Here is a 71746-nt window from a genome sequence, read left to right on the forward strand (position 1 = left end):
CAAAGCTGAGCTTTCATCTGCAGGAAACATAAACAAATGGCTTTGTTCTTTCAAAGCAGAGAGGGGCGAAAGCCAGAACAAACAGGGTGAGTGTGCAGTGTGTGTGTGCGTCTGCACATGCACGTGAAAAGAAGAGAGAAGAAGAGGAGCAGAGAGAGAAAGCAGAGAAAGAGAGATCAAAGCAGGGGGTATGTTTTTGAATCTCTGTGTGGGAGGTGGAGCCTCACCTACCCAGAATGCCTTGCCTCACTCCTTGCAGCCCACTCAGGTTTTTAGGAGCATCACTTTTCTTTGCAGCCAGCAAATTATGATACTACCTCTTCATCAGTCATCTCCAGCTATTCTGAGAGAGTCTTGAAATGGTGACTTGATGTGAAGCCAGTCTCTGATCTGTGATGCATAACCTGTATCTCCCACTCACAGTTCAACACTGCTGACAATGGAGTGATGAAGTGCGCTGGAAGAAAAGTCTACTAAAATCCCAGCTAGAGCCTTGGTTGAATCTTACCATAGAAGATTCCCGCTAAGTTGGATCAGAGCCCATCTCCCCCTTTTTCCAGTCTCATGGCAGGGATCGAAACATCTCTTTTTAACTTGGCGTGAGAAGCTGCTAACAGATGTCTGCGCATCCACGCGGAGGGAATGCTGTGCCCTCTCACACACACATGAAAAGCCTTGAAAGACTCTCCACTGCGTTGACAGTGTCTTAAGGCAGTGTTTATCTTTGGCAGGCTGAAGAAAACAAAGCCATCGATTTCTAATCCTAATCCCCTTCTACTGCTTCTCTCCTATTGATCATCTAGCCATCCTTAATGAGATGGATGAATAAAGGGATGGAGGGCTGATGAAGGACAAAACTTTCCCTGACAGCGTGCTGCCGTGCATCGCCTCTGCCCATGTCTTCTTAATCTGTCTCTTTTGCTCGTGGGGTTCTCGTCAATTTAACGTGTTTTGCGGTGGAACATAAAACAAATCCAGCTTGGTACCTTTGTGGAGCTTTATCAGAACTAGAAGCCAGCAGAGCTGTCAAGGTTTTGCCTGTATATTAAAATGGACTAATGTGGACGAATGCACTGCACACATAGAGGCACAAAGATGCATGCAGAGCAAGATTGGATTGACCACTTATCACTTATTACATTTCTCCTCTGCCCTGCTTAAACAGAGTCAGATAAGCATTCCCCCAACTACCTGATCTTGAATCAGATATTGCTGAAGCTCTGGACTGGATGCTTGACTAGTCCTGTATGTTTCTGTGTGCCAGCTCTCATTGGTTATTTCTCTCTAGAGGTGCATGGGTAGCAGATAAAGGAGAGTGACGTGGATTTGTTCCATACTTATTCCAAATAAGACAAATGTTATATGTTATGTTAGGTTTCAGATTTATTCAAATTATTCAAACAATTTCCTCCTTCAGTTCAATTCAATTCAATTGAATTGAATTCAATTGAATTCAATTGAATTCAATTCAATTCAATTCAATTCAATTCAATTGGCACCAAATCACAACAACAGTAATCGCAGGGTGTTTTATATTGACAGGTAAAGATCCTACAATAATACAGAGAAGACCTCAGGAATTAGATGAGTCTCTATGAGCAAGCAGTTAGCGGCAGCGGGAGGGGAAAACTCCCTTTTAACAGGAAGATACCTCAGATAGAAAAAAGCTCAGTGAGACACTGTGGGAGTAATGTGAGGAAACAATGATTTGGTCTCCAGCTGAATTTCTAAGTTTGTTGAGTCGAGCACAGAGGAGGGAACATTATGCTTTGGGCTGTTTTTCTGCTAAGGGTACAGGATGATTTCAGCATGTTGAGGAGACAATGAATCTGTCCGTGCGCCGCACTGTCGAACCTGGACTAGAACCTCCTTCCCTTAAGCACACTGTAGATCATTTGTGACTGAGTCTTCCAGCATTGCAATAGTCCAAAACATCCTGCCAAGGAAACAAAGGAGCAGATAAGGAAGAAGCACACTAAGGTCATGGAGTGGCCTAGCCAGTCCCCAGAACTTAGTCCTATAGAAAATCTGCAGAGGGAGCTGAAACTTCAAGTTGCCAAGCAGCAGCCAAGAAATCTTAAGGATTTAGAGAATTTATGAGGAACTCCTGAGATTTATGCAAACCCAGTGATCATCTACAAGAAACACCTCTCTGCTATGGGTAAGAACAAGGATTTCTCCAGAAAGTCATGTTAGCTTGATGATGAAATACTTATTTCACTCAGTAACATGCAAATCAATATGTAACTTTTACGTAATATATTTTTTTAATTGACTTTAGCATAGCTACTAGTCTCTGAGGGGCTATTTTGAAGATATTAAAGGCTTTTTGAAGGTTCGGTCGCCAATAAAGTAAGTTACTACCAAAAGCAACAACGGTATTACAGTCAAATCCATCTAAGACCCCAGTTCACTGTATATGTTTCTATACACTCACAAAGGCTTATTGCACCAAGGGTTGAATCCTTGACCTCCTGCCAATCCTGGAGGCATCATTTATAAGAAGGGTAAACATATAGGCTAACCTAACACACCATGATCCTTGTAAGAAATATTGTTCCATGACCCAATAAAGCCTTTATTTGAACAGACACAATGTCAACACTGAATCAGGTTGTAAAGAACCCAAGAAAGAGCACCACAGGATATTGATGGTGGAGATCCTGTGATGGTATTTGTGTTGATTGTCCGAACCTGTAGGATTAATCTTAATCACTGTGGTATTCCCTTTCTATTGGGTGAGGTCCATGGACGACATCCACACACATTCCTTAGGATTTACTTCTGAGCTCACAGACATCCTGGATTAATCCTAAAGTGTCTACTATCTTCATTAAAAAGGCATACATTTTTTTAAAAAAGACACAAAGGGGTAATCGAATCATTGCACTGCAACTGACAAGAGTTTCCATCTAAGCAAAACTGAATCTTGTCTTACAAAACGGTTGCTTTGCTTGCAGAACTTCAGAGAAAATCGGGTGGTTTTGGATATTTAATGCATGTCTCTGCAAAAATGGCACCCTGGGGATCGTTTTCCCTAAGTGTGTGATAATGGCTGCAACAGAAGTTATTAATAGCAGGCTAATGTGTGTCAGATGCTACCTGTCCAGCAGCAGCAGCAGGGGAGAGAGAGCGCCAGGACACGAGTGACTGGCCAGCATAATGAGAGGGACATGGGCTGCCAATTTAGGCAGCTGCTTCTCCAGTGGTACTGAATGCTGCGAGTTTGTGTGTCTGGATGTGAGTGTGTACATAAATTTGTCTCCGCTCATTTCTTTTTTTTCTCTGATTTTTATATATACATATATAACACTCAACAGCAGCAGATAGAAATACAGCCACATTCACGCATACGCTCACGGCCTCACATGCACATGTGCACACAGAGGCAACCTCATTGGGCTTACCGTGGGAATGCTTGTGGCACTATGTCAGTTACTGAGGTGATGCTTTTAATCCTGAAACAAATCTAGACTTTGTGTTGTGCGTCTCCAGCTGAGTGTGAGCGAGCGTGCCCGTGTACAAAGCACGATCTCGCTCCCATTAGATTACGGCTGGCTGCACAGCAAAGATACCCCACTGCCACTCCCACATGGAAGAGCGGGTAGGATTAGCTGGCTCTGTACCCACCCTAATCTAGGGACAAAAACCCACAATCGCCTCCCACTGAGACACGTAGACAGAAAGATTCAATTTGATCTGCCCTTCTCGATATAACAAGAGTGTCTTTTAGGGTTAAAATATCTACTGCTCACTCTACCATCAGTCAATGTGGATTCAGCACTAAACTGTGTCCTTTTTATCCCCGTGATTGATCAATTTGACGACAACTCGGAACGCCTACAGGCGACTTTATAGTAATAAATGCAATGAAAATGTAACCTTAAAGTGGTGCATGAAATATCTTTGCTAAAAAAAACTTTGTCATAGACTTCTGGATATGCAAAGGTGAATCTTTTCAAGGGTTTACAGCGATTAGAGCTAAATAAGCTAACGCTAACGTATTGATGGTTCACATCTTAGTGTTTTGACATGCTAACAGTTTGTGCTTGACACTGAACACAAGACAACAAAAGTTAATTGGTCAAAGCCAGAGAGGGAAAGGATCAACATGCTGACACTGGAGCAAAAAACAAAAGATAACATCGTCTTTGAATTACAAATGTTTGCATTAAATTTCATTACTGTCCATTCAACAGCTGCTGACATTTCACAAACCAAGAAGACTCAAACTCCTGAACCTATGACTAATAAACACCTGCCCTACTGGCGGTAAAGTTTTGACTTTACTGATGCTAATTTATCATGACCTTTCCATAGTGGCGATGAAAGTGTCTGAAAAGATGTGCTAAAGGTTAAAATGTGTTGATGTGCCATGTGAAAGCTCCTTAAAAGTAGGGTGCTACGCTTTAAAAGTAGCGTTTGACACAGAAAAACGACGTCTGGCTAATAACACGACGATTTCAAATTAAAAGCAACACAGTGAAGCGAGGAACAAGTCGGACTGTGTTGTTTTAGCGATGATGTCCTAAGAGTGGACTGGAACGACTGAAGCTGAGATACAGTGTTTTCATTACTTAAAAAAAAGTGAGATAAGGGAGAGAAACGGGAACGACTGATGAGAGAGGCTCTTTCCCGTGCTTTTGCCTGATGGCACCACTATAGGAAATATCAGGTAATCACCAAAATCAGCAGGATTCAAATTTCTAAGTGACGACAAAACCAACAGAGTCACCTGCAGAGCACCTCTACCAGCTTAGTCACACACGCTACATCCATACAGCCAAGTTTGAAACAGTGGATAGTGAGTTTATTCAACCTTTGAAGAGTTTTTCTTAATAAGACAGCTGCTACTCTGTTTCTTTTTTTTCCAGGTAGAGTTCAGTGCATTGATGCATCATTCCAAAAGGCTACCTGCTAAATGTGGTGTCAGTGTCTCATTATTTGACGAAAGCTGCCTGTTTCATTGCTCCGAGCCAACACAACTCTTTCCCTCTGTCTCTCTCTTCCTCTTTCTGTCTCTTACTCAGAGGCTTCCGCCTCATTAACCACCATCAGCATTTTGCTTGCTGTGTGTGATTTGGATGTACTGAGAGGGAGGCAGGGGGTCGTGTGTGTGTATTCGCTTCTTGGTGCGCAGGCAACTCTCATTAGGACGGAAAAACATTGACATTTTTTGCCAGAATGAAACCCAATCATATCTTCGCCTTTTTTATATATATATCAAAGGGTTCCTCCAATCAACTCGCTGGTGTGTGTTTGCGTGTGTCGCAGTATACACATATATATGCAGTGTATGTTTGTGTGGCGGTGTAGCGGGAGACAGATGTTTGCTGATTTGACATGTTTGCACTGCAGGCTCAGCCCAATTTAGTGAGAAAAAAACTGAAGAAGAAAGAAAGAAACCAAAAATTTTTTAAAAAAGCACGAGGCCACACAGATGCTCTTGGTGACAGCCCACTCTTAATTTTCTCTTCTTTTAATTTAAGTTTGTTTTCTCCTCACAGCTTTTCCTTTCTCCCACTCTGTCTCCTTCTTTTCTCTTCTTCTGTGTCTCTTTTCTCTTTCGTACCCACTCAAACGCAACACTGTGTGCGATAACACCAGCAGACTTTCAGCTGGGTGTTCTTCTGGAGTTGTTTTCCTTGTTACAGGCACCTCTGACTAAGTCTCGACTTTCACAGAGGACACTTTCTTCTGCCAAAACGGAGAAATTATAAACATAAAGAGCCCGGAGAGTGCATTACAGTGAACTTTAAATATATTACAGTTCCAAACTTCTGTTAAAACACAATTAAAAACCTACATACACTGATGGTTTGGCATTTATTGCAATGCAATATGGCACTCATTACAACATTTCTCAGTGTTTCTATTTTACTATGCACAAACTAGATTTTTTTTTAAAAAAAAGCTCATAAATAAACAAACTGCTTCATGTATCTATTTCTTAGCATCAAACAAGTGACAAGTACACGGACACCGATGGACAACATCCTAATCTAAATGTTTACTTCAACAGAATCAAAAGTTCATACAGTTTAAAATAAAAACATGAATATAAAAAAGAAAAACACAAGCGAAATCATACAATTGGTTAGCATCATCCTCCTGTATGAAACTAGTAAGAGCTCGTAATGATACATTCTTTCCGGCTTCTCCTGCTCCCTCTTTAACGTTGCATATTAAGGTTATTCAATGATAGCTGACATCTTGACGAGGGAGAATTCATGTAGGATGCACTCACGCTACGCACGCCGCACAAACACACGCACAAACACAGACACACGAGCAAACAAAATACATTTTGTTCAAGTCGAGCACAAAAGCAGCCAAAGGGACAAACTAGGTTGGAAGCCATTCTGCTTATGCACATGTCAGCCTTCAGAAAACAGATGAGAAAAGAGGAGAAGAAGTGAAACTGGATAAGAGGATGAGGCTTCAGTCTAAGCTGCCAGTAGCTCAACGCTATCGGCGACCACGTCCAGATCACGGTTTATAGAAAACTCCACAGGATGGAAGTTCACAAAAAGTGCTGCTTTTCAATCTTCCTTTCTTCCGTCTCGCTTTGCGTTTCTACTGTACGACGCTCCTTTATATTTCCACTGGTGAAAAGTCCCTCTAAAGTGCACAGATGAGGTAAATGAAACAGGTTTGTATCCATTCGCCAGCTCAGACTGGAACCATAGTGTGCTGCATGTGTTGCATTTGAGAGAATATTTCTTGCTGCACACTAGCAATTAGTATGTCCCGATGTGACGGTGTGATTATTCCAAGTCTGTCCATCTCCCTGTGGGTGCACAGACAGAGATAAATGTTCAGACACACAAAGGCACAATATGCAGTATTTAAGGGATAAGGCTGGCTGTTATTTTCTTTTGATCACGAGCCTACTTATTTTAAATTGACCCACACTTTGACTTTCACCACACACAAACATTTGGAGATATTTAGGGTTTTGCATCTGCTCAACTATGCATTTAAATCACTGGGTAATAACAGGCCAGCGGTCTATCAATTAAACTACAGCCGTAATATGAAGAGTTTAATATACTTCATGCCTTTGCACCGCAAACACCATTGTCTCCCAGCACTAAAAGAGTAAAGCAACAAAACGAAGCAACGTAATCAAGAAACCACATGCTAATAAAACAAAGACTGTATATAAAAGATGGCAACTGCAGCTAATGTGATGTCTAACGTGAATTGGTCTGTGGGTTCCCATCTTCGGGGCTTGAAATATTGAAATGATCGCCTACTTGCTTTAAGAAAAAAAAAAAAAAAAGCAGACATGATGAGTGAGGAGTGGGTGTGGCTTAGAAGTCGAGGACACTGCATGCTCACATGTCAATGCAACACGTTCTCATTCCCAAAGCGTAACATTTTATGCTAGGTGACAAATCGTCAGTTTAATACGCTTCCTGCCACCCAACACATCCTTATATTACGAGGTCAGAAAAAGGAGGAAACATGAGAGCCTTTTGGAATGAATCTACACATATATGTTCGTTTAACTTAAATCGCTTTGGAAAACATTAGCTAACGTCATTAAAGTGCTGGTTAAAGTTAGGGATAAGGTTAGAGTTAGGGCTCGAATACATGGCTGGAATGTGTATTACCGTGTAGCATAAGAACGCAGTAGGTCACCTTTCGCGTTACTCAGGAACGCCTCGCCTATATTATGCCTCGGGAGTGAGAACGAGCTAGTCAATGATTTCTCAGTTGGAGTGTAGCCACGTACAAAACATTTCTGCCTTTTACATTTAAATGGGACTAAAATTTACAAAATAAACATTACTCTTTGTTAAAAAAAGGTCTTCGTAATAGTGGTTCAGTTTACAGGTTTATAAATCTAGAAAAAAGATTTGGACCTTTGCTTTTCTGCAACTGGAGTGATTGAACCCTGCTGACTATTAGAAAGAATCCAGCATTTCAGAGCTAAACCTGAAGTGAGGAAGCAGAGGACGATGGATGGATGGATGTGTCCCAGTCCCATGTTTTTGAGAAGTTTGTGACATTTTTAGTTTTTAACTTCCTTTGGTTTTGGGTTGTTTTGATTTTGTGTTCTGGTTCTTGAGTTAATTTATTACCTTTATAATCCCCCCAGCGTTTCCCTCTTCCTTCTCTCTTCCTAGTAACTCATGCCTTACACGAGTTGTGTATCGTCGTCTTTCTACTTTTATCAGTGTTATTTGTCGTTTGGTTAATCCCTAGTTAACATTGAAGGTTAGTTTTTATTTCTTTTGTTTCCATCTTTGTGATTCTCTATTTATTCCTGCTTTGTCTCACCTGGGATTCATTATTTCCACCTCTATCCTGCTCCCTCCTGTGTTTTGCTGTGTAATTAGCTCACAGTGTATTTATAGTCATTGTCTTCTTCTCCGTTATGACGCATTTTTATAATCTCAGCTGTTTCTGCTTGGTTCTAGTTTTATGCTTAATTTTTACCCTTTAGACTCTCTGCCAACAAAGGCTCTTTTGCTTTTTACCTCCCCTGCCTCTGTGCCTCACGCTGGGTTTGTCTCATCACCATTCATCACAGAAGGTTGCATCCTTCTTTTATATACAGTCTACAAATGCAAAACAGGTCTGTTTTAATGCCATTAAGAGTGAGTGCGAGCTAAACTCGCTGCTAATGAGAACACCCAATTAACACAAAAAGAAGCATTTGTAAGATTATGAGGTGACACTAGCTTTTTAAATGATGTAATGTTATAGTCATGAGTAGCTTTTATCACTCACTTTCCCCCCTAATTATGTTTCTGGTTAAACTAAACAAGGCTTACAAACAGAAGGTACTTTAAAAAGACTGTAATATGAATCATCACTGACGTTTTTCAGTTAATAAGCATTGAGATCATTAAAGTGTTAAATATTACAGGACAGAATGAAAGCTGCGATTATACAGAATAAATAAATTTCTTACACCCTGTTTCAGCTTTTCATGACACTGAATTTTGATTCAGAAATACGAGTGGGTTTCTGTTGCTAGTTTTAACTCGATTATGCCCAATGCTTAAAAAAATCACAGATGCCATTTTTAAGACATTTTTTATGCCAGAGTGGCTCCTATTTCAATCCATTTTCACATGAAGGTACACTTACTGGTGTGTGAGAGCCAGAAGACTGTCAAGGCTGGTGTAACCCGCTGCTGCAAGGGTGTCTCTGTACCTCTCCAACCCAATGGACTGCAGCCACTCACACAGCGACCACTCGGGCACACACATCTCCGGTATGACCGCCACACACACCTCTGAACCCACCCCTGACTCCAGTATTGTGCCTGTGGGTCTATATGTGCAGAAAAAAACAGCAGGTTGGTGGTGGCAAGGGACTGAAATAGGAGTGTGAAGTCATAACTGAAGAAAAAAAATCATAAAGATGTGGGAGTGGGTGTGAGCACAATATGAATGTGGATATGTGTGGATGTGCATGTAATTGCTACTTTGCTTGAGGAAATTTCTGTCTTTGCTTTCGTGCACTGTAAGTACCTTTCCCCTCCTGTCCGGCGCAAAGTCCCAGGGTTGCGTATGAGTTTATCCAACATGTTGAGGATCTGGCTGAACGTGGGTCTCTCTGCTCGATCCCTCTCCCAACAGTCCAACATGAGCTGGTGCAGCACCACAGGGCAGTCCATGGGCGCAGGCAGTCGGTAGCCCTCTTCTATTGCTTTGATCACCTAAAAAAGGTTTCACATTGTTATCAGAAAACCCAAAACCCAAGATGTTCCAAAAATTTGGTCACGTGAAAATTGTTAAACGCAGACCAAACACAAGAAAATGTGAAACTGCACCTGTTTATGTTTAAATGGTAATTTGAAGCTATAAGATGAGCTTTCCTGATTACTTAGCAGCTGACTTGGTTAGCATTGGTAATTATCCTCATGCAGAGCACAGTTCATGTGTTGCTTTTTAAGAAGCATAAAACGTCCATTTACTAATTGTCCTTCTTTTCAAAGCAGTAGCATCAGCTGCTTATCTGTTAGCTTTTATGGTAACAGCCTGTCATGTAAATTCTAGCCAAATAACCCGGGTTACACTCTCACTGAATGGGCGCTACACTAATCTACCTAATGACAATGTGTAATGTTCACCATGTTCATCATCTTAAATTTGGATGATAGCTTTCAAACATTTAGTGACCAACTTTGACCCGCTCTTGCTTTTCTGCAGCTCCAGAAAAAATAAGGATGACAAATATTATTATGATTCATTCTCTGTGAACCACAAATATCTGGGTAAAATATTATGGCAACCCATCTAAAACTTGTACAGTCACTTAGCTAAAAAAAATGCTGTGGTGTATACTTACTGTCAGAAAACACTTTTTTTTAGACTTTTAAATAAATCTGTGGTTTTTGTAAGGAAATGATGAAAATCATGCGACTGCCGTTTAAACTTCACCAATAGCAAAGCAAATTCTTCTCCCTGAAGATTTATTACTCGCTTGTTGTTTTCCAAACGGTTCCCAAAGTCGTCTCACCACTAACTGCGATTGATTTTAATTTCCTGCAGATGTGTGCAGCTCTGCATTTTCCTGTGTGCAGTGCAGATATCAAGCAGCACATGTCTGCAACACAATCTGTAAACCTTTGCGATACTAAAATGCTACTCAAAACCCGTCTCGGTATGAAAAGTATAGCCGGGATATTCATAAAGAAAGAAAACAAAGTTCACTTGTTTCTGTTAGTGAAGTAAGTTTATAATATAAATCTATGCACTACAAAAAATAAGCTAATAAAGTGCATAGTGCACCTCTGCTTGTGCAAATTTCCCCTTTTAATACTTGGACAAAATAAAAATCAACTAAATATCCAAACAGTGCTGCAGATGAAATCCATCACATTGCAGACATGTCCACAAGTCATCTTAGTTGTTTCAACTACTCCAAATGAACTCTGTAACACCATTTTTCTTCATATGTCGATAAAAGTTTACAAAGTACAGCCGACTCGGTCGGTATCTCCTCGAACAGATCAAGTAATATTTTACATCCATTTCCCCTTCTATTACTGGCTTACAACACCGAAAGCACATTTGCAGCGCATGATGATATATAATTTAATCACTTCATCTCTTTACCCTCTCCAGTGTAATTAGCGTATGAATTCTTGAGCTATGTCCAAAAAGCTTGTTCTATGAGGTCACAGTGACGTTTATCCAGAAAATCAGTCTAATCCAAGTAAACATATGTAATGAAATCCTTTCCCGCCATAGTGACCTTCACCTTTGAACGTTTGTGCCAGACTTGAAAAAAATTCCCCTGAGGGCATTCCTGAGATATCATGTTAACAAGTAAGAGAGAGACTAATGATGGATGGAAAAGCAGAAAACATAGTGCCTCCAGCTGCATCTGTCGCTGGTGCAGAGTCCTAAAAACACAATTACTGCCTGGCTTGGCTGAGGAATGACTCTAAGCAGCCAATTCATATATGTCTCAATATTTATCTTCAATAAAACGTCCTCTGATTGCTTTCAACTTACCCAAGGATCTCAAACCCAAATTTTGCACTTTTTTTTGCATTTTACAAACAGCACAGAGGTCAAAGACACTGCTCAGAGAGAAGTGCACAGAGGACAGTTTATTTTTGTCTGAAATATGCAAAAGAAGTGGGGTGTGTTGTGTAGACGGGGTTAATTTAAGTCCCATTTCCTGTGTGAACATTAGCAAAAGTTTAATTTGACTTCTAGAGAAAGTCACAGCTCACAACTTGTTTGCGAAAATTCTAATTAATGTTAATGCTTGTGGCTCAGAAGCTGTAGTATATGTGTATATGTCATTTTAGCTTAAGAGCTGATCACATGTCCAAAAACACAGCTTTGTGTTACATCACATAAGCCATTGTTTTTACTTTCACTCTTTCTTCGAGGATAAAGATCATTCACACACATCAAGAATTCCAGCATTCTTTTTCTTTTTTTCTACAAGGCATCGCATGGATTCAATAATATTAAAATTACTCACATCTTGGTTGTTCATGTCCCAGTAGGGTCTCTCTCCATATGAAACCACCTCCCACATAACGATACCATAACTCCACACATCGCTGGCTGTGGTGAACTTCCTGTAGGCTATAGCTTCTGGAGCAGTCCATCTGATGGGGATTTTCCCCCCAGGAGAAAGATAAGTCCCAGTGGCCTCCTAAAACAGCAGTAAAAGTCACACTGGTTAATTGAATAATTTATGTTTTTTATGATTTCATTTAATCAGTCGGGGGCGAAAAAACCTCCTCACTGCTAATGTTTATTGCTCTAAGCGTCGCTCTTTCAGCGGCGTCTATTCATTTGATGAATTCTACAGCTTTTTGGCCGCCTTTAACAACAAATGTGTGAACTGAAGATGTGATAGCACATATATATATGAAATATGTAAGTGATAAAGAATAATGAATTTGCAATCATTAAAAGCAAAGCATTGTTTTAACATGAGGAAAATAACAGTGTGTCTTACCCTTGCAGTGTAGGCAGCCTCTGGGTCGTCCTCCAGAACTCGGCTCAGGCCAAAGTCGGACACCTTACACACCAGGTTGCTGTTCACCAGGATGTTTCGTGCTGCCAGGTCTCTGTGCACGTAGTTCATGTCTGACAGGTACTTCATACCTGAGGCGATGCCGCGCAGCATGCCGACCAGCTGGATCACTGTAAACTGGCCGTCATGTTTCTGAAATGGTACAATTGCAGAGACAGGAAGGCAAGTTAACACAGACACCCACAGCTAGCAGTACAGTCATGACTGACTGCATTTCATCTGTGATTTAAATCTTTTTTACCACATTTTTTTAAATACAACTCAGAACCAAAATTTATATTCATTTCATAACAGGAGATGACAGCGTAATAAAAGGGCCCATACCCGAAGAAATGCATCCAGAGATCCATTTTCCATATATTCTGTGATGATCATCAATGGTTTACCTGAAGAGGTAAAGAGTTTTATAAATATCAAGCAAAATCTCCACACTGAGTTCTAAGCTGAGCACTACTCACATCTCGTGACGACACCCTCCAGCCTGATGATGTTCGGGTGGTCAAACTGTCCCATGATGGATGCCTCAGACAGGAAGTCCCGCCTCTGTTTGTCAGAGTATCCTGCCTTCAGACTCTTGATGGCCACATAGATCTCCCTCTTCCCCTGCACACGCAGCCGACCGCTGCACACCTCCCCAAACTCTCCTACACACACACAGAGATAGCAAAAACAGCAGCGTCAGCGCCAAGTAAGCATGTGTGTGTGGGTTTGTGAGTGTGCGCGAGCACCGATGCCAGGCTTACCCATGCCAATAACCTTCTCAATGTGAATACTGCTGACATCAATCTCTTTGGCAAACTCGTGGATGGCCTGATCGGGGTCTTCATAGGTGAACGGGTCCACATAGATTTTCACTCCTGCAAAGGTAGGAGAGGCGGGAGAGGAGACGAGATGAAGGAGGAGAAGGAGGGATGCAGAGGAGGGTGAGAAATTGTTGTATAACTGCATATGTTATGTAAATATCTTTTGGCGGTATGCATATAAGATGTGCAGGTGGATCTGAAGGAATAGTTGGAGAAACAGCATCCACGAGACCTTACGTGCACATATGCAGTACCTGGGTTAAGATGTTTCTCTTCCTCCGAGTCCTGCTTTGTTTTACTGTACTTGCTCCTCCTGATGAGACATAAATGAGGGACAGACAATGAAGATAAGTGAGCTCGTAGCCATCTTTTTCATTTATTGGGTCTTTTGTGCTGTGATTTTTAGTCATTTGACCTGACAAAAGGCCACGTGTGTCACACTGCTTTTAACTTTGTGTGCTTTCTCTTCTAGCAGGGCTGTGCCTTTCGCTGGATTTTCAAGGATTTGCCGCAACAGAAAGCAGTGACAATGAGGAAGGCAGAGCAACGGGCTGCAGGAAAGCATAGAACGACCAGATCAAAGCATTTAAGCGAGAGAGGGAGGAGGCACAACGCCTCAGGTAGCGCAAGATAAAAGGTGTTTTCCATTAAACAAAGAGACTGTCAAAAACACCTTTGTGTCTGAGCAGGTGTGTGCGTGAGTGTGTGTGTGTGGGCATCTGCGCATGCTGGTGAGGGTGCACGCCAGCGGAAGCTGACACACATGCTATGTTGCTGAAGAGACTGTAATGACAAGTCAGGGACAAAGGGATTATCACTGTCTCCACTTTAATCCCTTTTAAAAGCTTCAGGTAACACACACACATTATTTAGGCCCACAATAGCAGGGGAACTGTGGCTGTTGTTTGTGTGCGCTGAAGCAGTTTGGTCAGAAGCAGTAGTTAACAGAAAGGCTGCACTCGTGTTGACGTCAGCTTTGCACTGATGAGAACTTTCTAGCCGGCCTAACAAGTCTATAGGTGTGTATGGCTACTGGATCTTTTGTGTTTGTATGTCTGTGTTGCTGTGTGTGTGTCTGTGTGTGTGTGTATATATACCTGCGACTAATGATGAAGACAGCTGCAGATATCAGCAGTAAAATTCCAACCCCGCTGACAGACAGCAGCAGGAAGGCAGAGTTGACTCCTTCTCCAATCAGAGGGAAGGGATCTAAGGAGGAAGGACACAGAAGTCACCAACCAAAAAGTGATAGCTGCTTCTTTTAAAACTCCCACTACTGAACGGCGCTGTTTGAATACCTGAATTTGTGGAGAATTCGAAGGGAGTGCTGAACTCTCCATATCCAGCAGCTGTGCGAGCGCGCACATGAAACACGTAAACAGTGAGGGGGTTGAGACCCGTGACATCGACACTCCGAGAGAAGGTCCTCATTATGCGGTACGACCTCTCTCTCTGATCCTGATTAGCCGGGACAAAAAGAAGGGTATCTATTCAGTGTCTGAATGCAAATCCATCCTCACCATCAGTGCAATGCGAACAGCGAGCCGGCATATTGACATTCCAAACAGCTGCCTGAGCTGAATTAACCTGCGGGCAGCTCACCTTTTCATAGAACTTGACCTCGTACTCCAGGATGACCCCGTTGGGTCGATCCGGCTGTTGCCACGACAACGACAAACTGTGCCTGGTGACATCAGTGGCTTGGATAGACGACACTGGAGAGGGTGCTGAGAGGAGAGAAACATGATGAGAACTAATACAAAGACAATAGTCTAACCCACTGTTTCTCAAATGGTACTCATACCCCTAGGGGCACTTCAGAGTACTGCAGGAGGTACTTTTTTTTCCCTAAATGGTAATTTAATGATATATGAGCCAAACATATTTTAGCAACAATTATTTCAATAACAAAAGCTCGCTGAACTACATTTCATTTTCCATATTCCTATTTTCATCCAGCTGCCGCAATACCTCACAGAAGGAAAAAGCACCAAGTACAATCCCGTCTACTGTGAGCACAGAACCACATCCAGATATTTAATGACAGACGAAAATCGTGAAAATGGTACAGAGTTTCAAGCGTAGCACAAGTACAGACACCACAGAAAAAGAGGTGATCCATATATTTGTGCTAAGCTTCTTTTTGTGTAATGACTCTGATCAAAACAAAGCAAAGACACCGACTGTGCCTGGAAAAGAGTTTGATCGCTGCAGTTGCCTCTCTGGCACAGAAAATGACAAAAATCCTCAGTGATGCACGAGTCCCTGTTTGTTACTAAATCTGAGGTGCAACCCACAAGAAAGACTCGGTTCAGTGAAATTCCGTCTGTCTTTGGTGGATTTCCACCACTTTTGCAATCGGTAAATGCAAAATGTAACGGTTTGTATTTTTATTAACTGACACTGACACTTTTACATCATATTGGCCTTGAAATATTTTAAATAGTTTACATTATTTAAAGAAAGTTTGAGGAGCATCAGTATAACATATGCAGAATGACAAGCTGAATATGCTCTAATGCTGATTCTAAGGTGAACCATATGATAGTTTGGCGTCACTGAACACAGCTCAGAATGGCTGTTTATCAACAGTCCCATTGACCCAGTGCACCTGAGAACTGACCTACATCTCGTTCCTTCCTATTCCACAGAGACAAGCTCCATTCTGCACTCTCTCCCCTTAAATCCCTCCACATTTCCCTCCTTTTAACTCTCTCTTTGTCCTCCTTTGTGGCTGCTCATACGATATCGAGCCATATGGTAGTGCAGGTTGGGCTTGACAGATCCCAGGCACACTCTCATGCTGTGCACACGCTGCTAAGTTATTTCCCCGGGGCACCTGGAACCAGGCAGGTGCGCTGCTTTCTAAATGCCACCATAAAGACTTACAGCAATGACAGTTGAGATGTAACAGCATCAAAAAAAGAAAGAAAGAAAAGCAAACGCTGAAAACTAATGGAGAGCATGTGCGAGGAACGCCACACACCAGCTGACACCTTCACAACTAAAATGAAACACTTCATAAAATGTGAGTGACTTTTCAAATAGTTTTGCGGTTAAGCATTTTAGGGCAAAAAAAAAAGAGGAAAATCCCACCCTTTGGTACGCCGGCGCTGTTGAGTGTCGACACGATTCTGCTCAGTTATTTAAGTGTGGCGATTTACTTTTTATTGCATCCGTTTCCCCCTTTAACCAACTCTCTCTATTTGTTTTTAAGTCTGTGATTTACATTTTCCAGAATGCTTTCTGACATCCTCTTGAAAACACCCCTATAATTAATTCAGCTGTTGTTAGGTGTAGGAGGACAGAGTAATAACTATGGCAACTGTGACAGTGATAGTAAGAGAACAAGTTTCCGGCTGGAAGAGAGCACGACACGGGCCTTGTCGTGTGTTTCTCCATTAACAACTTAACCAGTTTTCACACATGAAGCCTGAACAACGTGGAGACAATGAAGCCAGGATGACATTAAAAGTAGTAGTCTGCTTTTAGATGTGATCTCACTACCAGGATACTGTTTAACCAAGGAGCTAAACAAAGTATTCCTAAGTAAAGCATGCAGGAGGCAGAGGGGCAGGAGACAGGACCGCTGGCTCACTGTGAATCCACCAGATCATTACCTGCTAAATTCTTGCAAGTAGCTAAATTAAAATATCCCATTGTGTGGTACATTTGCGTTCTCACATACAGAAAGGTTTAGCCCCACTGGCCGTCATGTTTCTGCTTCTCACATGTTATCCAGAACCTTCTCAATTTTCAAATGAAACTGTGTTTTCCATTCATTGCAAACCAATATGTACCTTTACTTCCTATCACAAGTGGGAAAATTGCCATTGTTTTACAGCTTTAAAGTGCTTACAGCAGATGCTACTTTCAATACACACAGATGCAGTATACCTACATGCAGAGCATGTGCATATCTGCTTGTGCAATCTACAGTTTTGAGCTTTACTCATGCGACCGAACTTCCCGTAGGCCTTCGCACGCACTGAGTAGCGGCTTGTATTCTGCTGACCCACTTACGGACAACATCTATAAGCAGATTTTGTGTTACAGTCAACAATCTGACAAACAGATTTATCACAAACAAACACTTCTCTTTCTCACCAGCTTGGTTGGTGGTGACGCTCACAGACACGCTCTGTGCTGCCCCTGCACCACTGGCCTGGGAAACCCCATTGCGCGCATGGACAATGAAGGTGTAGTGCGTGTGGGCCCTGAGCTCGCTCACCACCACCCTGGTGGTCGTGAGGCCCGTCTGACCGGGAGAGAAGAGCACATCTGAGCCGCAAGGCGCGCAGAACTGAGAGCTGGAGACAGAGCCGCCGCCAGAGCCAGGCCGGGGAAAATCTCCAGGCCTGCTCTGGAAGACACCTCTGCCTAGATGAGAAGCTTCGGGTCCCACAATCCCCTGGTCTGACTGCATTCCCAGCCCACTGTGCTGAGCCTCAGGCTGAGAGATGCTGCGATTCCTAGGAATGGCTCTACCACCAGTGTGGCTGTGGCTCCCAGTCTGACAGATGAGACACTCCAGACTGTAGCTTGTGTCACTTCTTCCTCCCAAACGATGAGGGGGGGTCCATTCCAAGACCACTGAGGTCTCATTCACCACCGAAATGAGCTGCTGTGGGGCTGATGGTGGCTCTGAAAGAAGAGCGTAAGGGGTGGGGGGAGGGCATAAACATAAATGAAATCAACCATATACTGTGAATTCAAAATGTGGAAGTAAATGGAATGTGTGGGGCTTCTGGCACAGCCTAAAATGCAGACATCTGGCATTAGACTGAAAATCATACGGCTGTGAGATGTTTTTGATGGGGTTGATGTTTTCGTCTGTGGCCTTTATTTTTTTGTATGTGTGCCTGAGAGATTGTGTGTATGTGTTTTTGCTTTTCCCAGGCCAAGAAAACCATGTGCTGTATATAGGCATAATTACGCTAACCAAGGCCACCAAGTCTGTCACACAGAACCTACTCATAGACTTACACAGCGAGAGAGAAAGGGGGGAGCATTTATTCACTTCCTGATGTCTTTAGTTATCACTCCCTAACAGAATGTAGATGGTGGCTTAGTCATAAGGAATGGGATTGTGAAACAGGAGTGGCATTCAGACACATTTGTGTGCCCCTCTGTTTGTTAGAGATATAGACTTTGGGTAAAGACGGCTGTGCTTATTGCTTTTGTTTGTGCAAATGCATACACGTATCGTTTGTGTCTGCGTGTGTACTCTTACGGGTACAGGCCATGGAGGGAGGGTCAGTATCAGCACGGAAGAATCCAGCATGGCAATCACAGATAGTTGCTCCATCTCTGAGTGAGTGGCTATGTGGAGGACACTTGGCACATCCTGGATCTGTAGACTTGGCCTTGTAGAAACCAGCACGACAGGCTGCAGAGACACAGAGAAAGAAAGATTCCATTTGAAACATCTGCATTAAAAAAACAATGATAAAAACAGGCCACACTGTCTCAAACATGAACATTATTTTTTGGAGAGCACAAAAAACTGCATTTGCATTGCTCCAGGTGCACTGCTGTGCTGGTCCACTACTTCGTAACATAAAAACGCTGACCTCATGCATCACACCTTCCTCCCACCCTTGCTTTGTGAATGAGTATTTTCAGAGGTGAAACATGTCTGAACCTCACTATTTTTAGCTCACTATGTGCTACAAAGAATAAAGGACAACTTCAGATGAAATTAAATTCATTTTTTAAAGTGTTCTTGAGGAATTATTCTCCAGGCTTTTTGAAGGTGTCTCAGGATTTCCACATTGGCAACTTCTTCACTCATTTTCAGTCCAGTCTTTCTACCTGACCATTTTCAGGGAAATAATCTTCTGCTTGCTAAGTCAACACTGACCTATCATTCAAGAATAAAAGGCACCTAACTCAAAGGACAAACCAGTGTTGTGTCTAGACATAACAGACAACCTGGCAAAGCACCAATTTCATATTCTATCATTAGCACGTTGTTACTAGCAACCTAGATGCAAAAACACATTGTTTTTTCCCATTTCTTTAGTTGAATCTATGAAGACATTATCACAATTTGAGAAGCATAACATAGAATCTTTCCACCAACAAGGTGACTCCCAAAGAGCTGTTAGCTGAAAAAACCTGACATGGCTGGACTGAAAATCAGTGGCAACAGGTTCGAATTTAAAATTGTGCTCTCCGATGCATCCATCAGAGTGTAAATGTTATATGGAAAGCACTTAAGCAAAAAAATGTATTTGTATAAACGAGGTATGTTGTGTAAAACAGAGGTTGCAGAACGAGTAGAAAAGCACTATCTCTTAGTATTTACCATGTACCCAGCAAAATATAGAGAAATAAAGGGTGCTTCAAACTTTTGCACAGGGCTGTATATCTAAGTGGTGTTAAGGTTCAAAAATATTGGGGATGGACACCAGAGGAAAAACCACAATAACAACACTGGTCCGGCCGGGTTGAGTCAAACGATGATTTTAATGAACACACGCGTGGGAGATGGACACTGATGCAGACAGCCTCAAAATCTCAAAATGGTGGAGCATTGCTCAAACTTTTATAGCCTCTGGTGCCTCCACCTTATCATACAAAGCCTAAACATTCACATGCTTTCTCTCACACAGCGCCTAAGCTACGACCTTGGCTCCCTGTTTATCTGCTCCTGCTGAAATGGGGCAGAAAACTCCAGCACACTCTGTTCTCTTCTACTCAGACAAATTAGATTTCTTATAACTCAGCAGTATAATGCATCATAAAACAATATCATTCATTCACAACAAGTCAGCAGTTTAATGTAATGCAAATCAGTTTAACTAATGCAATAGTTATCAGCTTCTTCTAATTCAGGAGAATAATGCAAACTAAAACTACATAATAATTCACAATCTTTAATTCGGGGTATAACATGGCATAAAATAATATTATAATCTAACAGTGGAGAAAATAATTGTGTTGTTTTAGTGTTAACCTGTCTGGGATTTATGCAGTTCGCTCTGATGTTGGCTCCGACTGTGCGCCCAGTCACACAGGTGGCATCATGCAGTTTTCTACATTTATTACATGCCAAACACATCTAGTTTAAAAATCAGTTCATGAATTCAATTCATAACTTCTAATAAATTTGAAATGAAATGTATAAATTCTTTATAGGCAGTGAAATACATTCTGAGCGTATTAGATTCCAAATATACACCCAATAATTTTTGGTGTGAAACGTTGTGCAAGATATCTTTACAAACATATTAATAAATAATGAGATTATAGGAGTTAAAGTCCACCCCGCGGCAGGCTGCAATTAGTGCTGTCAACATTTACTTCCAAGGTCCTAACCCTTGATACAGTTCTTTGTTTTTGCCTGTATTGAATGCTTAGAGAGCCTTTGCAAAATTCAAACTGACAAGCGGAGTAGGTTTTTCCTTGGACAGCGTTTTGATCCGAAGACAAACAACTGCTAAGGAAAAATCTGGAGAGAGAAACAGATCCAGCGCGAGGGGGGAGGGGCACGTTGACTTCTTTTATCTTTAACTTTGATGAGCAAAGAAAGGAACACCTAAAAGAACACTTACTGATCAGCTCCCACTCACACGCAGAAACCAGAAACACTAGAACTGAATACATCAAAACTCCTCAGCGCCGGCAGCCCACACAAATATAATTGACATTTAAATATATGAAAGAGGAGAAACAGAGAAGGAGAGGGGCTGAGAGAGAGACAGAGGAAGAGTGGAGGGAGATACATCTTCTCTCTGTATACCAGGGAGTTCATGCATTGACAGAACAACAATACAATAAATGAGTGCATAATTATACTGCTTGACATCCACTGGTGAAGCAAAAGAGATGGCAAGGCATGGCTGCTTAGAGCAATTTCTTCTCTCTCTTTACTGTCAGAAGGAAATCCTTTATTTGTTTCCACTGCAATCATTTTTTCAACACCTTCTTTTTTCATCATCACACCCTATTCACTCTCCTTCCTCGATCCCACCGTCTTTCCCAATTCTCCGCTTTTTTCCCCCCCAGCCCTTTTCACATTTGCACAGGGAGATGAAGACATCCCAGTGAGAGTGGATAGGAATCTGGGAATGATGTGTGTGTGTGCGTGTTTGTGTTTAAGTGCGTTAGTATGCTTTATGACACTCTCGTCGGTAGATGAGAGGGAGGAAGTCTCCTCTGTAATCTACTCAGACCAACCATCCTGCCCCATCTGTGTGAGCCTCCACAGATTTGCTCTTTCACACACTCATTTGCCCTCCCTTTCACATTTCACAGTCTCCCTCCTTCGCTCCCCATGCACTTCCTCCTCGACCTCCACTTATCTGTCTTTCTCCGATAACTCTTCTCCATACATCGCTCTCCTCTCGCAGTATCAAGCCACGAGAAACCTTTGAAGCGTTGGCTGGCATTCTTTATACCCCCATATCGATACCAGGGGTGCCGCGCACAAGTACACACAGCTGAAAACTACTCGGTCGAAACCTGTAAATTCATAAAACGGCTGATAAGAACGGCTTTCATGTGGCGAGTGACTCATCGTGTTGTGGCAGTTTAGACAATAAAGTGCAAGATAAAAATACAGTCATTCTCCAGCTGTTCTCCGCATTCCTTTATCAACAGTGTAGGTAAGACAGAAAATTATCTGAACCTCTGAGGAGGACTTAGAGGTTGATTACAAGGCTCAACAAGAATCTGCCAGGGGGGTAGCACACTGCTTTTTGTTTCTGTCCCATCTAATCCTCCATCCTCCTCACAAACAAAGACGACACGCTGAAGGGGGGAGAGAAAGAAGCAAGCAAGTATTTGAAGCCATAAACTTCCTTCAGCGCCCTCTTATGTCTCTATTCTCTCTTTTCTCTGTAGTCTTTTGTGTCTCCTTTAGCACCGGTTACTGGAGGAGGGTGGGTTTTTGGTGACCTGGAATGAGAGCCCATGAGGGTGTCATTAACCCGACATTAACCCTACGCTACCGAAGGCCGCGCGAGAGCTTGGGTTTGACCGGTAAAGCAGCAGCGATAGGGAAGCACGCTTACTGATAAGGTGGAAATTTGAAAAAAAAAACAAAGACGCGCGTGTGTGTGTGTGTGTGTGTGTGTGTCTGTGGGCACATTAACATTCTGCCTGTTAGACAGGACGATAATTACAAAGCAATCAGCTGTTCGGCTGCTTGAGACAAGCGAGACAAAGTGACAGAGTGTAAAGGATTGGGAAGGTTGACTGGGAGAGGCAGCACGAGAAAAACACTGACAAGAAGCGAAAGATAAAGAGATGAAGAGAGGGGAGACGAAGTGAGAGGGAGAAGGGAGAGACATGCAGGAGAAGGTGCCCTTTGATTACTATCAGCATTGTCTTCATTTGCATATGCATTCTTCTGCTACCCAAAATGCAAATGCAGCTCATTCCAAATCCAACTAAAAGCCTCGTCGGCACACTGCGTGCATGCATGTGTGTGTGTGAGGGTGGGTGTGTGTGCGTTTGCGTGAATTCTCCTTGACCCCGTGTTAGCTGTCATCGTCCCTTGGTTCTTCCCAGCAGAGGGGTGGAGATGGAGGAAGTACCCCTCACTGCTCCGGTCTGACACCTGTCTGTGTGATGGATGGAGGGAGGGATGGATTGACGGATTGATAGACCGTCACGCGAGAAGGAGGGACGCTGTTAATCGCAGGGGTCATGCCCCATTTTAATTAACGCCCAAGGAAACGCTGGGGGAAAGGCTGGAGATGAGGCTGAAGATAGGATCGGATCCTTACCCTTTTCAAGTGTAGGACTTCCTAGAATGGACCGCCTGGCTCCAAAATCAAAGTTCCCCTGTAGCCAATTTTAGCTTGTATTTCACAGGGTCAATGGAGTCTTGCATTTAAAACGTCAAACGAGGCTGCAGCTTTAAGTTTGTCTAAATTTAAATATTCACATAAACTGGTGGTCTGAAGCGAGAAGTGTGTGGATTTGTGAGTGTGTGTGTCTGCCGAAAGCCAACAGTGTTGAACATTAGCATGTGAAAGGGACTCTGCAACAATAACCCCCCCTCCCTATCAGACACACATCACCCCCTGCCACCACCACCACCATAGCAGCAGCAACACCCCCACCCCCTGACTGTGGATCGGGGAGAGGAGTTGGAGAAGGAGGGATAATAGGAGCAAGACAGAGAGGGAGAGCGGAGCTTGTGCCCATGCCAGGGAGCTACAACACAGCCTGGTGAAGCTGGCAAACCTCCTGTACATTAAGAACAACCTGGGAGAGGCAGACAATAGCACACACGCAGACAGACACACACACGCACTCTGATTGTTATGGAGGAATGCAAAGCATTTCCCCCACCTGAGTTTGGCTCACTTCAAACAATCACTCGTGCTATTCCAGTGTCTTTGCTTGCCTCGTCACCTGCCATACGCGCACATATACACAAACACACATGCACACACAGAGACACAAACTCCTCCCTCTCTGTTTGCCCCATCACACTCTTCTCTAGGCATTCCTGGGCAGTCCTCCAAACTGTGAGTATATTGGAAGGAGGGCTTTGTTAGGCAGAAAATCAGAGATACAGTACACAGACAGACACAGTCACACACACACGTGCACTTGTTCACACTCGCACATACACACACTCTAAGTCAGCAGTCCAACATGTCCGGAGTCCAGAAATGCGATGCAATAATTAGAGGGACTGAATACAGCGATTACGCACTCATTCTATCATCCGCTTGCTCTTTCTATCATCTCTCTTTCAGTGTTGCCGTCTCTCCCTCTGCCTCTTTCTGTCCAACTGCTTTCTGCTGTTGACGAGACACTGCAGGTGCGTTGGAAAGAAGCACAACCATGAAATCTCTCTGGATGGAGGGAACACACATGCAAACATGCTCGCACACAGAAACATTCCAACCCTCCCAGGCACTGAGCAGAATTGAGGAGATTCGGACGACAGAGAAAAAGGAGGCCAGCAGAGAGAGAGAAAACCAGGAGGCTCCGCTTTCATTCCACCTCTTCAGCCGTTCACATTTCACATTCTCTCTGTTGTCTCTCCTCCCTCGTTTCCGATCCTCCCAGACGGATCGCAGCTGTCAAACTTTTGACGTCTTCATCCACCTCGGTCGTGACCTCTTTCTGCAAGTGTGTGTGTGTGTGTGTGGCTGTCAGCCAAAGTTTTTGACGTCTTCATAAGGCTCAGTCATGACCTCGGTCTTAACCAAGGGTTTAGAAAGAGGGGGAGTTCCCTCTCTCTTGTGTTTCTCCACTCGCCCCCTTTGCACCAAGTGACAAACCCCCAGCAGGGGAGGGGGAGCTCTGTATTGATGCCTTCTGCTGTCAGTGGCCTTCTTTCAACCCCTCTCTCACCCCATTCATCATCTAATCCCTTCTTCCTCTCCAGAGCTTCTCCGCTCATCCTCTCCATCCTCATTATTTTGCGTCAACACTGAAAATGAACTTCTCACATTTTACTCCTTTAAATCTACACTTGTTTCAGTTTAAATTAACCGCAACTGTCGCAGAAGCTTAAATGCATTACCAGTGCAAAAGTGCACATGCAGATAATATTAATGTGGGTAACAATCCATTGAACCAGGAGACATATAACTATGAAACATTTCCAGCAGACAAGCATAGATTTTTCATTTAAAATTAAATGTACTTGTTTGGTGTTTTACTATCAGACTAGATTTTTCTCCTGTGTCTTTATAAACACCTTAAAAACTCATGCAAAAAGAGAAAGTGGGAGTTATTTAGGAGGTAATCAAACTAATCCTTGCGTGTGTGAATTATTTTTCTCTTACTGCGTCACAGAACTCATACTTCCACACTGACAGTTGCCATTTCAGTGCACTCACACTGACATTTAGTGCACTACAAGAACCTAGATTGTCTAGTGATAACTCTCAAACCTGAGTGTGACCCATCAACGGTCGCTTGAGCTTGTATAGCAGGAGGGATGAATCACCAAAATCTTTTAAAGCATTAAGAGGAATGTTGTTAATGCTAATCCTTGCTAGCTAGCTAAGAGCACATTTTTAAGATGCTGACAGCTGATGTTGATGTTCAACGTGAGATAACGCTGCACAGGCCTAGAAACAGGTCACCAACCCCCGGTAATCTCTGGTTTTTGTGGCAAATTTTCTATTCCTTGACAAGTGGGTGAGTGGTTTCTACCAGGTGAAATTGGTTGCAAAAAGAGTGCTGCACCAAAAACCTCCTTGTGATCGCTTTGGTTGATAGCAGATTGCCACTCTTGGCTGTAATTAGCATGGAAGATGCTGACTTGTCTTCCAAATACACCCAATTCCCTCTCCAAGTTGTACTGAAAGTTGGAAAAAGTGCAATGCAAACTTGTGCAAAGTTGTGTCTTATCAGTGTAACAACAAATTACAGGGAGTGCAGAATTATTAGGCAAATGAGTATTTTGTCCACATCATCCTCTTCATGCATGTTGTCTTACTCCAAACTGTATAGGCTCGAAAGCCTACTACCAATTAAGCATATTAGGTGATATGCATCTCTGTAATGAGAAGGGGTGTGGTCTAATGACATCACCACCACTGAACAAGACACACATATATATACATTTTTCCTTCCAACTGGTGGCTGATAGATAATCTTAGACAGGTCTCTAGGTCTGTGCATCACAGGTCTAACATTACTACATTAGATGACAACTCTAACTTACAAGCATGACAACTGTAAGTTGCACTGCTAAGAGAAGACTCCAAACTGAGACATACGATTGTCTTTCAAATGCAAAATGAGCCCAGCTTCTAATGACGTATTGCCAGCCAAGGTTAGTTTGCCTGGTTTTGTCTTCACCTGAACGCGTTGTGCCGACTCAGAGATGGCACATGAGTCTACATGATCCAGAAATCTCTTAGTGTGTGTGACATGTTGAGAGACAGATCATCTTAATCTCTTCCGAAATCTATTTCTCTTCCCTCCATCCCGCTACGCCCTCCTGTTCTGTTTCTCTCTGCAAATTTTAAACTTAAAATAGGAGAAGAGTTAAGGTGTCCGTCTAATTCAGTCGGGTCAGAGGTTTTGGAGAGATACATTCTGTATTCATTCAGACTTTGATGAATTTCCACTGAGGCAGCTGCGCCCAGCCAACAACCTGACAGGCAGAGAGAGTAGGGAGATGAAGAAGAGAGCAGCAGATAGATAGATGGCACTTCACATCTGCTGGAGGTTCAACAGAGTCAAGGGTCTCTCCTAAATCTAGTTGAGGAGGAACATCTTTCAGGCTTCAGGGACCACCCCACAAACCTCCCCCTCCTTTCAGATGAAACAAATGAGCTAAGCCGGGTGACGGTTTCAGAGAACATCTGAGACACATACTATTCATATTCATACAGAATTTTGGCAACTGCATCTCTCATTGCAAAGAAAAAAGTCATGTTTTTTTTTCTCTTAATCACCAACTGGCCAACTGGCAATGCATCGCTCTTTTTTATGTCCATCTCTGTATATTTCTCTTTCTCAGTGTCCCCTCTTTTCTCTTTGAATTATGGGTCTGTTTGTTATACAATTAGCCTGCTGGGATGGGCTTCATAAATAAAACCGAGGGAGCACATCAGTGAATCGTTCACCCCCACCCCCACAGCTCTTCTTCTATTGGTCTCTGTCCATCTGTGTATGTGTGTTGTGTGTTTGAGTGAACATGAATGGAGAGAGTCGAGCCATGTTGTAAAAGTGTCTCCACTAAGTCTGTCCAACCCCGTTCACCCCACTTTGTCACATAAGCGCGGACATTTGCAGTCTTCACTATCACAACAGTCGTTTCCAAATATTACACGTCATCGGAGCCACATGTGAGTCGGTGAAAGGTGTGAACAGCTTGCATATTTGTTACAGTAAAGTTCAGACCAAATTTGTAAGCGACAGAAAGACATTTTTGTCCAGATGGCTGTGGTTATGCGAGCACACCTCATATGGAGACCTTAGCGCTCAGTACACAAAGCAGAACTTCAACTTGCAACAAAAAGATCGGTCTTAATTTAACCCACTCTAAATGATGGCTGGGCATGTGTCCATACAGATAAATGCTCCCAGTGCATGCCACCCTGTTGATCTGAGCAGGCCAATATGGACTGCACCACTAAAGGTCACTGATTTTAAAAGTTGTTGAATTTTTACTAAAAATCAAGTGAAAATTACACTTTTACACATTGCTTTTTGACTTTGCCGTGCAGTTGCTAAGTATCCAGCGGAAACACCAGAAAAAGAAAACCCATTAATTTGATTAAAGACGTTCATAAATGGATTTTATCACCTTCAGAATGACCCATCTTATCTCTTTTCTCTGTTCTCAGCTTGTAACCTGCAATCTGAATATTATTAGAGTTTGAATTAGGTCAATTTTCTTTTGTGTTCTTTTGTGTAATTTGCAATTTCAGTTGGATACCTTACAAAACACTAAAAAAGTGCCACTATCTACTGTTTCTGCAACAGAATAAAATTTGTTATGGTGTCCTCTCTAAACCACATTTGCCAAGCTAGCGAGTGCCCCTTTAAAAACGAAAAGAACCAAATATCAATATTATCAGAGTAGCTTGTTAAGCTGAGCACATTTGTGATTGTTGTTCACAGAGATGCTAAACTTCAAAGTGACAACACATTAATTCAGGAGTGCACAAAAGAGAAGTAGCTCTGCTGTAGCCAGCACCACTTACCTTTACATGCACCTCCCCTCTCCTCATATCCGGGGTTACAGAGACATCCACCAATAGGAACCAACCACTCTCCATCAGCACCGCAGTACATTTTAGGTTCCTCTCTTTCTTCCGATTGGTTGACACAGGACCCCCGGACCTCCACTAAGGAGGACGTGTCGGCCCCGGTAATGGTGTCGGGAAATGTTGCCAGGTTACGAACGGTTAGCGGGCAGGTTTTGTAGAAAACTCTGACAGAAACCAAAGCAATGCAGGCGCCCACATCCTGGAAGGCTAGATAGAAGCCCTTCCGGGTCGTGACTTTTACATCTCGCACCTCTGTGTTCAGTTTCATGATGCGGTCTCCAACATCCACCTGAATTGAGAGGAAACAGCATTGCATTAATAAACAGTGCAGTAAACCGTGTCACCCCTTATTAATTCAATTTGCTTGTTCAACTTAAAGTGGGCGTTTCAATTGAACCGCCGCTGATCTCCACATCTTCAGCACTTGGCTCCGATTCAGAATAACTTTTATTGATTGCTAAGGCAAAACAAGCTTTACGGCCTGCAAGATTAGAATGTAAGTTACTTTAGCAAAGACTGAGCAAAAGCACCTTGCCAACATTCCCGGGACAGCAAAACAGACATCTAAGATAAAAGTGCTTGTAAAACAAATAAAAACATTACAGCTAAGTGCTTTTGGGGGGGTTTATTTTCCACATAGGAGCAAATTACACTGAGTGGCGGAGGGAACTCAAAGCCTGACTCAGTTGTTCGGTGTTACCTGGGTGAAGCTTTCGTCTGCTGCCACCGTATCCACCTTAATGAAGCTGCTCTCTTTGATGTAGCTCTCTCTGTCTTCGTTTGACTCATGGTAGTACAGATTGAATGTCTCCTACAAGACAAAAGGGGAATTTAAAAAAAAGGGACAGACTGAGGCACCTATTTATCGTCAGCACCAGCACTCATCTTTTCTCTTAATATGATAATGAGTCAAAGTGGGGTTTGTGCTTGAATAAACAGCAGCTGTAATATAAAATAAAGGTCCATTAGCGGCAGTCTGTCCATTAAGTAATTATCATGAGAGTTAACATATTAAAAAAGGTCAGACCCTTTATCAGAATTCTTTGCTGTTTTGTTAAAACTTTTTACCGCAGTCAGGCCATACATTCACCAGCACGCTACACATCCTGAGCACGCTTTCACGTACCTTACAGGTGCCGGTGACCCCTGGGAGGCTGTTACAGTCTCTCAGGGTGAACTTGACTTCGACGTAGACCCGCTGAGCTCCAGACCGAGGGATCCAGTCTGTCCTGAGCCAGTTGTTTTGATTGGGCTCCAGGACATTGCACACCTGGTACGTCCTGATGGGGATGTTTTTCTCATCCATAATGCTCACCTCTTCCCACTTCAAACAAGCACATTTGTATAACTGCGTTAGTTAGAGCAATGATTGTGCATGTAAGACATATGTTGCTGCCTACAGGCGTTAGACTACATTCGAAAAATGCATTTAGTTCAGGCCAACATCACGAAGACCAACTTTGAAGTGACTGGAATTGAACTGAAGCAGATGTTCCATCAAAGTTGCCTTGATGAATGACTTGATATTAATGAAATGTAACTGTCATGTGGAGAACAGCTTTCCCAAACTTCTCTTAATTCAAAATAGTCTGATTTTTTTAAAATTAAAAAAGTCATTTGCCAAGCAGCAGTCATTTAAAAAGGCTGCTGGCACTCAAATTTCAGATGACACGCCAGTTTAATTTCCCACAATGCACCAACAGAGAAGGGTTTTCAAAACCCTTCCATGCTGGCAGCTGCAGACTGTTATATAATTTTGACAAAAGCATCTAAATAGCCGCTGTGATGGCAGCAATGTTAAAGTGTCTGAAAGTTGATTTTCATACTGTGCTGGCGTGAACTGAAAATGACTGCATAAAGTTGAACTCTTCAGCGTAGGCACAAGCTTTAAACACACACATAAGCAGCCGTGGCTGTCAAAAAAGTGCACACTGTGAAAAACTTAGGTTGCCTGTCCACTGGGGGGTACTTCTAGTCATCATATATACAAAATAAATTTCAGATGCCGGTGTCCACCCTCTGATTCACCGCTGCTGCGTGAAGCCTCACGGGCTAATGCTCATTCTTGCATCAATATTCTGCAGTGGACGGTGGTTCAGATTTGTTGCGACTCCAAGGTTTTTGCAGGCACATTTCCATACGAGTGAAGCAGGCTCAACCTTCACCGCACCATCCATCTCAATAGAGCCGATTATTTGCCTTGTACTGTGACCCTTCAAATGACCGCTGAGCCTCCCAAGTCCAAATTGGCTTTTTATTGCCACTGAATAATAATCTGCTCTCTCCCTGCTAGTGAGAGCTGTATACACACTAAATGCACCGTGTCCAAAGAGAGAAAAAGAGAGCGAGAGGAATGACAGAAGAATGTGTGTGTGTGTGTGCTTGAAGGACATGCTTGTGTGTCAGTGTGTGTCTTTAGACTGATCGATATGCCATCAAAGTCGCTTTCGTTGTCTAATGTGGGGTTATTGCCTATATGCTATCAGCTAATAATAATATTATGTATATGTTGGGTGATTTGTAAGCGGTGCAGTAAATATGTTAGTCTTTACAGTTTTATGTACATTTTAAGCCCATTCTTTATTGATTTAATACTCAAAATGTATCAGCACTGCTATTGGCCTGGAATATCTAATCGAGACTGATCTTTTGTAAGCCACGCATTTCTTTATGTACAGTGTGTTAAAATGTGTGTGAGTGTGAGGGTGTGCACATGCCCACATAGTGTCAGCGTTTGTGTGCTGTTGTAGTGTCTTTGCGGGTTGAGGAAGTTAGCTGTATAAAAGCTGACATGGGGTATGATGTCTCTGTGTCTAGTCTCCTTCAGAGTTTTTGTCAGCCTACGCAGCTGTCAAGGGAGAAGGAAAAAAACATACAGAAATGGAGTTTTGTATGTATGTGTGTAGCTAAGGGGTGAGGAAGGTGGGGGGAGTGCCTGTAATCAAAAGCTCAGTGCGTGCAGACCAGGACCCTGTCAATCAAGCAGCATGTGAGAGTATAAGGGCAATGGCAAGTGAAGAAATAACAGGCAAGTTCACCACTAACTCTTAAACCAACAAAAGAGGTAAGAGAGACACTGAACGACAAAGAAAGAGAGAGAGAGAGAGAGAGAAAGAGAGGAAGAACTATGGATGGCAGATCACGACAATGACAAAAAAACACAAAGAGAAGATCAAATCTGAAACAGATATCACCAGGATTCATTCTGGCAACTGTACGGTAGTAAAAATTCCTAAAAAATGACACCCACCACCAAGCTGGTTTATGCCTTTACTTGTGCCAAACGCAATGGCAGCAGTCTCATATTAGCACTTAGGCTTGGTGAACAACAGCACATTTCAAAATCTGTGGGATGATTATTTACAGTTTCCAGACCACACGTGTGCATGTGCGCGTGTGAGGAACGAGAGAGGGTGTGTGAGTGTGTTTTCCAAAGAGAGAACAGGTTGTAAACAGTGTATTCATAAAGAAAAAAAAAGAAAAAAGAACAGGCAGATCCCACTCACCCCTCCCTCTGCAGGACTGGCTGCCCATTTCAGCTCTCCTGGCACTGTCCTGGTATCCAGCAGGGTCACTAAAATTGCATACACACACACATGCAGGTGTACTCAGGACAACCAGTCTGGAATATTTTTTTTTAATTGCTCTTAAGCAGAGAAAATTAATTTGACAGACTTCTCACAAGAAGTAAGTGATGGTTAAGCTGTGAACAGTTATGGAAGTAAAAGCAGGCGTCCATTGGCACTGTTAGGTTTAAAAATTTTATCTTATTTCCACTGCACAGAGTCATATATGTACATTTAATATCACATACATTTATATTTTTCACAGAATTTTAAACTGTTGATTTAAGACCTCGGAGCTTTATTCATATACAAAACCCCAAACCCCAAACTATGAATTCAACGGTTTAACTGTTTATAACAAAAACACAGAGGTGCTCAGTGTTCTCCACCATGACCAAACCCACAAACATAAAGAAACGAACAAAAAAGAAGAAAGGGGAAACATATTTAAAGGAAGAAAAAGCTCACAGCTGGACTGCACAAATATTACAAGGATATCTAAGAATTCAACTTTTTTTCCTCTTCTAGATGTTTGCAAATTTTTCCCTGTTCTTTGCTATCCTAGGACGCGCCTTGAGCGCACGCAGGATCTCTCCCAGCTCGCAACAGCGGAAAAAAAGACCCGACTGTGCCACACAAGCAACACGGATTCGAGTCCCTCCTTCCTTACCTTCATTTGGCGGATAAATCCTTGTTCTCGAACTTGAAACTAATGTTAATATCCAGATAGTAGAAGAAAACGTTCGCCACAGATTTGCAGCCATGTGTGCAGCGTGGAAGCGTGTGCGTTCCCCGTCGGCTCCGCGCACTCGCTCTAGCAGCTCCATCCCGGTGGGAAAAAAGTGTTTGAATGAAACCAAGTGTGAACGCGAGTTGGATGCAGCAGTGGGTACTGGGGCGGTCTCCTACACTTCCTATGCTTCCAGTAATGATAAATGACACGAGGCAAATGACTGTTCTAGACTATACGAGCGTCGGTGTGTTATCCTTCAGCATCTTTGTTAACGTTTCTAAGAAGGCAAATGCAGATCTGCAGCTTCTGCGTTTAAAAACGGGTGACATTAGTTGAAAAGAATAACTTCGCTCTGGCTGTAAATTTAAACTGCATAAAATTGTTTAAAAAAAAAAATAATTGAGACGTTTTTCACTGATTCGACCACAAAACTTAGTCAGCCCACTTTAAAACACCTAATCTGGGAAACATAATGATGGAGTAAATGAATGCTGTAGTCAGTAGAAGCTATCTGGCGCACGTCAGAAGTGGCATTTAGCAGTGATAACCCAAAGGAGGGCCAGCTGGGGTACAGGAGGCCATAAACGTCACAATGCTGCACTTAAAAAATAATCACATAGTCACGTGCATTTCAAAACATGAATATGTCACATTCTCCTGATAAAGGCCTGAAGTGCCTGATTGGAGTTGAGGTTGTCCTTTGTCCTGAGAAGCGAAATACCCATGAATGTGACTACAGCGCCACCTGTTGTTGATGGTTGCCGGGTGAAGGAGGAGAAACCCAAAGAATGGTCAGGATCATTTCACAGTGGGCTGTTGGTTATTTTAAGGCTGAGAACAGGAGGGTTGATGGAGCTTCAGTCATTTCTCTGCCGTCTGTCAGCTACAGTTTTTAGTATTTTTTCAAATCCCACATGGATGTAAAGAAATGAGCATGTTCTTAATTAAAGAAGAAAAACACTCGTAAACAAAAAGGCTCAAGAGCCCGGCCTTGTGTGTAAGCGTGATGGAGCGCACAAAGAGCCAGGCTCATGACCTGTCCTCCTACACGCTCCTTCTCTCAGAGACCCTGGAAAACGAATCACTGCTGAGGGGCCGCGCAGCTTGAAGAAGTAAATTCTTCAATTTATATCGACCCAGTCTGGTTTTCTCTCCTCTGTCATCCATTTTAACAACAAAAGGTGAAGCAAAGACTTGCTCCATCATGTTCAGTCCTTGTTTAACACGTACAAAGGTAAGCTGTGATGACCCCTGTTGAAGACCAGCCACAAAGAGCACTAAATGGCAGGTGTTTGTTAGGACTTTTTTGGGGACTCTCTGTATGTGAGACTTCATGTGTGAGTGTGTGCGTGCCTGCGTTTGCAAGTATGTGTTTGTGCGAGCCGGTCTCCATCTTGCTTTTGTGTCTGCACAGTTGCTACGCCGAAACCATCTCAAAGCCCTGTGTGGCATCATAATGGACCCAGGAAGAGCATCTGGCACTTTGAGGCGGCAAAAACGATCTCCCCGCATCGACCTGCCACTCTTCCCCCACCCGCCATAATAACGTTTTCACGTTTCATTCTTCGCCAGGCCCACGATAGAATGCGCAATCACAAAGGCCCAATTAGCCGAGAGGGGACCACGATTTCGCTCGGGGACCAGCGAGCCAATCGCATTGGGCGTCGTATGGCGAAGGCCAATGGGGCAGCAGCACAGGTGGGTGGGACATGGCAGCGAGGCGGAGGGGACACGGTGACATGGATGGAGAATGCTCCGTTGTTTCTGGTCATTTGTGTCACCAAAGTTTTGATTGATGACGGTCGAAATGTTTTTCCCACTCTCCCCTGAGAATCACAGCTTTCTCGAGGGGGGTTTGCACAAAGATCCCCCGGCATCGAACCCCTACTTTACGTTTGGCCCTTAGCCCTACGCCACACACAAACACACATCCTTACACGCTTTTTTGTTCCTTGCGAGGCCCCAGATGGCTCCTGCCCACACATGTGTATTGTTGACCACTAGATACAGGCGCTTGTTAGCGTATGAACGCATGAGAACCAGCATTTAAAGACATCCAGAATCGCCAAGTGTCAAACAGCGATGAGGAGAACAGAGAGAAGAGGAAGAAATTTAAGCAAAGTACATACAAAGTAGCCAAATGTAAATTTGTGCATGTGCGTGAGAGTGTTAAGAGAAAAGCCCGAGGGACGGTAGGTGTGTGGGCGGCTGAGAGAGATGAACAAAAGAAGCAGGGAAGAGAGATGAGGAGCAGCGCATTGCCAGTGAGGATTTGATTGGGTGGGTGGGTGGTGGTGGTGTATGTGTGCGTGTGGAGGGTGGGGGGTGGCTGGGTGTTGAAAAGGGATCTTCCCTCAAAGCCTCTCTAAGATATTCCTGGAGCGAGCTAAGGTTTCATTTGGCTTGCAGTCCTACACAGAGTGCTTACATCGCACTGGGAGCTAAAACCATTTAATATTCACAAAACCAGGCTGATATTCCCGGGGCTACATGACAGTTAATAATCAGATTTTCTAAATCTGTATGGTGCGAGCGTGTGTGGTTGAACTCCTTGGGTCGACAGAGCGTCATTAGCATGTCAGAGGCGTTTCGCTGGTACCCGGTTTTCTCCATGACAGCTGCTAGTCTGGCGAATTACTCAATTCGTGTGTGGATGTGCGTCCGTGTCCACGCACACGTGCGCTCAGTATCAACAAAGGAAGAAGCGAACAGAAGGTTTCATCAAAAACACCAAAACACCAAAAGTGTGTGTGTGTGTATGTGTGCTGTGCATCATGTGCTCACTTTGATGACTGAAGAAATCTCCATCAGCATCTTTCTATGGAGTGTATATGTGTTTGTGCGCGTGCATGCCGCGTGTGTTTGTGTGGTGTGTTTGCATGTGATTGCATAAACATGGTGTCAGAGTGATGAGATGTTCCCTCCATCCATCTGTTCTGCTGGCATTTACATCTTAAGAGGGCTACAATAGAGGAGAGACAGATAGGGGAAATGCAAGAAAGCGAGATAAGTAGTGCAGTGACGAGATTCTGCAATATTGTTGGTTTTTGTTGTACACTCTTTAGAGTAAATACACACTCCTGGGTCACCTGTAACAGCTCTCTGGTTCCATTCTGAAACCATCTTTTAACACGGTTGAGGGTTTCTAAGTATTTGCGAGAAGCTGTGTATGAGTGAAGCTATGGTGTATCTTCCTGTGGATGTGGTTGTTTTGTTTTTTGTTTTTTAGTGTGCATGTGTGTTTTTGTATGAGTGTATGCATGTACAAGAGACAGAGAAAGAACTCATTGTTCCCATCCTCCTTATCTATCGTCCCAGCCGAGAGCCCGTGCTGTTTCCCCCCTCAGCGATATGACCCGGCTCTGATACCGCACGCCCTCGTCTCCACAGATAACAGACCACCCTAAAAATACTCATCTTTCTACCAACTTACTCGCTTCCCCTCTGTTCGCTTCACCTCTTCTGGCTCACTCTATCCTCCGGAGTCTCCCCAGCCAGGAGTTAGCTTCTGCCAGACTAAAATACCTCTGGGCGCTTCCTAGAGTCACAGAGGTCTTCTAATTCTATATTTTCCCCCCTTTTCATCTTCTACTACTCATTCTATTGGAGGCCGTGGATGTTGCAGTGTTGGTTTGAACAACAAAAGTGTAACTCAGACTGTTACATCACAAGTTTTCTTATAATTTTCCACAATAATTCCTCATCTCCCCCCGCAGCTACTTCAGTCACCCACAGTCTGGACACACGGGGCAGATGGCATGTAGGAGGAAAACGATGAGGACAGAATCTGCCGGGCTCACTTAATTACACATCAAATAATTTACCATACCGCAATAAAATATTGAAGAGTGCATTGTTTTTTTCGTGCCTCACGGGTTCGACAGTCTGGAACGATACTAATTATGATGATTTTTTGAAGATCATGCCACAGCCAAGAGCTTTGGGAGATTTTTTCTTAATCTCTCTGCCGATTCTCTCTCTGGCTAAACTCATCTCTGCTGTGAAGTGCTTTTAAGGATCCTGACAATGCCCCCTCTCCGTTGATTCGAGGAAGTTCTTTTTTGCTCATTTAAAATGCTTTTATTCCAAAGTACTTTGGTACGTTTGACATTTGGGGTTAGAAAAGCTGCCGTTTTGTTCTTTGTGTGTGTGTGCGTGTGTGCTCATGTGTGTGCTCACGCACGTGTGTGCATGCATCCTCGCCCTTCTTTCGGCCTAAACCCACGCAGGTGACCAGAGGGGGCCTTGTGTGGGTGGACAACTCAATGGTGACCCCCCCCCCCCCACTCCCCGTCCCCACCACCACCCCCTTACCCTCTCGTCTCTCCTCCCTTTCTCTCTTTTCTTGTCCTCCGTCCAACAGCATAAGTTCAAAACGAAGGAGAGGGGCCTATGAGGAGAAAAAGTCTACTTCACACCCACTCTAAAGCAAACAATCACCAAAGATACATCTATAAAAAGAAGATGATGCAAGAATATATATATATATATATATATATATATATATATATATATATATATATATATATATATATATATATATATATATATATATATAGATAGATAGATAGATAGATAGATAGATAGATAGATAGATAGATAGATAGATAAATGTGTGTGCGTGTGTGTGAATGTGTGCCCTTTGACTGTGAAGCAGTAGTTTATGTATATACAAGTGATAAAGCATGACTAATAACAAAAACTAGCTGAGCAAAAAGTTAGTCAAACTGAAAATAATCACAAACGATCTTTATCTGCATCTCATTAAATTGTTTCTGGTTTCTTTGGATCCCAATTAGCTGCTACAGAGGCAGCAACCATTTTCCCTAAGGTTCACATAACTAACCACTACTTCACAGAGTAAAATAATAACAGCACTTTAGCAAACAAACCAATAATATAAGAACCAAACAGAAAAATGAAAAGGGCAATACAGGAAACAACAATATAAGGAAGGAGTTACTTTATTGAAAAAGATGGTATTTACAGTGATCCGCCCACAAGGAAATTGCTAAATCCTCTCTGTGACACAGTGTTGTTTGAATTATGTGCTAGTGTCACTTTTTCTGTTCACTGTAGCTGCAGAAACAATGCTTCAAGTCACATAAAGCAAGCATTTTCAGTGAGAAACATTCTGTACTACCTGTGCAATGGCATACAGTTGTATGCACTGCCTATCAAGTATTTATTGGAGTATTTAGAAGGTGGAGGCAGATAGTAAGAGCTGTTAAAAAGCAACAACTAGTTAGAGGTGGACTAATAGTTCGCATGGCGCCAAAACACAAATCTACTTCAATACAATGAAATACAGTAGTTAATATTTTCGAGCAAGAAAACTATTTCAAGGTGTAACATTCATCTGGATCTTTTTAGGCTTAAATAATAATCATCATCCTGGCATTTCTGCATTAACTGGTTACTTTTCTCGATAATGTGTAAAAATAAAATAAAATATAAATTTATAGATGAAAGACTATTAGAGTGATTTCAGGCAAACAGCTGACTGGGTCCTTAAAAACGATGAGTAAATTCTCTGTAATAAAGACGCAGTGCGGCTGTAACCTCACAGGAAGGTGTTTGTTTTTCTTTAAGTGAAGGAGACAGGACGGCAAGAGGCTGTGTTTTATGTCGGATTAGCAGGGATTAGGCTGTTAAACCAGACGTTGCTGAGTTAATCATGCCACCTTTCCCTTTATCAGTGCGTGCTGCAGATTTCACACGCAAACGCCTACATGTGTAGAAACAGAGAGGTTAAAATAGAAGGTGGGATGTTAATGAGTTACCTTAATTCTTGTGTTGATTTGAACCTGACTCATTTTGATTTTGATATGTAGGTGACTCCCACACGCTTTCTTTTGGTACCGTGAGAGTTTCTTCATTTCTTTTACTCAATGACACAAATAAAAATTTGCTGAGAAAAGTTGCTTGCCCCACAACATGTTTTATATAAAAAGAGAAAAGAAAAAATAAAACAAACAATTAGAATTTTACAAATACAAGGCAATTCTTGTTGGTGGTATGAAAAACAATTGTACTGCCGTGGCTAGAAAAAAAGTGGCTAGATTTGCTTTATTTCTATTTATTAAATCTTGCTGGGCATCCATCAACGGGCCATGACCACAGTGCCCCCTATGGATAAAGGGATAAAAGAAGGAAGCAAAAACTGCTGGAGGACACCAACAAGCGTGGTCCGTGCATGTGTGATGCTTTAAATTAGATGTGTGGGTCAGCCTGCCAAGTAGGAGGACAGCAAAGGTTTCAAGAAGGGCAGGAGCTGTGCAAGTCATAATGACACAAAGCTCACAAGAGTCAGAATTAATTTAGGATCACAACTTCAGGCTTCAGATGACTTCTCATCTGTCTCATCAGACTCCTTATAAAAGCTATCAGCATGCATAAACAACAATGAAAATAAATACATTTTAGGCATTTTGTTCTCGAATTACTGAATTACTTTATGCTCTAAGACACATAAATTTCAGGGGAAAGAAAATGGTTACCATGAAAATGACTCGTTAATCAAACAGCTGACAGTTGACTCAGTGAGACTCTGAAGACTTACTCAAGTAGCGGTCCTCTCTATAGATGCTGTGTCAACAAGCATTTATGCTTCTGAAGTGTCCTTGAGCAAGGCCACAGATTCCTATCAACTGCACTGGATATAAATGCGTGGCTGGCCTTCACACTTCTGATTTCCCACTGATAAAGGCCAATCACATGGAGTATGTGGTGCAAATAAACTCATGTTGATTGCAAAACATTCATATTTGTCCCTAAATAAAATACTGTAGATATCAGTATTTTACTGTAATGGAGCTGTTTATTTTTACACGTACATGTAAACAACCTGTTTATGCTGTTTTTGAAACATATTGTATACTTATTGTATGTGCTACAACTTGAAGCTTTTGCACCTATCTAGGTCAGCTGAGCGAGATCTGAAATTGTCAGCTTTCTGCAGACTAAATAGGTCATGTTAACCAGAACCAGGGGAAGGGGGCGGGGAAGTTTGACAACCTTCACATACACTTTGAGTTTTCACCACAAAACAATCCCAAGATTGCTGATAACATCAAAAACCCAAGATAGACAACCGCTTCAAGCTACAATGTGAAACTACTGTACGACAAAGGCTATGGCAGTCATGTTTTGGTAGGACTACAACACGCTATGGGAATATCGCATGTGAGTGTCACGTGCATTCGCATGTAGCCATGTGGCCATATGCACTCACACATGAAGATGCAGCCATGAAATCAAGAGAAATCAAAGTAAAGCTAAGCTATATAACGATTCAAATCTGCTGTGCCATATATGGAGAACTTCACTGCACAACTGTTCAGAAAGAAAGTATAACATGCATATGCAGAAAGTATAAATCCATATTAGAGCCAAAGGAGATATATGAACTAACTGCATCAGAGCACCAGGCCCATATCATCCCACATAAACAAATCCTAGCATTGCGTAATAGCTTGGTACATGCCTAAATTGGTAATGAAGATGCAAAGTTGCAGCATGATGCAACAGTGGGCTTCCTGTCCTCAATTTAGGAGCCACAAGATGCAAAAACATCAGTAGTGGAAAAAGTATATATATATGTGCAGAGACCATGTATTCAGTGAGTCCCCTGCCACCCTTTTTGCACTGTCAACATGGCTCCGAGAGGTACGATCACCCTGACGGCCCTTCTCCTCTGCTTCATACTGGGGATACTTTGTCCAGCTCCAGCTGAATGTAAGTTTATTTTTTTGCATTTAACTTTTGGTCAGTTAATAATGACAATATGACATAGCGACTCAAAGATGACATGTTAATGATCTGGTGCCTTTGCATCTGTGTCTGTGTGTGCATTAGGTGCCCGTGCATCCTGCTGTACCAGCTACAGTAAGACGCCCGTGTCCTTCAATCGCATCAAGGGATACAGAGAACAACGTAACTGGGAAAACTGTCGCATTGAGGCGATCATGTAAGACTCTTCTAAACCATTCAACTTTGCCTGCAACCTCTAAATTACTCATTATAATACTTGACTAGAACAATCATAGCAAACATTGCCAAACATTTGCAAGTGGATTGGTGGGGACTAATGGGGTGGATTGGATCTATTCCAAAATATTCCAAATACATTGGTAGTTTTTTTGTGGCGAGACGTATTAAAGTTATTTCTGCAGATTTTTGTGGAATAAAAATAAGACTTTTATTTTTAACATTTTAATGTTGTTAAATCATAAATCAAAATTTAATTAAAGTTGAGGTTGTTCTGAATCAGTCTAATCCAACAAAACTTATATTATAAAACCTAAAATCCTTAAATTGAGTTATTAAATTATTGAAGCAGCGACTCTGGCATATGATATTATTTATCATATACCAACACATATACATGCAGCATAAATGAATACGCTTCAGTAATATGATACTCTGTGTTACTCTAATGATGTGTCTCGCTGTTATAGTTTCTACACGGTTGCAAACAGGCAGATGTGTGCCAATCCGAAAGCTGAATGGGTGAAAAAACTCCTTGAACAACTCAGGTATGACATGCTTACTCACTTTAAAATGTCAATTAGGGGCTGTTTAGATGCTCACCTGAAGATCTGTAAAAGCATAAAAAGGTTTGTTTTTGGCATTTCACATGTAAGAACTACTTATTTTTTTAGCGCAAAACTGAAGAACATGTCCAAGGGTGGCTCAGTGAAGAAAACTGGAAACGCTTCAGGTCGTGATGGAAGTGGATCTGACCTCACTGCAACAGAGGCTTTCACTGCTTATTAGCAAAAACCAGGTGTCACCTTAGACAGCTCGATGTAAAGAAATCGCCATGCAGAATTAGCCAGTGTGCCTATACATTTGTTATAAAGATACTCAAGCATTTATAATCAAGTTAATGCTGAGGGCACTGTCCCTTGAAAAACTGAATGTGTAATGCCTTTGCTTTACTTTTCGCTCTTAACTTCTTCAGCTTCAGGTCTAAATTCAGTGCTCCTGTATTAAGACTGTATTAAGAACAGATTTGAGACAAATGTTGTTGATTATTTGTTCATTCTCTCAATAAATTTTTACAATAACATCTGTTTTGTTTCATTCACTGCAACAAATCTGCTGCGTAAACAAATGAATGAGGTAAAATATACATATATTGCATTTTAGACAAGTAAATGAATTTATTTCAGGGTAATGTAACGCTGTTGTCTACATTTCTTTAGTCAAATTGCAGCTAAAATCCGCCATGTCACTTTCACTGAATGGATTTTAAAGTTATTTGAGTGCCTTTAGAACTTGCTAACCAGTTTCACAAAATATTTCAGGTAACTCAACCGTTCATTTAGAGAATATTTTCCAATCAATTAATGAGTTAAGTTAGGAACACTTTAAGCACTTGTACTTAAGCGTTGGATGGTGAAAACTTGATGAGTAATACTGATCTCTGAGCTCATGTAAATGTATGACATGGCTGTTAGGGAGGCAGTTTCCTGTGCTATTTCAGATTAACACCCCAAGAGGTTGGTGTACCAGTCATGCAAGGTGACACACTCCTTTGACTGAATATGCACTGCAGTCACTTAAAGCACCCACTAGAGGGCAGAATGAATCTGAGAATAACACCATTGTCTGCTGCGTCATGAGATTTTGATAGTCTGGCTACAAGGACATGAACATTTTTTGAAATGCTCTATTTACAAAAAATCAAGGCTCTTCTCTTTTTCAAGGTCTATGCCTCACAAACAGAGAGAAGTCAGAGGAGTTTATATCCACAATTTCATTAAACCAGTTGTTATTAGTCATGTCTTAAAGCTACTTTGCTATGAGCTAAAAAAGGCAATTAGAATAAGAGCGATTTAAAGGAATAATTTGACTTGTTTAATGTCTCTTCAAATATCCACCTCACATAAATACTAATTCAGGGTTGCATATACACCATGAAGCTAAAAAAAAGAAGAAGAAAGCTTGCATGCTTCAGGCGCACAACAGCACTCACCTGTTTTTAGTAGGTTGACAAAAATGAGACATGGGAAGACACACAGCAACATGAAAAGGAGGAAGCATCATGCTTTGTGGTTTCTTTTGCCAGAAGCTCACTAGAAGTTCGCAGTAGGAGAATGACTGTAAAGACTGAAGTTAATCCACTACAGAACAACACTTTGAGAGATCTGACAGAGCCCAGGCTTAAATGCTTTGGAATAACCTCAAGAAAGTCACTGACATCCTAAGAAGATGGCTGATAAGTCGTTCAGGAGGGAAGAATGATGTCAAATTGCTTACTTCTTCCATCAGCAGTGTAACAGCTAGTATTGCATTCAAATGTTGGGTTTGGTGTGTTCTCAAAGCATCACTTCTCTGTTTTATGGATGTGTTCAGTGAAGTCAAGTAAGGGAGTTGTAACCGAGCAAAGAAAATCAGATAACAACAAGACTGTGGATACATGATGGGATCAGTCATTTCATTTATGAAAAACACCATAAAAGTCTCAGCTGTATTACTCTTGTCATGGAGATATACGGTGTGTTTGAAAAGAGCAAGCACATACCATAAGCGGAAATTTAAATTAAAAAGGCAAAACAGAAAAAATTAACATCACTGGTTATAAATATACAATAGAGATGAAATTAGAAAGCATTTAAAAGTATTTCAAATTAAAACAAATGTCTGTAGTCCTTTCTATTCGTAATAAAGAAGGATGTTCTCTATGAGCTGGAGTTGAGAGCAGTCTTACTCCTCTGCGTGCGTGCCTGTAAAACACACATACAGTGGATAATGGTTAAAACAAGCTTGTGGTATACTTAGGCAACATTATATCCAAAGAAACCAATAACTTCTCGAAACAGGAAACAGGCTGAGATAAGGAGGCATACTCACTCTAGCTCCTTGATCTTTTCATATACCCAGTCTTGTTTCCAGTGGCTGCAGACTTCCCCTTCTGTTGTCTCAAATCCGGGTGGAGAAAAGAAAAAAACTCAAACTTGAGCCCATACTTTTCACCTGGCTTACTTTCATAAACTTGCTTTTCCAACTGCATCAAAATTATAAATGTAAAATGTTTTGATCATGTCTTTCTTTGAAATAAATAAGGAAATAAATCTTACATAACACAGGGTGGGTTCTTCCTCTGTGATGGGATTGAGACTGACCTCTTTGCTGCAGTCACTTGTCTTGATCTCTGTTTTTAGGAAACAATAAAGCTGTTCAATATTATGAAAAGTCCTTGCATTTTCTGACAGGTAATGACAGCCATAGCAGAGAACTGTAGTTACAACTGTAATGTAAATTGTAACAATAATAGTCTGATGAGAAACTTACCAGAGACCGCTTCTGATGCACAGCTGTATGGCTTCTGTATAAGCTGATCAGAGGATCCTGTAGGTGGAGAAAACTGATCTTCTTGAAGCAGACTTGTAGCTTTTATCTCATGAATGGAGAAAGCAGGCCATACTGACTGGGTGAATTCCGTATTAGTTTTTTCTATAGTGTCTGTTTACATCAGCGTGATGGACAGGATGACTTGGATGACACTGCATTTCCGTTTGATGTGATTTCATTATGACTTTGACAGAGGACTTCAGCACTCGTGTTTGTGACTATTACTCTTATTTTGTTTTTACATGCAGGACTCAGTTTGCTGTGGGGGATAGGGGATTTACATGGGAAAAACAAAAACATACCCCCCACCTACGCTTTTAACACAAACCACACTCTGATTACGCACATAAAGTAAATAACGAAGTGACAAACTGACTGCAAAGACATCATCCTGCCCTGTAGGAGGGGAACTGTGTTGCTTGTACTGACTTGGTAAATGGGCTGGTACTTATAAAGCAGTGCATCCCCACTGCAAACAGGAAGGTGCTAAGAGCTGATCCCTGATGTAATCCCAACCCCGCTTTGAAACCATCCGTTATTCCTACTGTACACCTCACCACTGTTTCGCTGTCCCTATCATCATTTTTTTTTTACTCCTTTTACTCACATCTTAAACATATGTGAACATCTTGAGGTGTATATGTATGTGTTTTATTTGTATCTGTTCCATTTCGAGGTAGTGTGTATGTATATATATATATATATATATATATATATATATATATATATATATATATATATGTATAAAAACACCCAGCACGCCCCTGCGGGCGGTTTATCCTTCAAGCTCGGGTCCTCTACCAGAGGCCTGGGAGCTTGAGGGTTCTGCGCAGTATCTTAGCTGTTCCCAGGACTGCGCTCTTCTGGACAGAGATCTCAGATGTTGTTCCCGGGATCTGCTGGAGCCACTCGCCTAGCTTGGGAGTCACCGCACCTAGTGCTCCGATTACCACGGGGACCACCGTTACCTTCACCCTCCACATCCTCTCGAGCTCTTCTCTGAGCCCTTGGTATTTCTCCAGCTTCTCGTGTTCCTTCTTCCTGATATTGCTGTCATTTGGAACCGCTACATCGATCACTACGGCCGTCTTCTTCTGTTTGTCTACCACCACTATGTCCGGTTGGTTAGCCACCACCATTTTGTCCGTCTGTATCTGGAAGTCCCACAGGATCTTAGCTCGGTCATTCTCCACCACCCTTGGGGGCATCTCCCATTTTGACCTCGGGACTTCCATGTTATACTCGGCACAGATGTTCCTGTACACTATGCCGGACGATCTGATTTCCTCGTGTCAGCATTGTTCCCACATCATCATAATTAATGTTGTTCCAGGTTCAACATTGCAAGTGACCAATCACCTTCTTGTGACGTCATTCCTTTGCGACTTCGAAATACCCGCCTTCGAGTATTTCGAAATACAAGTGAAGAAGCGAGAAACCGCCGCCTGTCCGCCGAATTTGAAGTCAAATCGCCTGTCCGCCGAATTGAGGAAATCAGATCGTCCCTTGGGTATGGCGTTCCATGTATGCCTTGCCTGCTAGCATCTTGCTTTATATATATATATATATATATATATATATATATATATATATATATATATATATATATATATATATATATATTAACAATGACAAAGAAATATTTAATTTTGACACCAATCACTAATCTTAGTCTTCCCTTTTCTCTGGTGTTGACAGTTATGTTTATTATAAGAAAACGGGAAGGAAAGCGGTCCTAAGGCTTTCCACCAAAAACCACAGATTCCTGAGTGTCCTCTAATCCAAATTTGGTCATTTCATCCTCCGTTACTTGTCTGAACTTGCTTAGTAAGCTTTTATGATTTCAATAAGTAAGAAAGATTACAAAAGAAGAGTTGAACTAGATCTTTTTCTTTTAAAAATATAGGATGATTATCGTACCTACAGCATTAATTTGCTCATATTTTAACTACGGTGTTTATACTTACTAATGAATGAATTACCTTATACTCAAAGACACATAATAGGAAAAACATTTGCCATGAAAATTACATAAATTGCTCTGTGAGGCTGGACATGAATAAGCAGTTTCTGGCAAGAGCATGTTTATTAACCAAGCAAAACCTTCAACATGTATTCGAGTAGTAGTCTTCTCTATAGCTGTCTCCACACTGTGTGAACAAGCATGTGTGCTTCTGAAGTGTCGTTGAGCAAGGCTATGAATTCCTTTCAACAAAAGTGGTAGTGATGTGTTGCTGGCCTTCACACTCCTGATTTCCCACTGAAAAGGCCACTCACATAGAGCATGTGGTGCAATTAAACTCCTGTTAATTGCAAAACATTCAGAAACTCTTGTCTAAATATTGCAGAAGTTAATGTCAGGTGTTAATTTTGCATCTATTAATTAACAACTTGTTGTTTTTCATATAAACTGTATGCTAGAAAGTATTTACCACTTGAAGATGCTGCAGTTGTGTTCTCCCCTTTTGGCACACTAAATAGGTCACGGTAACCAGGGGAAGGGGGCGGGGAGTTTTCACCACAAAACAATTTCAAAGTTACTGGTGATGTAAAACATCCTGACAGCAGCTTTATGCTACAATGTCAAAATATTGCATGAATAAGGCTATGCCAGTCATTTTTTTCTTTTGTAGCACTGCAACACTAAAAGACATTATCATGTGTAACAAATTGCATTCAGGTGTAAATGTAGCCATACACACTGAGAGATAAAGTTGCAGCCGTGTGCTGAATTTTACTGAAATATGAACTGAATACATACATGTCTAAATTGTAACCAAGGTGCAAAATATGCAGTATTGGTTGCTGTGATACAACACTGGGCTTCCTGTCCCCAGTTTAAGAGCCACAGGCTACAAAAAAAAGCATCAGTAGTACAGTGACTCTTCATATATATGTACAGAGGTCATGTCAGTGAATGCTCTGCCACATTCGTATTTTGTATTGTCAACATTGCTCCAAGAGCTATGGTCACCCTGATGTCCCTTCTCCTATTTCATACTGAGCATGCTAAGTTCAGTTCTGCCTGCCTTTAACTTTATTTTGTCACATTTAACTTTTGGTCAGTCAATAATACCAATATGATTGATGTTTATGATGTCCTGTGGGTGCATGTGTGTGTGCATCAGATGCCCACATGAGCAAAACACACTTTGCAAGCTACAAGCTGAAGCCAGTGCGTTTGACCTGTATCAAGGGATGCAAAATATAGTGATGACTACCATATATATCATGTAATACTCTCTCTTCCAAGCCATCCAACTTTGCCTGCAACCTCTAAGTCTCACTCTATAATATTTGAATATAATGGTCATGGTATGTTATTGCAAACAAGCAGGTGTGTGCAAATCTGAAAGCTGAGTGGGTGAGGGAAACTCTGGAAATACTCCAGTATGAGATGCTAACTCACATTTAAATATCAATTAGATGTTGCTTAAGATCTCTGCAGGCATGATCAATCTAAATAAAAAGCATTTGGTTTTTGGGATATCACTTGGGAGAACTACTTATTTTTTAGTTTAAAACTGGTCATGTCCGAGGGTGGCTCAGATGGAGGTAAACATCAGTGAAGAAAACTGGAAATGCTTCAGCTGGTGATGGACGTTGTTATGAAATCAGTTTCAGCCGGTTCTTTTTATTCCTCGGGCATCCAGAGACGGCGCCGGAACTCAGTAGTCATTTCAAAAAACCTTTATTCATCTTCATTTAAGCATGCATCTTCTAGAAGGGAAGACATGCAAGGCCGGTGTCCCTCTGCAGATCTTCACTGCTTTGTCTGTGAAACACAGTTTTGTAGAAGTGACCCCATCATAAAACCCTCATGGTGTGCTGGAAACTCTGTGTCTGTGTGTGTATGCACGAGCATGTGAGTGCCTGTGTGTGCGCATACCCGTGTGTCTATGTGAGTGCAGGTGAGTGACTGTGCATGTAAGTGTGGGTGCGTCATAACAGTCAAAGCACTGTGTGTGTGTCTCTGTGTATGTGACTTCCTGCCGGTCATAAAAGTAATCTCCTCACCCAAGCTACACCAAATTCCTCTACACAACAGAGAAAACAGAGTTAACATATTACAAACGTCTCCCCTGGGGAATTTCCACTCAACATTAACTTCTCTTTTTCTTACTTTCACAGTTCAAAGTGGGGGAGGGCCTCCTAGAAATCTACTCCTAAATTCATGACACACTCAGGCCTTTATTGCATCCAGGGCAGTGTCAGCGTCTCTACAATAATTCTACATCCTACCTAACACATTTCTAAACTCTCAAATAAGCTACGTACGCATATCTTCAACGTGGATATTTTTTCTGTATAAAAGAGGCTTTCCTTAACAGCAATTAGCAAAAAACAGACTAAAAAATTTCAGTTTCCAAATCTTAGTCTAAAAGAATCTCAAGCTTGTGCCGTCAAGTTAACGCTGAAGATATTATCTCTTGAAACTGACTGACAAACTGTGCTTTACCTTATCTTTTACTTTATCCTTTAACTTCATCAGCCTCAGACTTAGTACTCAGTATCAAAACTGAGAAGAACAGATTTAAACAAATGATGGTGCTTATTTGATCAGTCTGTCAATAAATGTTTATATGAACATCTGTTTTGTCAATGGATTTGCTGCGTAACCAAATTAATCTCTTAAAATATACCAACTGCATTTCTCACAAATATATGAATTTATTTCACAGCAGTGAAACTCTGTCTATGTTTATCTAATCAAACAATACTCTATCACCATAATGTACATTTAACAAAGAAAATCATGTAACGTGCAATATCCTTAGTTCAGATGGAAACGCAATCATTGATTTAGGGAATATTTTCCAGTCAGTGAGTGACAGGAGATCCATAAATGATGCAGATGGTGTGTATTTTACTTGTATGACACTACATGAGCACATTGTGTACACCTGAAAGGGTTTATCTGACAAGGTAAGTCCCTCAATGAGACACTTGTTCGACTGAAAGAACATGGCTATCAATCAAAGCACCCACTAGATGGCAGGATTAATCATTAAAACAACATACCTTAGTCAGGTACATCGTACACCTTGGTAGTCATTACAATATGTTTAAGGTGCATAAAACATTTTGAAATGATCTGCTTCTATGTATCCATTTAAGTTAATCTGTTTATGCTAATCAAACGGTAATAGTTATATAGTTGTTGTCCATCTCTGTCTGTCTGTGTATCACGAGCCGTGGGGGGACTATAAGCAGTATGAATGTAATAAATAGTTCCTGATTACTAATACGAACAGTAACATGCTCACATATTTGATGTCTTCTCAATGAATATGTTCAATAAAGTCAGAAATGTTAATTATAAGCTTAGATTTAGACAAGATTAAATTTTATAGATAAATAATACAAAACCAGATAATTGGCAAGAATAACAAAGACTGTGGACAGATGACAGGATCAATCCTTTTATTTATAACAAACACCATATCTCATCATGTCTCATCATAAAGATGTGTCTCTGCACAGAGCGAACAACTATCATAGGCAGAGAATCATAAAGAAAAAGAGACAACAGAAAAAATAAATACCGCTAATTATAAATATGACATACAGATAACATTAGAAAGCATTTTAAATTATTTAAGATTAAAACAAATGTTTCTAGCTGTTTAGAGTGAAGAGGGATGCTTGCTATGGGCTGGAAGTTGTAGTAGTGGTAGTAGTAGTGGTAGTTTTGAGAGCAGTCTTCCTTGCTCTGCGTGCATGCCTGTAAAAAACACACACGGTGGATAATGGTTAAAACAAGCTTGTGGTATACCTCAGCAACTTCATGTGCAAAGAAACCAATAACTTCTCGAAACAGGAAACAAGCTGAGATAAGGAGGCATACTCACTCTAGCTCCTTGATCTTTTCATATACCCAGTCCTGTTTCCAGTGGCTGCAGACTTCCCCTTCTGTTGTCTCAAATCTGGGTGGAGAAAAGACAAAAACTCAAACTTGAGCCCATATTTTTCACTCGGCTTACTTTGATAAACTTGCTTTTCCAAGAAAATGTTTTAATCATGTCTTTCTTTGATAAAACAGGGAGATAAATCTTACATGACAGCGTTGACACAGGGTGGGTCCTTCTTCTGCATCCTGTAGCCAATGATTGGAGCTGTGATGGGATTGAGACTGATCACTTTGCAGCAGTCACTTGTCTTGGTCTCGGCTTTTAGGAAACAAAAACAGAATTTCAAACATTTCTTTACAAGTAATGATAGTCATAGCAGAAGACTGTAGAGTTAAAACTATAACATAAATATAAGAACAATATTGCGGAGGAGTCTGACAGGAAACTTACCAGCGGCTGCGGCCACTAACAGAACCCCGACGAGAAAGGCCTGGCATGCGAGTCTTCTGATGCACAGCTGCATGGTTATCGCGTAAGATCTTTCTGAGGTTCTTTGCAGCAGGTGACCTGTAGATCTTGCAGATGAAGTCTGACTCCCTGCAGCAGACCTCTGGCTTTTATCCCGTTGAAAAAAGAGGAATCAGGCCATACTGACCGGATGAATTGTGTCTTTCTTTTTCTACAGTATCCATTTGCATCAGGGTGGGGGACAGGACGACTCGGGTGACACTGAGACTCTCATTTCCTTTTTTAAAATAAATTTCATCACCACTTTCGCACAGGAGTTAAGAAATCATGTTCATGACTTTTTATTTTACTTTTTTTAATATTACCTAAGTAAATAACAAAGTGATGTGCATTGCAAATATTATAACACACACCTGAAGCAATCCAGTGATAATTATTCTGATCCTATATTAAGGCACACTATGTCCACTTAAAGGACACTTGGTAATCTTTGTTTATTATTAGTATTACTGTTAACAAGGTAAGCAAGAACGCAGTGTGGATAAATTGAGTTGGTGGGCATTTGCATTTAGATAACTGTTATCTTTAACTTCAAATTAAAGTTGACAGTTTTTAATCTTTGTCTAATAATCAGGCATTAATAAGATTTTAGTTAAATCTGCTGATTTAAGCAATTACGCGTCATATCATGAACGCCACTTGACACAATCTCTATCTTCATTTTTATCCCTCTTTTTTTTCTGATGCTGACAGCTATTACAAGTACAAGGAAAAGGGAAGGAAGCATTTCCTAAGGGTTCCACCACAAACCACAGATTTCCGAGCCTCCTCCATCCAAATTTGGTCATTCCGTCATTTCTAAGTAAAGCTACATGTCTGAACTTGTTCAATGATCCTTCAAGATTTAACCAAGTAGGAAAAGTAAAAAAAAAAATGCAAACCTATAACTATATTTTTTCTTATAAAATGATAATAACATATTCAAATTGGAGCATTTATTTACTTTTATTTGAAATACCAATTTTTTAGTTAAAAGCTTTTATTGCAAGCAAAAGAAGAACGAATGAACCTGCTCGCCGTAGCTTTTATTAATATTAAATAATACGTTGGATATTTTAAATGTTACATTTTAATTTGAAATTTCTGTTCATTAAAGATTACCTGTCTTAAAAGGGAAGTAAAAGGTCTGTGGCCACTATTTAGGAAAATCTGGTCAAATCTCTAACCATAAATTCATGGCAAAGACTTCACCCAAAGTTAAGCACTTATTTGCCTTGTGAATTAATATAAAATTGCGCTGATTGTAAACAGGCTATATTTAATAACTTTTCTAACTATGTAAGTCAGTTGACAGTGACAGGCTTTGGCCTGTGGTTCATGTGTAAGAAACAAAGATCAAACCACTAGTCTTTTAATTAGGAGATTACTTGTGAAAAAAGAATTCAGATTGTAGTATTTGTTATGTTTTGTATTTCAGAAACATTCATTAGAATCTGATATTCAGATATCCCCAAGTCTAATCTGCTCAGGGAACCACTGTCATTGTTATAAATGAAACAACTGCTTTCAAATACAGGTTTTTATCATTTCACAGAAGGTCCTCTGTCTGCACTTCCTAACCTTCAGTTACCCCCAATTCACTTTAATCTCACCAAGCTGTCATTGTAATGTAGCCTTTATTACACAAGGACTTTTAGATTGCTGCCTAATGTTCTCACTGTTTAAGGCTCAACAGATCACCGGCCCATCGCAGACCTAAAACAGAGAGACAGACAGCTACATTTAGAACAATTTAGACTCACCAGTTGACCCTACAAGCATGTCTTTGGACTGTGGGCAAAACCAGAGCAACCACAAGAAACACACAAAGATGGAAGAAGAAACGGCAAACTTCACACAGAAAGGCCCATCTGACTAATATGACACAAAGTACTAACCACTGCACCACTGTGTGGCCTGAACATATTAACCATATAACCGTGTCACGGTTATATGGTGACACGGTGTCACTAACAAGAATATTGAGGTATTTTTTAATGAAATGAATAAATGCAATGGTCTCAGTCTTGAGTTATCCTCAACAGACATAGCTGTATAAATGCTTTAAAATGCTAAAAGATATTTCCCCATTTACCTTTAACATTTAAAGTGAAATATTATGAGAACTCAAACAGCTACAGCACAAAATGTGTAGCATGTCATCTCTTCATTTACTGGGTTTGGTAGCAGACTTTTGAGATTAAGAGTTACTAAATATGTGAAAAGTTCTTGGCTCTGTAACATGCTTCACAGCACAATGACATCAAGTCACAGTAATGTCAGCTGATGGGATACTTCACTGGATCTGGTCATTTTCAATAATGTTAAAAATACTTGTCAAAGGAAAGCAGAAATGATAACTCACAATGAGGAAGGAAGCATGACCATAAGAAACTGAAAAAGACAGGTTGTATCCAACACCACGGTTCCCAATCTAACAATGAAATCCACTATTTCATTATAGGTGTCACTGCATGTGATCATTCAGGAATCCAGCCAGACTACTATCTGCTGTGCCATATCTTTATGGGCTACAACTTTTGTTGGAGCTTAAAACTTCTGTTTTAGGTTAATCATAAGGAAGCAGCCCCTGAGTGGAGTTGAGTCACCACTGACATTTCCAGAGATTTAAAAGAAACAGGAAGGACCACAATGCACTGGCAACTTCACAACAATGCAGTCCTTGAGGCGCACTTTCCACAGCTGCTGAAAAACGCACAGAGAAGCCTGACTTCCAGAAATTACTCTCTGGACAATGTGACAAAGACACTGTGAGGCACATAAAGTTGGGGGCAGCCACACAATTATTCAAAAACTGCTTTATCAGTCCCGAAACTAACAGCACCATGTGGCACCTCATCCCACATGTGTTTCACAAGTATCTGTCGGTGAATTTACCAGCAGCATTGTAGACGGGTGGCATGACTCCCCACTGCTTGCACAGAGTGGACTGATATTATGGCAGGAAATGTCACAAATGTGTGTTTAGCCAAAAAACAAAAAGTACTTAGATAATAATTCTCATGTAAGATCAAATACATTGAGTTCAACTTCGGGGATTTCAGTTTGTCCTAAATAATAAAGCACATTCTGGAATGGTGGCCACAGACCATTACCCTTTCCTTATCCCTGCTGAGTGACGTTGCGCTTGATGCTAGTATCCTTCTCAGTACTGGTAGTAAGAGATGGCATCGGCAGCAACACAAGCAAACCAGCTCCTTCAGGATGGCCTGTTCATATGTGCCATTTACAGAGGTGGCAAAAGTACAATCTTTCTTTACTTAAGTAGAAGTTCAGACACCTGGATTTAGAAATGCTCCAGTAAAAGTTGAAGTACTGAAGCAACTCTTTACTCAAGTAAAAGTGAAAAAGTACAGGCTCTGAAATGTACTCAAAGTAAGAAAGTAAAAATGAGCTCCTTGAAGGACAATTCTAATAATCATTTTTGCAAAACAGTAACTGAACCTTGTGCTATATAATATACAACATAACATTTATAACATAATATAAAACAATATTAGTACAGGAGAATGCAAATATTATTCAAATCTAAATTTGAATTCTCGTGAAAGCTTCAATCTGTTATGTAGGTTAGTGTAGGTGCTGTAATCAGCTAACCTGCTGCTATTTGTGGATCTACACGGAAAAAAAACCCTCACTTCCTTAATGCTTCCTCCTCTTCTGTAGCGCTAGCTAGAGTCGGAAGTACCACAAACACAGCATACGGACACACCTGCTGTACTTCCGGTTTAAATCCCCCCACCCGTGTAAATGCTTTGGAAGAAGTAACGAAGTAACGCGTCTGTTTTGAAAATGCAAGGAGGAGAAAGGATATTACAGACATTGGTTTAAAAATGTTGGGAGTAAAAGTAACACTATTTGTATTTGGTTACGTCCCATCTCTGGCTACTTAGTCAGCAATGCACACAGGTGTCAGCTTCAGAATTCAGAGTTCATGTAAGCTTTGTTGCCCCATTTTGGTTATTTCTCTCTACTAGTGCATCTATAACACATATTTCAACAGCAGTCAAAATATAGCTAGCAATGTGAAGAACATGAGTCACTGACATTTTATTTGTTTCCCTCAGCCATCTGTTTTGGGTTTTTTATAGACATTAACAAATACCTGCGGTGGCAGGATGTAAGAGGTGAGAGTAATGTGTGCTAGCACAGCTGCAGTAATCTCACTGACACAGAATCAGACAGAAAGCAATTTTTCACTAAACACACAACTAAAATTATTCTAAAATGCACTTTAATGTAGGTTCTTCATGAGGGATCTCTTACATATTATGTTTGTTTTAATGTAATATATGCCATATATGCCATCACAAGAAGGTGTGCTTTGTCTTCCAGCAGAGTCTCAAGTGTATGGAGCTGATACCAGGATATGTGACACTACACAGGGAGAACTGAACAGGACTAAAGGAGAGCACCAACACAGCAGACTTACCTGTATCTGCTCCTTTTTGCAAGACAGAACAGAAGCTGCTGAAGCTGTAGCGCATTGTTTTGTCTGTACTTTGTATCAGATTTACCACAGTGTGTGGCAGGAGAATCTGCTCTGACACCATGAGACTGTGGACACAGATGAGTATGGCCTATCTTGATGGAAAGTCCCTCAAAAAAAGAGTCCACGTTCATACCAGCATAATGCCAGTATCCATGGTGCTTTTTGTGTTATAGCAGTTAAACAAATACCTATGTGTTCTTTAAAGTATAATAAGTAAAACACACATGGCTAAATTATAAAAAAAAAAATATTATGAAACACATATGTACCACTAAATTGTTAGAAATGAAAAAAAAAATGTTTTTGCCTGTAACTCTTTAAAGCCTGACTCATGAAATAACTATCAGAAATCCAAATATTTTGAAAATTCAATGTTATTCAATATTTAATTTGTATATTTTAGCTTTAATTTGCATCATATTTGCTATATTTTATTATTTTTTTGCAATCTATTCCTTAAAAATGTAGTGTGCTCTTTGTTTTGGTTTTTCCAGGGGGAAAACTGATGGTGTAGTAGTCTCAAAAGATCTAAAAACTGTATGTAACTGTGGTGGGGGTGTGGTCTTTGGCCTGCTGCAGAGGAGGGGTGGCGCAGTGAGCTCACAGGGCAGCACGGAGGCGGGGAGGGAACAGGTGTACAGGACTGTTTAATGAGGGAGACCTGTCTTATGTCTTTGGCAGTGAGAAGGAGCACTCACTGGGAGTGACGGAGTGGCTGCATCCGAAGCTGGTGCCGGAAACCGCTGGAGGAAAAGCTTGTAACTGTGCTTTTCAATAAAGCACAGTTACAAGCATAACCCAGACCTGTGTGTATGTGGGTCCTGTGTCACAGTAGCAAATATGATACACGAGGCATTAAGGGGTTAAACATTATGAACAACTGTTAAATAATTGCTTTATGATCTGTCACTGCAATAGGTAATATTTAGGAGTGGGAATCAGACAGTACATACAGTAACAGATACATCATAACTGTTACGTCCCTCTGCAGCTTTTAATCGTCTCAGTGTTTTCAGCTGGTGCTAATTGGCCACACCTAGTCAGGTGTGGATAAAAGCATACCTGAGGCAAGCTTCCCAGGGAGCTCACTAGTCTTTGCCTTGGTGGCACCAGCAATTTTAGCCAACCTGATAGTCCATTTTAAGATAAACCTCTTTTTACCTACACTCTGGTATTCGTCTCCTTTTTTATGTTGCGGCTTTTGAGCCGGGTCGTAACATAAGTGGGGGCTCGTCCGGGATATTTGAACATTTTAATGGAGACTGAATGTCAGTTTGTTTTGCTTTTAAGTGGGTGAGTGATGGTGTTCACTGTAATTGAGCAAACTCCCTTTAGTTAGTGTGTTTCAGCTGGGTGGCTGTGCTGCCCTTCCATCGAAGCACTTGTTTGTTGTTTTGCTTTATTGTTTTAGTTTATTGTGTTTGGTGGCTATCCTGGGTGGGGGTACGCTTCAGGGTTTGGTGGGAGACTGTACCCCGGTCTGCTGCCTATCCTTGAGTTTGCGTTTAAAGGTGCCTCGAGCCCGGTACACCACTGAAGACTAGACAGGTAAAGTTTTATTGTTTTTTAGCATTTTAGGATGGGAGTTGCACATAGTAAATCAGTGGCACCAAACTTGGTAGGAGGTTTGAGACCATTCTTGATTATGGTCTGTAGCTGAGGCAGGTAGGCTGTTTTTAAGTTGGCATTGTGTGCACACCCTGTGTGTGCATATGTCAGTGTGGATGGATGCTAATGAGATCCTTGTGAGGTGAGTGTTTTGTGCTGTGACCTTTAGTGTTGTGGGGAATATGGCTATTTTGTTGGATCACTTGTGAGTGTTGTTGGCCAGGTGATGGCAATAACACTGTGGGGTGCTGAGCCACCCTTGATGTGATCATTGTGTGGCCATAGCTCTCCATTTTGTGGTTGGTCACTAGTGTGCTTGATTTACTGAACTTTGTGGATTAAAGTAACTTGTTGTGGTATAGGGCCACTGTATGTGACTGTTTGTGTGGTGGAGACAACAGATCACTTGTGATTATTTGTTGCTACTTTTGGTTTTGTGTTGTAGCAGATCAGGTAATCATTTTGGGTTTGACTGTTGTGCTCCTTTGTGTTGGTCACATGTTACTTTTTGTCTGTTCAGTGTGGCAACTTCAAATCCTCATGCCCATCCATGCTTAGAGATGCCAACTATAACGTGAACACTGTGCTTCTGTTAGCTTTAACTTTTATTCCAGGTTTGTGGGTCAAGGAACTGAAGGCTTCAGAGGGGCTTTTAATAAATTTAAGGGTCCTAGAGGAACCCTTTTAAGGGAGGAGGTGTTATGTCCCTCTGCAGCTTTTAATCGTCTGTGTTTTCAGCTGGTGCTAATTGGCCACACCTAGTCAGGTGTGGATAAAAGCATACCTGAGGCAAGCTTCCCAGGGAGCTCACTAGTCTTTGCCTTGGTGGCACCAGCAATTTTAGCCAACCTGATAGTCCATTTTAAGATAAACCTCTTTTTACCTACACTCTGGTATTCGTCTCCTTTTTTATGTTGCGGCTTTTGAGCCGGGTCGTAACAATAACACAATGCTATCATGAGATGTACACCAATGAAAAAGATCTCTACCATGATACAGTGTTTTGGCAATGTACAACATACTGCAGGACAATAATCTAACACATCAGTGAGTTTATATAAATTAGGAAGCAGCTGTTTCAAGCAGAGCCTTGCATATTTCTGGCTCTTTGTAATGCTTTTTAATACAACAGAATGAATGAAGTTAATGTGAAAGTAGGGCGTGAACAGTTCCTCAGTATGCCAAAGCATTCCTGTTTCAAATTTTCTTTCACTTCTACACAGATTTGAGTTTGTGTGTGTCTTTAGTCAGCAGTGTACATCAGTGTCTCAGCTTCACAAATTAAAGTTCATGTAATCTGCTTTGCCTCATTTTGGTTATTTCTCTATACTGTTGCATCTTCAACACATCATAACATCTGTAAAAATATTGCAAACCATCTTTGATGGTCTAAAGTTTAGACCATCTAAGATGGCTATATTGTTGCTAAGCTTAGTCCAAAGAGTAACAACATACCATTTAGTTGCCATTTTGAAATTCTGCAGAAAATTAGTCACTGACACCCTGTTTGTTGCCCTGAGCTGGCTGTATGTCAGTGGTTTCCTTTCTACATTAATAAATCCCTGCGGTATTTCATGTGTGCTAGCACAGCTGCACTGACCTCACTGACACAGAATCAGACAGAAACCCTTTTCACCAAACACAGACCTAAAAAGGCTCTAAAATGCTAATTAGTACATGTATTTAATGGAGTTTCTTCATGAGTGATGTGAGAAGGAAAGCTTTGATTTCAATTTTCTTCAATAAAAATGTAACATTTTTGCTTTTTTATACATGATTTGATTTTTGGAAGGTTTTCTTGTACAGTAACACCCTCTTAACATTGCACAGGTAATCGCCAACATTGTTAAATGTTCTTTAGTTCAGCAGTCCCCAACCTTTTTTGCGCCACGGACCGGTTTATGTCCGACAATATTTTCACGGACCGGCCTTTAAGGTGTTGCGGATAAATACAGAGGTTGGGGACCGCTGCTTTAGGTTACAAAGAGGTGTACAAGTTCGAGTTCATATTACATTGCTTACATTGCCACACTAACAGCACCACCATCTTTCTGACCTAGGGTAGACTGAAGCATCAAATGGTCACTGGAGCATGTTAAGTAGGGACCAATGGGCCAGAAAAGCAAAAAAAAAAAAAAAAAAAGATTTGTGCAACTTTGTTTATCAGCAAAGAATACAAAATCCAGCTAAGATTCATTTTCCAATTGCACATTAAATTATATATCTTTCTATTTCATTCTTATTTATAACCTAAACTATGTTTAAATTAGAAAACACAGCTATGATTCAACAGGCTATCAGTGTGTAAGCTAACAGCAGCATAAAAAAACATTCACAATTTATTTATTCAGATCACAACATTTTAGATTTGGATGCAAACATTTAGATCTCTTTATATGTCGTAAATGTCAGTCAAATATTTTGGGTACCTTGCATCTTGACCTCTGCTGGTTTTCTTTCCTTCTCCTCACAGATATCTTCAAGTGCCAGCGCCCTCCCATGGATAGCTTGGAAAAATGCAACAATTCCTTATATTCCTTAAACACTCTGTATGATTGGTAGGTCTAACCCTTGTAAATATACAGAGTCTCCATATATCCATGAGGATGTTAACTCTTTAGTTTAATGTTAGTATCACCTTATTTAAAGAAGTCTTTCTCTTTTTGTGAAAGAATGACTGCTCTCACATCTCCCTGATGCCAGGTGTGGGATTTTGTGACCTGCTGTAGTGATGTTACCACTTCATAACATTTATTCATATCTTCTCCAACCATGACTGCACAACAGCCATGACACAACAGAGCTAAATATAACTCCTCCTTTGCTCTTCCAGAAGAATGGATGACCTTAAACCATATAGGTTAAAGTGGGATGATGTAACATTTCCAGCATCACTGCTCGAGTGCTGATTTAAGTATAACCTCACATATACTCTTAAATGCCATGACACCGACACAGGGAAATGTATTTCTGCAGTGTGGTTGCAGAAATGAGTACATCGGCACTGAGCGCACAGAGAGACGCTCACCTCAAAAACCTAACAGTAGAAAGCTTCCGTGCTAGAAAGTGAGAGGAATTCACCATAACATATGCAGTTATATTAAACTCCTTATTTCCACATCATTTTCCAGATTCTTTTGAGTTTAATAAAGTACTTATATATTTCACCAGCTTCTTTGTCACTTAATGATGGAAATAAAACTATGTGAAGGAGTCAACAAATCACTTCTTTTAATTAAAAATTAAAAGAAACAAAGAGGAATCACATCTTATCCACTTGCCATAGTTGTTAAGATGGTGTTCTAAGATCTTCATGTTGTAGCTACAGGTATTTTCCATATAATTTTCATTATGAAAATAAATTATAATGATCGTTACAGACCACATTCAACTGCAGTGGAAAATGCCTTAACACCCTCAGACCACCGTTGATGAGAGTGGAGAAACAAAGTGCAACACTGGTGAGCTATTGTGGGAGGAAATTGTTCTACTACTTTCCAGCCGTGTGCGTATCTGTGGGTGCTTCACACCTTGCTGCAAGCGGAATAACTGAATGCTGAATGTGTCGGTGGTCTTTAAAAGGGCTTGCAGAGCAGTGCAAAAGTCAAATCTGTTTCAGCTACGGCCACACGATGAAGGGACTTACAATTATCTCGCTTTTGCTTGTCGCTATCATGGTATCTACAGCCGCTGCCCAAGGTAATGCATGGATTCTTCTATGGATGAATATCGAGTTCGTTTTTGCACGATTTCATGTTAGATTTGGATCATGCCGATGATAACACTGTAATCTTTTATCTTTATTTCAAGGTGGGATTTCAAGTTGTTGTCAGAGAACCTCGAACACCCAAATCCATCGAGACCTGCTGAAGAGTTACTACATCCAGCAGCCGCCGTCGTGTTCTATACCTGCAGTGGTGTAAGTCAGAAAAATGATCCAATATTAAAGTATCTTTAAGTTTTTCAAATGTTGAGCCCAAATTGTTCATGTATATTCTTCCCTTGCTGACTGTTAATTTTCTCTCTTTGTGATTTTCAACAGATTCACCACAATTAGTGGCAGGAGAATCTGCTCGGACAGTTTGAAAACATGGACGCAGACCAGCATGGCCTATCTCGATGGAAAAAACTGGCAAAAACGAAATATTACGGCAAAGAAATAGTGACACAAAATCTACGTTCACCCAAAATTGACATTACTATTTAAACTACAGATTTTGCCACGGACCTTGAATATTTGCTTATTTTTCTACCTTATCTAACTTTCGTGAAGTTAATATGACATTGAATGTCTTCATTGGATTTCTGCATGTAAATATGTAAATATAATGTTATTGTGTATGTCCATATATTGGAAATGATATGGATTGAGATTGGGTAATAAAAGGTGTCACACTGTAATGGCTATATTGTGGTGACTGTATTTTTTTTTTAAGATTACTATTGCATCTAGGTGCGTCCAGCGAGAAAAGCTTATATCTTGAGCATTTCTTCACCTCTTTATCTGATGTTTCTAAATGTCTCATCTTCATGAGAATATGATAAAACCAAAACGTTCCTTTAGTAAGATGGCTAAGTCGATGAGGAATGTCATCCTCAGCACTGATGTTAGAGAGTTTTAAAACGGAGAAGCGATCCAAAATACATCCCACATCTAAAAGATCTGCCAGGTCTAAAACATTTATAGTTCAAGGCCTTTACTAAAATAGAGACAGAAACCATGCTAGAAGGTTTCTAAACGTGATTTAAAATGCTGCTTAAGTAAAGGTAAGTGTGATGTCCAATGGCTTAGTAAGCTTTATTATACATTTACTAAATAGATTGTCAATGATGGAATAATAGATGATAAAATTTTTACTGTTAACATGGTTGGGGAAGTTTTAAATAAATTCTAACGGAAGGAGGCTTTGTGAAGTTGAGTCTTTGCAAACCACAAGACTCAATCTTCAACACAAGACCAAAGTGAAGATGTTCGGCCACGATGTGCAACGGGATGTTTGGCAAAAACCAAACTCAGCGCATGAACAGAAACACCTCATACCATCTGTCAAGTACAGGGGGAGGAGGGGGGATGGTTTGGGCTTGCTTTGCAGCCACAGCACCTGGGCACCTTGCAGTCACTGAGTCAACCATGAACTCCTGTGTAAACCAAAGTATTCTCAAGTCAAATGTGAGACCATCTGTCCGACAGCTAAAGCTCTGCCGAAATTTGGTCAGGTATCAGTACAACGATCCCAAGCATAGGCCCAAATGTACAAGGAATGGCTAAAAGAAGAAAGGAATCAAAGAGTTGCAGTGGCCTAGTGAAGGTCCGGACCTCAACCTGACCAAAATACTGTGGTGGGATAATTGTGCATAACTGAATACCCACAAACCTCACTGAACTGTAAAGAAGAGTGGTCCAGGATGATGTGACAGACTGGAAGTACAGAAAATGATCACCTTAAGTTATTGCTGTCAAGGGTGGCTCTGCAAGCCATAATAATGAGATGCACTTTGTGTTGTCCAAGTTTCTGTTAAACGAATAAGGACACAGTGTAACATGTCATGTGTTGTTGTTCGTCTGAGGCTGTATTTACCTAAAGTTAAGGCCTGCTTAGGACCAGACAATTTTTAAATGTTCTGATACAGAAAACTTTAGAACTGATCACTGCAGTGCTTTCTATTTTACGATGACTGTACACAGATTGAAACATAATTCACACAACTAAGCATGGACAGGCCCAAATGCTCCTTGTCCATCCTCAAGTCTGCACTGTTTAGGGACTGCAGACAGGAAGGATTCAGAGTAAAGACTTAGTAAATGTATTAAATGAGTGTCTCTTTTGGAAGAATTCAAATAAATAAAAATGAAGGTTTTCAGTGTGTTTCTCAATATGAAAGCAAGAGTGGGCATTGTCCAGCCAATGGTTTTCAATTTAGGCATATAGACCAACAAACTGACCAGATGACCTGCCAACTAGTGTAGTAGTGAGCTAATGTTTCTAATATTTTAACTATCCTGTGATATGCAGTCATAGATAACTAGTGTAATATGTAATTTTCAAAATGACGGGGATTTAAACACATAAAAATAGACATAAGTACATGTTGTCTCTAAGGCCACTTTCATAAATCATAATTAAAACCGCAAGCAAAACATCAAAACAGACACATTTTTGTTGATCAAAAGTCTGAATCTTCTCACGATCTTGGCTGAGTCATTTGCATTGACAGCTTAATCATTTTTGCTTCTTTAGTGGTCACCGTGTTCCATGTCCCTTACTAAGACGTGGTGGGCTTCAGGCAGACCAGGTGGAAGTTTTAGGGGCTTTACTTTGCATGTTTCCTCCATTCCGGTGTTCTAACACAATGATGTGTGATTAAAAAAAAAAAAAAAGCTATTAAAAACCACGTTTACTATGTGTGGGTAGAAAGAGAAAGTACAGCTCTGTCTCAGTGTGCTAGAGCTGGGGGAGGTCTGAGGGGCTGAGAGCGTTTGAGGTCGATGAGACATTTTACTCGCGCTAAAGAGTAATGGGTTTTTCCCAGCCCTGAACCCACCTTAGTGGTCCGCCATGGTTGCTATTTGCATGACAGAGCTGTTAAACATTTAAGCAAAAACCCTAAACTACAAATTAAACCGTAGTTAAACAAAAGTGTGGCGTAAACATTGCAAAAAAAACACTGGCGCTAAGGCTTTTCTTTCAGTTGTCACATTCATGTGCCGTCGAGTCAAAAGTACTGCGCACGGTTCAGTTTACAGTAGGTTTCAGAAGAATCTCTGTGAAGTTTTATTTACTTTGTACTGTATTGCATTATTTTTCACACTTTTTCATAAAACTGCAAATGCTTGTGTGGGTGCATGCATGTGCAGTATGAAGGTGACAATGAATAACTTCCTATGCCTCAGCGACCAAATTATACTCACGTTGCACGGAGCCAAAAGAACTACGTGAGGTCACACTTTCCTCTGTGCGGGTCTACCACAAAATGCATATGTAGGGCCGAATACTAGAGGATATGTGGCAATATATACTATTGCAGGCAAAAAGACGTAAGATTATATGAAGAAAATAGTCCTACCTTTTACCTCGGCCAACTTATTTTATCAGTTTTAATAACAAATGCAGGTCAAAAGTTAATTTTTGCATCGACACGATTCCTGAGTCGCCTTTTGACCCCAACTCTATGAACAACTTCCTGAAATGCTTTTTAACCTACATTAGGTGCTAAAGTCTTAGGCCAGATCAATGCTGCTGTAAATGTGAAATCAATTTAGGATTCATTCCCCCAAAGATTTCACCTTTTATCAATGGATTTGATTCAATCCTTTTTAATGCCTCATTACATGCTTTGTGGAGGTAGATGACAAATGCAGGAATGACTCAAAACCGCAGGCTGTAGGACCAAAACAGTGAGTTAAAAGATGCTGAAATCTGTCATTTATTTATATCCACATTCATCTCTCATCTGTCACCTAGCACACAGTATTTTTTTTCTATTGTTAAGGCAAAAGTATGACAAAGTATTCAAGTATTCCTATAAATACACCTTGTACATATTTGTCTGTGTCAGCTATTTCATGTTGCACGGACTACTGAAACATGCCTAATGTTCTTAGAAGAGAGGAAATAGCCCCTATATTAGCCTTCTGCTAAATTAGACCCCGTAAGCGTAAACTCATCCCACCTGCTCAAGTGTACTCAGGATGTGGTGGTTAGCGTGGTATCACAGGCCCCCAGTTTCAGAGAAAACCAAACTCGACCCTGAAACATAAATGCAAAAATATTGCAGGAATATGACCTATATTAAAAAACAATTGCCCCAGCACAATTAAACCTTTAAAACCTTTATGCTCATGCTGAAAGCAACAACACCTACTCTGAATTTTCTATCTCATTTTGTTCTTACTCATGGAAAAAACTAGTCTTCCATTAACAAACAGTCATTAGGGGAAAAAGTTACATGTTAACATATAATATACAACTAATATAATGCCTATTTACATCTTATAATATGTACTTGTATTTTGGGTTTCTGTGCACCACAAGGTGTTTTTGTGGCATTTTATGTGCGTCACAAATAAAGAAAAAAACCCATACAGATTGCGAAATTGATAATTCTCAAATGCAATTACTATCTATAACATTAGCTTATCTAGAATTTTTGAATGTACGTGAGTAGCAAATGTCACCAGTTATCATGGTGATCAGTCAGAGATGTGTCTGTTCTTCTGCACACCCATAACAAGTAGACTGTTTGCATGAACCTGACTTGTGCATTAAAATAGAAAGGAAAAACACTGCAGCTTTTACACCCTGATACTACGTGAGCCTCTCTGCTATTTTAGGCGAAAGTCAGCTTTATATCAGAACAAGCTGTTAAGCCAGACCATGTGATGTCCAGTTTTCTTTAAAATTACCATGCAATCTCCATAATGGAAATATATAACGTCATTGCATATTAATTTTAGAACTACAGTGAAAGGATAGCAACAACTTCACCTACTTCCAAGGTGCATGGAGAGGATGAGAAACTAACAATGCAGGCACTCCAGCAACACTTAAAGGTTGCTGAGGGAACAACTTTATTAACTGACCAATGCGTCATCAGGGTATTCCTCACCATCCTGACCCATCATGACCCTGATGAAGGCCACAAGCTGAAACGCATTGGTCAGTTAATAAAAATGTTCCTCTTTACCTATAACTACAGTAAAAGAAATATCAGTTACAATTTTAGGTTTTACACTGCACTTTGGCAGTTATGAAGGTGAGACAACGGAGTTAGCTTAAGTGATTAGGACAGCGATTAGCAGCATAGTTTTGAGTGGTACTACTCTAAGCATGTTGTCGTTTGATTGGTTGAGCAGCATGTTGGAGGATACAGAGACATGCTAGCTGGTTTAACATCTGGTTAGTTGGTTGTTAATTGTTAGCACACTGCACTGTTGGGTGATGTTATTATCTGGCAAAATTATAGCAACAAGTGAAAAGAAAAGTGAAGAGACTCCTTAGTAGAGCTGCTTTGAGGGTATTGGCAAAGGCAAAGTGATAAAGATCAAAACCACACATACCACCTTCCCTTAACCCCTAGACTGGCATTGAAACTATCACTCAACTTTTAGTACAGGTTATTGGTGCAAGGTTTGTTTGACAGCTGGCACAAGTCTGTTTACCATGCCCTAATGATGTAAATGATGCACATCTCCAGATTGCTATCAGTGTTTAGCTGCATTTCTATATTGGCTTCCTTCCTGCACATTGGTTATTTCCATTTTTGTACAAAAACAGTGAGACTTAGTAAGAACAAGAGTTCCCAGGAACATTCCTCACCCACATTTTTCATATTTTACAACAAACGCAACATTTGCTGAAAAGTAACTTTAATTGATTGTGGGAAAGCTTCAAATATATACTTTTTTTAAAACAAACATATTTATGACAATGAAACATGACAAACTGACATTTATATTTATATATATTTATATATTATATTATACTATGTAGCTATAGTATTCCTTTTTTTAACTTTAATGATGAAATATAGCAAGAGCGGTAAAGCTAAGTAGAGTGGCACTGATTTTAGTAAGCTTTAATTTGGGGGGGATTTCTCAGACACATTTTCACTGCTCCTTGTTCCTCCATCCTGCGTGTCCTCTCCCAAAGTGACATTCTTTTGAGGGATCTTTTCTGATGTTGGGGGTGCAGTGGATGTTGCTGGTGTGGATGTTGCTGGAGTGGATCCTGTTGGGGTCATGTCACTTGTGAATCCCTTTTGCGAATTCTCCCTGTCCACCTTCTCAATTGCTTTTCTTGTCCAGTCAGCGTCTGGTTTGGCACAGATTCTCTTTCCAAGCACGGTCCGTAACCTGCAATTTTTGGTTGGCTATTAATGGCATTGTAATACATTTCTAACATTATTTGTATATACTGGTAGGTGCAAACAGATTTAGAGGCCTCACAGCAAGTCTGCATGTTCTCTCATGTTGTGGGTCCTGGGTCTAGATAGGTGGTTGGCACCTATCTAGACCCAGGACACTCTTACAAAAGAGAGTCTTGATTCTCAAATGCTTCACTTCTTGCTTTTAAAAGTTAATAAAAAAAAATATTTTCACCTCTGTTGCAGCTAGTGGCATGCAATTAGCTTGTATTGAACATCTCCATTCTCAGTACACAGTAAATTTGCTTATCAAATATTTTCCCCTGCAGCATCTCTTTACAGAGTGGTTTCTGAAACTCGAAGGCCTTCCTGTGAACATGTTTTCAAAGAATTTCCTCCAGTACAAAGAGGTTTCAGTGAGAACTGCTGACAGGTTTTTGGATCGTTAGGAATGACATGACTACTAAAGTCCCAACTGGCCAATTTAATTGGTATAGTGGTGAAAATCAAAGACAGACACTGTATTTGAATAGTCAAACATGTAGAACCAAACTTCTCAGAATGACTGGATATCACCACAGGAAAATGTGTTTTTATATTATAGGTCATTTATTTGTCATTTTAATGTTATTTTAAAATAGTTGGATGGAGTGTATAAACTTTATTAAATTATATCTATTCCTTTTTTTAAGCGGTGAAGACAGTGAGGTTAAAGTCTGTCCCAGCTGACTAAATGGAAAGCACAGTGTCAGATGTCAGCTGATCATCCCAGAGTTAACACAGAAAGAGACTGGCATCCATTCCCTCTCACATCTGCACTTACTGTAAGTTTATAGTCATTTTTAATTGAACAAGTATGGTTTTCAAAGCAATGTGGAATATAAAAAAACTCAACACAGTGCCAGCCAGGAGTTTACAACCAAGAACCTTTTTGTGCCCACCTCTGTGTCACTGCCCGTTATCTATGTATTTTCAAATACAGTTTGAAGATAATAATGAAGCATCTCTTTGGAAAGGGGAAGCAAACACCTAGAAAGACCCCAGCTGGCCAACAGCTTTGAACCCAGAACCTTCATGCTACATGTGTTTATATTCATAAAATACAAGTTAAAATGCAGTGTGAGGTTTTTTATTGAACACTTACTGTACTGCTTTGATGCGACAAGTATCTTCAGTCTGAATGGAGTAATTCACAATTCGGTCAAGTGAGACTCTGGTTTTGGACCACACGACACAACAACTGCGTATGCTTATAGGGGCTGAAAATGTCACACACAGAAAAAGTCGCATTAATTTTATCCGTTAAAAACAGTCAAGCTATAAAGTAAATGAAAAATTATTTCTTCCTTGCAGTACTCACTTGTACGGACTGAGCTCATCCAGGTAGTGAAACAGAGAAAAGCGGCTAAAACCAGGCTGGGCTGCATCTTTAGTATTCCGCTTTAGGTTTGTTCTTCAGAAGCTGAGCCTCAAAGCTGTCGGCACAAACCTTCACAGCCTGTTAAATAATCTCTGTGCCTCCCTGAGCTTTTATCAGAGTATCGAATCAAATGAGTCTTGCTCACATGGCAGACGCAGTGCATGCGTTCATGGTATTTCCTAGTGTGGTCTTTCTGAGCAATCAGGTTTTGATGTTGATTCTAATAAAAAAAAAAGGCCCCTTTGCGCTCGTTCTCATTTTACCAACACAATGGGGTAAAAAACCACTGAGTTCATCATTTATATTTAAACTGTTAACAATGCAACAAGTACAACAGCATCAGAAATACAAACTCATAAATAATCGTAACTATGTGCATGCACAGAAACAGATTAATCCACTTCCTTTATATTCAATCTGAAAGCCACAGGTGACCTGCATTTTAGGTGGCATGTGGCGTGGTAATTTAAACCATGGAAAGTTTTCACGGTGAGAAAGTGAGTTAAGATCAGTGAGTGATTGAATTTGAAAAGCATCAGTCTGAGAAGTTTTAGCAGACTGATACTAATGATTACATCACTAGGCAAACTGATGATGTAATCGAGTCAGTTTTTAAAATGAGAGAGATTGGATTAAATTAAAATCACTTTATTATAGTAAATAAAGAGTGAGTAGGTTCAGAAAGCAGAGTTTCCTCATTTGACAAACATTAGAGGTTAGTGTGCAGTTAAAGGTACGAGCAACGACAGCGACCAGAGTATGAATAATTCTAATTAAATCCTGTTTTAACTGATTATGACAAAAACACAATATTTGCTGGAAAGTGCTTTATTGGCAGTTAAAAGTGGGAAAACTTTAAAATACATTTTTGTACATGACAACAATATGAAAACAAAGAATGGTGATATATGGTAATATATAGAGAGATTAATGTTACTTTTATCAGGTACTGTTGATGAAATAAAGCAGGAAGAGTACAATAAAAAAGAGCAACATTTGCCGACTATGATAAGTTTGAAATGTTTTGTGATTTCTCAAACACATCGTTTCTTGTTCCCTCTCATGGCATTTTCCTCTGTCCTTTCCTTCTTCTGCACTTCGTCAGAGAGATATTTTTTGATTTTGTGGATGTTGTTGTTGTTGTGGATGTTGTTGTGGATGTTGTTGTTGTTGTGGATGTTGTTGTTGTGGATGTTGTTGGTGCGGATGCTGGTGGTGTGGATGTTGTTGATAGTGAGGATTTTGTTGTTGTAGATGTTTTAGTTGTGGATGTTGTTGTTGTGGATGTTGTTGTTGTGGATGTTGTTGTTGTGGATGTTGTTTTTGTAGATGTTGTTGGTGTGGATGTTGTTGGTGCGAATGCTGTTGGTGCGGATGCTGTTGGTGTGGATGTTGTTGTTGTAGATGTTGTTGGTGTGGATGTTGTTGGTGCGGATGCTGTTGTGGATGTTGTTGGTGTGGATGTTGTTTTTGTAGATGCTGTTGTTGTGGCTGTTGTTGGTGTGGATGTTGTTGGTGTGGATGTTGTTGTTGTAGATGTTGTTGTTGTGGATGTTGTTGTTGTGGATGTTGTTTTAGTGGATGTTGTTTTTGTGGATGTTCTTGGTGCAGATGTTGTTGGTGTGGATGTTGTTGTTGTAGATGTTGTTGTTGTGGATGTTGCTGATGTGGATGTTGTTGGTGCAGATGTTGAGAGTGAGGATGATTCTGGTGTGGATGCTGGTTTGTATGTTCTTGGTGTGGATGTTGTTGGTGTGGATGTTGTTGTTGTGGATGTTGTTGGTGTGGATGTTGTTGTTGTGGATGTTGCTGATGTGGATGTTGTTGGTGCAGATGTTGAGAGTGAGGATGATTCTGGTGTGGATGCTGGTTTGTATGTTGTTGGTGTGGATGTTGTTGGTGTGGATGTTGTTGTTGTGGATGTTGTTTTTGCGGATGTTGTTGGTGCGGATGTTGATAGTGAGGATGCTTCTGGTGTGGATGCTGGTTTGGATGTTGTTGTTGTGGATGTTGTTGGTGTGGATGTTGATAGGGAGGATGCTTCTGGTGTGGATGCTGGTGTGGATGTTGTTGGTGCGGATGTTGTTGTTGTGGATGTTGATGTAGATGTTGTTGGTGCGGATGTTGTTGGTGTGGATGTTGATAGTGAGGATGCTTCTGGTGTGGATGCTGGTTTGGATGTTGTTGTTGTGGATGTTGTTGGTGCTTTCTTCTTGTCCACCCACTCCATTGCTTTTATTGTCCAGTCAGCATTGGGATTAGCGCATATTGTCTTTCCAAGCACAGTCCGTAACCTGTAATTGTTAGTCAGTCATTAATTGCACTGAAATACAGTTTTGACATTATTTCTAAATATATTCTGGCATATTTGGTACATGTTAAGTTTAAAGAAAGAGGCTGGTTGGCTCTGTTGCCTCACTGTGTGGCGGCCCTGAGTTCAAATCTGGGCACGGTCTGTGTGGAGTTTGCATGTTCTCTCTGTGCTCTGATTTCTCCTGACTCTCAATAATATTACAAGTAATAGTCGCTTTTCTAGGCCAATGACATTCCCACAAAGAGTTTTTTGTCTAAAACGTTTCACTTCCCCTATAAAATAAAAGTTAATATTTATAGCAAAATTGTTCCCTCTCAGTTACACCTAGTGTTACGTTGTCGGAGTCCGTTCTTGGTCATCTAAGTCATGGTAGTCATAAGAACTTGAAAAGAGGGCGACTGTACTGCAGTTAAATGAAGAAGTTTCGCTTCTCATCTAAAAGGATTCTTTTTCTAACAGTTCAATATTCACTCAGTTTTTAACAAAGTTTTCCTGGACCATCTCTTTGCTTAGAGGGTTAAATTATTTATTTGTTATATCATTTATGAAGACAATTTAAAAACATTCAGGTTATCTGAATTTTATTATTTTATACCCATCCATACATTTCAGGTTTAGGAAAAGTACTCTCGCCCAAAGTCAGCCTAAGGCGAGAGGCAAAGTGGACCGTGGACAGGACGCCGGTCCATCACAGGACCACATACAGTCATTCACATGTACATTTACACCTGATGTCAATTTAGAATGACTAGTTACTCAGGCCTGTCTTTGGACTGGTGAAACATCTAGAAAAGACCCCAGCTGGCCAACAGCTTTGAACCCAGAATCTTCATGTCGCACGTGTTTTATTTTTACTAAAAACTTTTTTACTAAAATACAAGTTAAAGTACAGTGTGAGGTTTTATGAACACATACCGTACTGCTTTGATGCGACAAGTATCTTCAGACTGAATGGCATAATTCACAATTCGGTCAAGTGGGACTCTGGTTTTGGACCACGAGACACAACAGCTTTCTCCAGGTCCTGAAAAAGTCACACAGACAAAGTCACATTAATTTTTACCCTGAAGAAAGACCACACAGTGAATGAAAATCCTTTTTTTTCTTTCCTTGCAATACTCACTGGCAAAGGCCAAGCTCATCCAGGTGGTGAAGCAGAGAAGAGTGGTTACAACCAGGCTGGACTTCATCTTCAGTATTGCGCTTTGGGTTTGCTCTTCAGAAGTTGAGTCTTGATTCTGTCAGTGCAAACCTTTACAGCCTGCTAAGTAATCTTACTCCTTTCTGATCAGATAACGGAGTGTCGAATCAAAGCAGTGTTGCTCACGCAGCAGGCGTGGGGTTTATGACGTTTCCAGCTTGTGAAGTTCTCTCAGTCATTCTGAGCATTAAATTTTTGATCTCGCCTCTTATAAAACATAAGCCCCTCTGCTACTCCCCCACCCCACCCAGACCTTTCATCATGGGGGGATAGTCACTATGGCCACATAGTGGGGAAAGGAAATATTGACTTCATCTGTTACAAGCTAAAAATGACAAACAGTCCTTTCACCACAGACCTGCCCACAATGCAACACAAACAGCAGCGTATAGAAATACAAACACACATAAGCATAGTTACTTGTACACACAGAGAGATACTCATCACTTCCCTTTGTGCTCACTCTGAAAGCCACAATTGCCTCCACTGTCACTACGAGTTTGAAAAGTTTGCTAGCTTAAAGAAACATTGAATTTGAGCGTGAATTAACACTGAATGTTAATTAGGAAAGTGGGGATTTCACACAGTCAATTAGTGAATTGAATTCAGTGAGTGTTTGAATTTGATTCATTCTTATCTAAAACATCTATGAGAGAATTAAGTCACCTCTTTCATCCTGCTGTCAACCACAGAATCATACATGAAAGGGTGGTTCTCAGCTAAGCCTTCGTCATTAGCCCTTTACGCACATGCTATACCCATATAAGA

At 40.9% G+C, this 71746-nt stretch overlaps 3 protein-coding genes and 1 long non-coding RNA gene across 5 annotated transcripts; 1 reads left to right on the top strand and 3 right to left on the bottom strand.

Moving 5' to 3' along the window:
• Positions 1–5743: 5743 nt before the first annotated feature.
• On the bottom strand, positions 5744–32675 carry LOC113010478 (ephrin type-A receptor 4-like). Its single transcript, XM_026149552.2, has 19 exons — positions 32276–32675; positions 31546–31613; positions 29166–29363; positions 28740–28850; positions 27974–28328; positions 18565–18720; positions 17439–17975; positions 14934–15058; positions 14630–14789; positions 14429–14540; positions 13586–13644; positions 13272–13385; positions 12987–13172; positions 12853–12914; positions 12451–12660; positions 11965–12141; positions 9492–9679; positions 9106–9291; positions 5744–6790 (listed from the first exon to the last, which is right to left on the bottom strand). The coding sequence occupies exons 1-19, from the start codon at positions 32430–32432 to the stop codon at positions 6673–6675; spliced, it is 3279 nt and encodes a 1092-aa protein (XP_026005337.2). The 5' UTR covers positions 32433–32675; the 3' UTR covers positions 5744–6672.
• A 7248-nt stretch (positions 32676–39923) lies between these two features.
• Positions 39924–41409, top strand: LOC113011122 (C-C motif chemokine 20-like). Its single transcript, XM_026150511.2, has 4 exons — positions 39924–40075; positions 40196–40307; positions 40798–40875; positions 41002–41409. The coding sequence occupies exons 1-4, from the start codon at positions 39994–39996 to the stop codon at positions 41114–41116; spliced, it is 387 nt and encodes a 128-aa protein (XP_026006296.2). The 5' UTR covers positions 39924–39993; the 3' UTR covers positions 41117–41409.
• Positions 41410–42181: 772 nt separating this feature from the next.
• On the bottom strand, positions 42182–44379 carry LOC145421690 (uncharacterized). Its single transcript, XR_013903044.1, has 3 exons — positions 43640–44379; positions 43199–43499; positions 42182–43071 (listed from the first exon to the last, which is right to left on the bottom strand). It is a non-coding gene; the product is annotated as an uncharacterized LOC145421690 (long non-coding RNA).
• Positions 44380–49106: 4727 nt separating this feature from the next.
• LOC145421776 (uncharacterized) lies at positions 49107–50245 on the bottom strand. 2 transcript variants are annotated; one of them, XM_080292536.1, is made up of 4 exons: positions 50002–50245; positions 49758–49869; positions 49552–49626; positions 49107–49424 (listed from the first exon to the last, which is right to left on the bottom strand). In XM_080292536.1, exons 1-4 carry the CDS (start codon positions 50072–50074, stop codon positions 49349–49351), a joined length of 336 nt encoding a protein of 111 aa, XP_080148662.1. In that variant the 5' UTR covers positions 50075–50245; the 3' UTR covers positions 49107–49348. The 2 variants fall into 2 exon arrangements, with proteins under 2 accessions (XP_080148662.1, XP_080148663.1); XM_080292537.1 differs by having other exon boundaries at positions 49758–49866; positions 50002–50156.
• Positions 50246–71746: the final 21501 nt, after the last annotated feature.

The sequence above is a fragment of the Astatotilapia calliptera genome, chromosome 18, assembly GCF_964374335.1.
Source record: "Astatotilapia calliptera chromosome 18, fAstCal68.1, whole genome shotgun sequence".
In the NCBI taxonomy this organism is placed as follows: domain Eukaryota; kingdom Metazoa; phylum Chordata; class Actinopteri; order Cichliformes; family Cichlidae; genus Astatotilapia; species Astatotilapia calliptera.

What these genes read in the sequence shown, in the direction of transcription:
- LOC113011122 (XM_026150511.2), top strand. Translation starts at nt 39,994, where the DNA reads ATGGCTCCGAGAGGTACGATCACCCTGACGGCCCTTCTCCTCTGCTTC. An exon ending in TTGTCCAGCTCCAGCTGAAT is followed by an intron (nt 40,076 to 40,195) that starts GTAAGTTTATTT and finishes TGTGTGCATTAG; the next exon opens with GTGCCCGTGCATCCTGCTGT. An exon ending in AAACTCCTTGAACAACTCAG is followed by an intron (nt 40,876 to 41,001) that starts GTATGACATGCT and finishes TTATTTTTTTAG; the next exon opens with CGCAAAACTGAAGAACATGT.
- LOC145421776 (XM_080292536.1), bottom strand. Translation starts at nt 50,074, where the DNA reads ATGCAGCTGTGCATCAGAAGACTCGCATGCCAGGCCTTTCTCGTCGGG. An exon ending in GTTAGTGGCCGCAGCCGCTG is followed by an intron (nt 49,870 to 50,001) that starts GTAAGTTTCCTG and finishes GTTTCCTAAAAG; the next exon opens with CCGAGACCAAGACAAGTGAC. An exon ending in CCCTGTGTCAACGCTGTCAT is followed by an intron (nt 49,627 to 49,757) that starts GTAAGATTTATC and finishes TTCTCCACCCAG; the next exon opens with ATTTGAGACAACAGAAGGGG.
- LOC113010478 (XM_026149552.2), bottom strand. Translation starts at nt 32,432, where the DNA reads ATGGAGCTGCTAGAGCGAGTGCGCGGAGCCGACGGGGAACGCACACGC. An exon ending in CCAGTCCTGCAGAGGGAGGG is followed by an intron (nt 29,364 to 31,545) that starts GTGAGTGGGATC and finishes GCTTGTTTGAAG; the next exon opens with TGGGAAGAGGTGAGCATTAT. An exon ending in GGGTCACCGGCACCTGTAAG is followed by an intron (nt 28,851 to 29,165) that starts GTACGTGAAAGC and finishes TTTGTCTTGTAG; the next exon opens with GAGACATTCAATCTGTACTA.